Genomic DNA, 70260 nt, shown 5'->3' with positions numbered 1-70260 from the left:
TATGGGGCAGAGCAGCTGCCTAGCATGCAGAAAGCCCCACTGCCCCAAATCCAATCTCCAGCACCTCCAGGTATGGCTGGGAATTGCCCTCAACCTGAAATCCTGGAGAGCTGCTGGCAGTTTGTGCCAGGACAATGCTGAGCTAAATAGACCAATGGTCTCACTCAGTATACAGCAGCTCCCTAGGCCCCATGGACATTTCTTTCCTTCCTTCCTTCTCCTCTTTGGCTAGCTAGCACTTTCGCCCATTCAAATGAGTCTCTACTGGTTAAAAAACCTCCACTTATTTTGTTCGTAAAAAATAAAAAGAGTTTGGGGTGAGGGAGAGCCAGCTAAACCCACACTCTTCACCTGCTGTTTGCGGACCAGGCCTTTAAAAAAGTGGGAGCAAGCAAGTCCATTCCCCACCTATGGCTACTATAGCTATGACCTGCCTTGATGGTTGAAGGAAGCAATGATTCTGCATACCAGCTGCTGGAAGCCACGGGACAGGAGGGTGTTCTCATGCTCAAACCCTGCTTGCAAATTTCCCACGGGCATCTGGCTGGCCACTGTAGGAATGGGACCAGATGGGCCATTGGCCTGATCCAGCCGTGCTCGATTCTGATTCCTATGACTAATTTTAAGGCCTGCCACAAATGCAGGGGGGATGCAGAGGGAGGTTTGTGGTTACGATGCATTATTTCATTATAATTATTCTAAGCAGTTTTATTATTATTTAGAAATATTTAGGAGATGCAGGAATATTCACCTTCCAAACCAACCTCTCCAAGCTCTGCCGCAACCCAAAACGGATTCGTGCATGGAGTGTGACGACTTTCAGCTTAATTATTTGGCGGCATGCATTAAGTTTGATTTGCAGTCCCGCTGGTATCAATGATTTGTATATCTAAGGCCTTCTTGCTGGGGTGAGGGAAGGCAGAATGTAGCCAGATGGGGCAGGGGAGATTATAGCAGCATTTAAACCCCCCTCACTTAGGATCAGGAATCGGAGAGCGCCAGGGGAGCTCTGCCCACGCCCCCTCCTTCCTACCTACCTCTGCAGTTCCCCAAGCTTTCTGTAACTGCAGCAGCTCCTAACTCATCGGGTATGTGTCCTCTGGACATGCTACGCGTGTGAGCATTGCAGCTCCACTGCAGCAACTGGCGGCCGGCTGCAGAGTGTTCCAGGCCGGCTGGCTCCTCCACTCCACTAGCCAGGGTAGACATTGCAGGTGCAATGTCCTTGTCTTTTCCAAAGAGAGAAAGAGAGAGAGAGAGAGAAGAAAGGTTGGGATGGAAAGGAGCCCATCTCATTAAGCTGTGAAAGCTGCAAGGGATTTAAACCCTGCACAGATCAATATGGAGAGTGGATGCTTCGTGGCAGCCAGGGTTGCAGCCAGCCATTATTTTACTCAGAGTAGACACATTGAAATGAATGGCACTGCAAACTGCCCTGTGATCTTCGGATGAAGGGTGGTATACAAATTTAATAAATGAAATGATAATGATGATGATGATGATAATAAGAAGAAGAAGAAGAAGAAGAAGAAGAAGCCTTTGATCATCAGTTAACACTAATGTTCTTTACTTGGACTTCGTTATTTTAACCCACATGCAACTGTGCTTATTGTGCATGCCTGTTTTTTGGTTTTGGTTTTTGCCTTTTAATTTTCATCTGTTGTTAAAACTGTTCTCTCTGTTTGTATGATTTTTTTAAAAAAAGAAAAGAAAAGCCTTCACTACCCCCCCCCCCAAAAAATGAAATAAAAGAATGAATGAGCCTGTTAGGCATGTTTGTTAACTTCAATGGGGCCTATTCTGAGTAGGTCCAGTTCTATATGTAATTGTTTTGTAGGCTGATTTTACTTTCTGTAATTTTCAGCACCCGCAGCTTAGAAATGTTAATAGTTAAGCAGTATATAAATACCTTAAACAAATACTATACTTGTTTTAATTGTTATATTGGCCAAGGCACAGTCTGACCCCCTCCTTTGGTAATCCTCACAGAACTCTAGCCCAATGGTTGCCATTAATTTGATTTTGAATTGATTTTAGAATGAATTGATTTTAGAATGCATTTCAATTGATTGATTGTGACTTTATGTAAAATGTGTTACTTTTATTGTTGTTAGCCACTCTGAGCCCAGCTTCGGCTGGGGAGGGCGGGATATAAATAATAATAATAATAATAATAATAATAATAATAATAATAATAATTAAACACAGCTTATTATCCGGGCATTTAACCACAGAGCCGTGTGTTTTCAGGGGCCTCTTTGATTGCTGTGACTGTAATCTGTTGTTTAATTCTGAATTTTAAGTTGTCATAATCTGTCCTGGTACCTGCTGGATGAAGGGCAGGTAATGAATTATTACAGTATTATTATTATTATTATTATTATTACTACTACTACTATTATTAATGCCCTGTTTCGCAGGTGTGCTTTTGCATTGCTTTTGCAGATTGTGTTGTAAAATCGCTTCAAGACGCTTTGGAGGAAGCAAGCCATAATTTTTTAAAAAATAACAGGAATATTGTTTTCTGCATTCTGAAGCTTCAATGTTTTCGAAAGAGCAGGGCCTATTGGAATGAATGGACCATGTCTATTCATTCCAATGGACCCACCAACACTGGATATAGTCCTTACTCTCAAGTAAAGCACTGCACGTGTGTATGGGATTGCAGTGTTGAAGGCCACAACATCACAAGTGCGGTCTAAAAACAGCAAGATTAAAAATTGCACCTAACCATTGTTCAACACTGCCTTGCAACAAAAAACGCTTTTTTTTATAAAAAAAAAAAGTTCTTTCCCCCACGCTTTATAAAAAGCCTTACCAACGCAGCCCAACGGATATCTACTCAGAAGTAAGCCCCGTTGAGTTCATTGCTACTTTCTCTTAGGCAAATGCGTGCACAGTATTAAGGAGTGTTGCAGTCTCTTACTTGGCAGCAGAGTCCCCCCCCCAACTCCAAGCGCCTTCTTCCCCACTTGGTTACCAGTTAGTTTTGGCTGCACGCCTAAGCCTATTTACCTGGGAGTAAACCCCACTGAACTTAACGGGACTGACTTCCGAGTAGGCATCTAAAACTCTCCCTCCCGCATCACAACTGCCTGCGCTTGTGCAACGCGAACCATAAATATTTTCTTTTTTATAAAAAAAAACAAAAAAAAACCTGCTTGTCATTTGGAAGAGGAGGAGCCTTCTTGCCCTTCCAAGGAAACCAGATCAAGAGCGTGCTTCACGTTTGCTGCAAAATTCGCTTTTGGGGGCTCCACGCCGCCAGTGGGAGGGAGGTGAGTGCCCTGGATCAGCATTGGACCTACAGCAAAATGGGAAGGGGGGGGGAGCGGTCCAGAACTGTCAATCAAGTCCACTCCTCTTCCACCCCCATCGCCCGCTAAACAGGTTCCTGGTTGCACCATTGCAAATTGAAAGTGTTGCGTTGCGCCGTTGGGAGAAAAAGGTTCGTTCTGAGCCTGCTGGAGAAAGACCCAGGAGACGAGATTTTAGTTTATTTTTAACTGTTTCTTTGCAAATGCAAGCAAGGCAGCCGCCTCCAGATCTGGCCTTCCGCCGCGCCAGACCAGCTGATCTTGCAGTGGAGCATGGCAAAAAAAAAAAAAAAAAAAAGTGCACCGTGGTCAAATCAGGAAGCTTTCTCGCCTTGGCCTGGGTTTGCTTCTAATAAAACTCCTAGCCGTTTAATCAAGACAGAGCTGGATTTGCCCGGGTCATTCTACAGGGTCACGGAGCGTCCTGGGAACTGTAGTTCCTTAACGGTTCTGGCAATTGTAGTTCTGGGAGGTCAGCACCTTTAACAAACTGCAGTTCTCAGGGTTCTTTGAGGGGAGGGGAGTCATGACTGTTAAAAGTGGCATATGGCTGCTTTAAACCTGTGGTGTTGGTGTGACCTGAATCAGGGCTGAGGAACATGTGGCTTTACCTCTCTTGCTTTTGCTTTTTTAAAAACTGGACTACAACCCCCATAATCCTTGACTGTTGCCTACGCTGGCTGGGGCTGATGGGAGATGGAATCCCAACAGCATACAGATGGCCACAGGTTCTCACCTCTGGCCTAGATTAAAAAGCCCAGCAAGGCTTTCCCTGGCACTCAAATAAGACCTCAACCCACTGAAAGCCTTGCTGGGCTCGAGGCCTCTCATGGGCACCACCTTTGTGCAGAATGGTACATCCCAGCCATGCAAACACACAAACACCCCTCTCCATCCAGTTCAGCAAGAGTCACAGTTCAATAACATGCACAAGCTAGAATGTGCAGGGCTAGCTGAGAGTGTGGCCTGAGACTAGGGGGTGGTGCATGGCCTGAGGAGAACCTCAAAGACGATACAGAGAGGTTTGGAAAGCCATATTAGGCCTTAAGATTCCCTATCCTTGGGATTTTATTCCAAGAAATAATATTCCAAGCAATACACCCACAAGACTGCTCCAGTTGCTTTTGCTCACATGATGGTTGAAGTGCTACTCACACACTTCCTTGTTTGATCAATCTGACGTGGAAGCGGTTAAGCAAATTATCAGCTTCCCCTCCCCTCAAATAGTCTGGGTTTATTTGCATGACAACTGGGCACAGATAAAGAAATATTGTTGGAACAGCTAGGTGAATTTTGTGCAATTGGATGGGTGTTGTGTAACTAGGGAGTTTTCTGGTGGGAGGAGGAATATGTTAGAAGCATTTCAAGCTGCTGAATCTGCTCCAAGGAGTTGAATGGATCCATCTCTGGTATTGTGGTCTCATCAGCAAAAGAAAAATGCTCTCGTGCGCGCGCACACACACATACACACACACACTTATCAGGGCATACTTTGCACATTTGTAGATATTAATTTGACACCACAAGCTCAAGTGTGGTTCAAATCATTACTCTCCTCTCTGGCAAGTAAGAATTGGCTTTAGGCAACCAGTCAGGGAAGCTTTTTGAGAGTTGACTCTTTCAAGCTGCAAGGGACTAGTGTAGGTTTACTGTGGACCTTGTACAGAGCTATTTACAAGGCTGGGTTTAGGGCTGCCATCTTCTCCCCACTGAGATCTATAACTTTACATGGTATATTTTATTTGTATACTGCCATTCATCTGAAGACCAAAGGGAGGTTCACAACATAAAAATACAAAATGAGAATACAAACTACATAATAAAAACTGTGTCTTTATAAAGCAACCCAAATTATTTCTTTAAAGCACTTTTGTGTGCCTCTTTAAAACCCTTGTGTACCTTAACCAGCTCAGGACCACAAAACCAGCTCAGACCCTGCAAGCATCACCTGAAACCCATCTTCATGTGCCTCCTCCATGAGAGGTCCAGGGGGCGGCAACACGAGAACAGGCCTTTTCTGCAGTGGAATGCTCTCCCCAAGGAGTCTCCCCTGACACCTTCATTACATATCTTGAGGCACCAGGCAAAAACATTCCTCTTCTCCTAGGTCTTTGGCTAATTAAACAGTCTATGGTATTTTAAACTGGGGGGGGGGGTATTGTTTTTGTACAAACAAATTACAGTGTAATTAATTAATTAATTAATTAATCAAATCAAGCAGTCAATCCCATGCACCCTGAGAGGGACAGATGTTAGCCATGGTGAATATAAAACAGGGTGGTATAAGGAGAGAGGAATATATGCATTGCTATTCCCGCCCCCCCCCACTGGGAATAGGAGGGGTCTAGTCTTACCAGGAAAAGTTGGGAGTTGCTTATCTCTGTAGTCTTTTGTTTACCTTACAGCTGAACACGGCAGCCAGACTGGTTTTGCAAATTCTTTCTCACAAGTTTAGAAGACATAAAGGCAGCAGAACTAGAAAGAAGCTGGTTCCTCTGCAGGTGACTTACCGGTATTCCACGGCTTAGGTAAGTCTATATGGCAAGATCAGCAAAAGGCAATGAATTGGATTGGCATTTGTTTAGAAGGTAGGGGAGGATGAGCACAGCTAGTTGTAGGTCTTCTGGTCCTAAACCAGCATTCACCAAACTGGTGCCCTCCAGAAGTTTTGGACTACAACTCCCATCAGCCCCTGCTATTGGGCTGATGGGAATTGTAGTGCATAACATCTGGCAGGCCCTGGATTGTTATAGGTAAATGGTAAAGGACCCCTGGGTGGTTAAATCCAGTCAAAGGTGATTATGGGGTGCTCATCTTGCTTTCAGGCCAAGGGAGCCAGCGTTTGTTCACAGACTGCTTTCCGGGTCATGTGGCCAGCATGACTAAACCGCTTCTGGCGCAATGGAACACCATGACAAAAACCAGAGCACACAGAAACGCCATTTACCTTCCTGTCACAGCAGTACCTATTTATCTACTTGCACTGGTGTGCTTTCAAACTGCTAGGTTGGCAGAAGCTGGAACCAAGCAATGGGAGCTCAACTCATTGCATGGATTCGAACCACCAACCTTCTCATCAGCAAGCCCAAGAGGCTTAGCGGTTTAGACCACAGCACCACCCACGTTCCATACCTTACCTGGGTTGTTATATACTGCTACCAAAAAGGGTAAAGCAGCTCACCCCACTTCCCTAAGTTGTAGGATATTTCAGTGTGCCCTGATTAGGGGGATCTGATTCCTTGTAATGAGGTTGAATTGGGGTCGTAAGGGTGCTTTTGTAATAACTAGTTTTATTTATAGATATATTTGTTTTTAAAATCTTAAAATTGCGGCTTACAAAGCCATAATACATGTTGAGGTATTACTGAGAGCTGAATGGAAAATGTGCATTTAAAAAACCCCCAACATATCAAGAGGATGATACATTATTAGGTTTGTTTGCAAAACTAATCCTACCCAGAGTAAACACTTTGAAAAAAATTCCTCACACCAGAGCCAGTGTGGTGTAGTGGTTAGAGTATTGGAACTAGAACCTTGGAGACCAGAGTTCAAATCCCCCAATCAACTGTAGAGCTCACTGGGTCACCTTGAGCCCATCACTGCTTCTCAACTTAAACTACCTTGCAGGGTTGTTTGGGGGGGGGGTTAAATGAGGAGGGGGAGAACCATGTATGCCCCCGTGGAATATCAATGCAAGGAAATAATCACTTATGTCCATTAATGTCAGTGAGTCCGCTCTGAATAGGACTGAGTTGGTTACTACAATCCTTAAAGTTTAATTTTATATTGATAGCCCGCTTGGTTCGAGCGTGATGCTGATAATGCCAAGATTGCAGGTTTGATCCCCAAACGGGACAGCTGCGTATCCCTGCATCGCAGGGGTTGGACTAGAAGATCCTCAGGGTCCCTTCCGATTCTATGAATGGACATGGACAGTTATTTTTTAACTGATTGTATGTATGTATTTCGGGGGTGACATTAGGCAGACTTGTTTTAACTTCTGACTTTTACTGATAACTTTTATTTTATGTAAACCGCTTAGAGGTTTTTTATGATCAAGTGGCATGCAAATTTCTGTTAGGTAAATGAAAGGAAATGATCATAGCTTTTAAAACTTTCCTTCCAGCTCTCTGTGTTTCCCAAGATGCTTTTCAGAGCCATCTTCTCCCTCATCTTCCTCTGGGGAGTCCTCTTTTCTGAGACCAAAGAGTCCCGTGGCCACATCTCTGTGGTCCTCCTGGGTGCCACAGGAGACCTTGCCAATAAGTACTTGTGGCAAGGACTCTTTCAGCTGTACCTGGACGAGGTGAGCCACGGGCATTCCTTCACATTCCATGGGGCCGCTCAGACAGAGCCTGAGCGAGGGCGGAGGCTGGTCTTTGAACGGCTGAAGAGGCTGGCCTGTCCCTCAGACGTACCCCCAAACAGGTGTGCTGTGCTAAAGGACCAGTTCATCAGACTGACAGATTACCACCAGCTCAAGACAGCAGAGGACTATGCCACCCTAAACCGGCAGATTACGACCACGCTAAGTCAGGAAGGCATGGAAGAAGCGGGCAGGATATTTTACTTCTCCGTGCCGCCATTTGCCTACGCAGAGATTGCCCGCCACATCAACAGCAGCTGCAGGCCGCCGCCAGGGCTGTGGCTACGGGTGGTGCTGGAGAAGCCTTTTGGCCATGATCTCAGGTCAGCCCAGGAGTTGGCTGATGAGCTAAGGACTTTCTTCCGGGAAGAGGAGATATACAGGGTGGACCACTACCTTGGCAAACAGGTGAGTCTCCTTGTGAAAGCTGGAGGGGATATAACTTGGTAAACATGGGAAGCTGCTTCCTGAGTCAAGCCATTGGTCCATCCAGATCAGTATTGCCTACACAAACTGGAAGCAGAGTTTTGGACAGGGTTCTGTCCCAGCCCTACCTGGAAGCATTTGGAATAGAACCTGGGACCTTCTGTGTGCAAGACAGATGCCCTACCACTGAGCTACAGATCTTCCCGTAAGGCATAGGAACATAGGAAGCTGCCTTGTCCCAAATTAGACCATCTAGCTCAGTATTGGCCACTGACTGGGAGCAGCTTTCCAGGATTTCGGAGGGGGACATTCTCAGCCTTACCTAGAGATGCCAGGGATTGAAACTTAGACCTTCTACTTGCAAAGTAGATGTTCTAAAACAGACTTTCTTACCTTAGTCTTCTGGAAAACATGCCCAGGGTGGTTGGGGCAGGTGAGCAGAGGCTGGCAACATCCCCCCTGGAAAAAAGCAAGACTGAATCAACATGTGCAATAGCACAAAGTAGTCAAATTCCTCAAAAGTACTGGATTTGTAAATAAAACAATAAAGCAGGGGTAGTCAATATGGTGCCCTCCATATGTCATTGTACTCCCATCATCCTTGACCTTTGGCATTGCTGGTCAGGGCTGATGGGAGTTGGAGTCCAACACCCGGAGAGCCACAAATTCCCTATCCCCTGGGCTAAGGTGGGCTTCAGTTCCATGCATCCGTGGCTACTAATCCTGACCTCCACTGTTGGATGCAGGCTGCCCCTGAATGCCAGTTGCTAGGAATACAAATGGATGGGGCTTCCAATGGGGAACTGTTTGCTCACCAAGAGAACAGAATGCTGGACTTGTTGTGCCTCTGAATACCAGCTGTTGGAAATGACCAGTGCTGTCACACTCAGCTCCTGCTTGTGGGCTTTTGGGAGGGCATCTGGTTGGAATAGGATGCTGAGCTGGATGGGTCATTGGCCTGATCCCACAGGGCTCAATGTTGTAAGATGTAGTGATGGCCACCAACTTGGATGAAACAAATTCTTGAAGGATAGGGCTATCCATAGCCATGTTCTCCCTCCGCTGCCAGGGACAGCAATGCTTCTGAATGCCGGTTGCTGGGAATCTCAGGTGGGGAAAGTGCTCTGGTGCTCAGGTCCTGCTTGAGGGCTTCACCTAGGGGCACCTGGCTGGCCACTGTGAGAACAGGATGCTGGACTGCATGGGACACTGGCCTCACTCAGCAGGGCTCTTCTTATGTTCTTATGCGTTCGTGATGAAATAAAGCTGTAGACCAGTGCTCCGAATGTGTGTGGTGGAATTACCTGGGGGGTTCTAAGGCAAAAGGGAAGCAGTGAGGCACTGGAGGTGTAAAGGACACTCAGACTTTGAAAAGCTGGTGCCATTCGTTTTGTTGAATTAATTAAACGAAATAGTTTTACCTGGGTTTTGAGCAAATGCGAAATTAATCGTTGCTGTTTTGAATTTTCTTGCGCCGTTATCTTCCTTAGAGGGTTGCGCAAACTGCTATGCTGAATATTGTTTTTTATAGAGTAAGGTAGGGGGCACTGGAGATTAGTTTTTATTTTAACTCCCCAAGGGGGAGGTCGCCTGAAAAAGTTTGCTGCTGTAGACGAAGGCGTTTCCCCACCCAAGTAATAATGGCCCGTTATTTTATTAGCTCCCACCACTGCTGTAAACTGGCCACACCAGCAAAGCTGTATTCACCTGATTTCCCAACCAAGGTCAGAAACCTCAATTTCGCTGAGTCATCAACCTCCGCCGACCGCCCTCCACACTCTCGCTAACGGAGAGTCAGCCAAGCGCCAGATTTTCCAAACGAGGCTTTTAATTTGATAAGGAATGTGGAGCACGCACAATTCTCCTTTATGTTTGCTTGTTTGTTTTTTGATCAGGCAGCTTTACAAGGGGGCAAAGTCTTTAGCTCCAAGGCAGTAACAAAATGGGCGGTGGGGGGGGGGGATATGTCACTGTGGCGCCAGTGAAAGATGAGGATTTTTTATTCCTTGGATCAGGAAGCAGATTCTGGATAGTGGTAATCAGGTATTTGTTATTGTCACGCAGGCTAGTATTAATGCAGTTAAACCCCAAAATTTGAAGTCTGGTATCAGCATTTTTCTAATTTTATTCCCAATTATAAATTTTATTTATATATTTTTTCCCTGCAAGGACATAGCCTTATTCTGAGGCTGCGTTCATACCATATATCAAAAAAGTATCTCACACACACACACACACACACACACACACACACACACACTGCACAAAGAATCTTGGGAACTGTCTGTTAAGGGTTCTGGGAATTGTAGTTCTGTGAGAGGTAAACTACAGTTCCCATAATTCTTTGAGGGGGTGGAATGTGATTTAAATGTCTTGTGTGTATGCAGCCGAAGTTCCACACAAAGATCATTAAGGTGTATCTTAACCTTTCACGTGTCAACCATGTTCCACACAAACAGATAATACCACACAGGCCTTTTGTTTTGTTCTCCTAGCCAGCTATCCAAACCATAGGCCTACCTGGCAGTGGCTCCCTGGGGTTTCAGGCCGCAGGCATTCCCATAAATTGAATGTACGTCTGAATGAATAATCCTCACAGAAGTAGTCCGTCTGTGTCCGGACTGGACTGCAGGTGGGGACTTTCCAGGCAAACATGCAGCATTTTGCCTCATAGCGGTCACATCTTTTTGTGCCGATTTTTCCTTTCCCAAAAAGGGGGTGTGAGACTGTTACGCGGCGGTGACCAGCACATGGCAAAATACAGTATTCTCTCCACACAAATATCTAACATGTTGAGCAGAACCAAGCTCCTGACATGCTAGCTTTCTACATGGGGGGAGGCTCCCCCCGCCTGCCTACATCACTCTGTGGGAGCATTTTTTTATGTAGCCCTCCAGTTGCAGTCTGAACTGGTATAGTCCCAACACGGGTTGACTGTCTTTTTTCGAGGCCTCATCCACACCATACATTTAAAGCACTATTATGCCACTTTAAACTGTCATGGCTTCCCCACAAAGAGTCCTGGGAACTGTGGCTTGTTAAGGGTGCTGAGAGGAGCCCTCTTTCCCCACGTCACGTAGCTACACTTCCCAGAATGGTTTAACAACCAGTCCTTCTTCCCAGGAAACTTGGAATTTTAGTTCTGTGAGGGGAATGGTGTGGGGGGGGGGTCCTCCTTTCAGCACCTTAAATACTACAATTCCTATGATTCCCTGAGGGAAGCCAGGACTGTTTCCAACAGCATCTATAGAGCCAAGGCCTCCATCAATTGAGGAAGAAATGCACCCTGGATGTCTGAGAAGGGCCTTGAGGTGTCCATTTTGAAAGGCCCTAAGGCCATGTGCTGTGCTTTCGGTTTTCAAGAAAGAGATATCCCCCTGCTTAAAAAGAAACCCTCCAACCACAGCCATATTGCATTGGTAATGTGAATATTTACCTCAGCAACTCCAACCCCCCTGGGGAGGCAGGGGGTTAGATCTTCACAGCATCTGTCTGATTCAGCCACTTTTGAGTCCACAGGGAATTCAAAAGTGTGTGGTGTGTGTACATTTTTATTTATTTTTTGCAGGTAAAGGCTTTTTCAGATGAAACCTTCAGAGTTTTGTCCATTTGCCAATTTTCTGTCTCCCCTCCTCTACTAAATTCCAGCACCTTGATTTCCTCTCCCCCTCAAAATCTGAATTAAATGTTAGGTAAAGTTATATACTATTGGAAGGGTAGTGATTTAAAATCTCTACCAGCATTCCTCCCACCAAAGTAAAAATAAAATCTAAATACAGCTTTGAATTAATTTTGGGTGTTTTTGGGAGGGTCAGTACATCTCCACCTCCAAAAATAAAATATTTCAGTTCAATCAATGTTTGGCTATGGGAGGGCAACAGTGCATTGAAATGTTAACTTGTTTTTTGTTGGTTGACTAAAATATCAGGACCCCACCCCATGCTGAATCAGATATTAAAGGGCAACACACACACATATGATGAAATACGTTTGGGTATTTTTAGCTTAGAAAAATTGTTAGGGACACAGTAGAGGTTTCTAAGAATGTAAGATGCATAAAACTATGCCTGCTGCAGAGAAAATGGAGAGAGAGGTTTTTCTCCTCTTCTCTCTCATCTTCCTAGAATTTGAGGCCATCCAATGAAGGTGAATTTTGGGATATTCAAGACAAACGAAAGAAAGGACTTTCTTCATGCAATGCATAGTTTAAACTATTATTTGAAATTATTATCTGTTCATTTTATTCTTTGCATTTATATCTCACCTTTTCCTCCCAAGGAGCTCAAGGTGACTACGTGACTTTCCCCTGCTTCTCATTTAGTCCTTACACCAACCCTGTGAGGTAGGCTGAGAGGCAGTGACTGGTCCAAGGTCACACCCAGTGGCCAAGTGTGAAGATTTGAACCCTGGTCTTCCAGGTCCTAGTCTGACACTCTTAACTACTAAACCACACTGGCTCTCGGTGTGGAATTTCCTGTGGTGTGGAATTGCCCATCATCTCCGTAGTTGTCGCAGTAATTTATTTATATTCTGTGCCAAGTCCCCAGAAGCAATTAAACATTTATCCCTCTGCTTTTGATTTTTTTTAAAAAATCTCTTCTGTCTTCCCCTGCCTTTTCCACCCTTTAATCTCAATTATTTCCTCCCCAAAGGCTGTGGCTCACATCTTACCGTTCCGAGACCAGAACCGACACCATTTGGATCCGATCTGGAACCGGCATCATGTTGAAAGGGTGGAAATTGTCCTGAAGGAGACAGTGGATGTGAAGAGTACGTGAGTCTTGATTTGAAGTCCTCTGGAGGGGTAGCTCGAGAGTCAGAGGTTACATTCACACATTTGAATAAAACAGGCCCCTCTCTGAATCCTGGGAACTATAGTTTACCCATGACAAAGATACAGTTCACAACACCTTCAACAAACTAAAGTTCTCAGAATCCTTTGGCAGAAGCCGTGTACTTTAAATGTGTTGTGTGGAGGCACTTTTATACCACTTTCCGTGGCTTCTCCCAAAGAATCCTGTGAACTGCAATTTGTTCAAAATTCTAGGAGTTGTTAAGAGACCCCTCACAGAGCTACAGTTCCCAGCACCCTTAAAAAAACCAAAACCCTACACTTGCCAGGATGCTTTGGCTCTTTAAATATCTGATGCAGATATGGCCATGGGAAAGGGGACCCTTTGCAGATCTGGAATGTGTCTTCTTTTTTTAAAAAAAATGATTTTTAGTAATAATTTCAATATAACAGATAATCATAACATATCATCTTCATCATTCCCCCCCCTTCCAAATCCAATGCTTCTTGCTTTTCCAGTTTTATCCAGTCCCTAATCCAAACCAAACATGCAGCCTCGTAGTACAATTTAAGGTCTGGGAGAGCTAAACTGCCTCTTTCTTTTGTGTCTGTGAGTATCTTGTGCTTTATTCTTGGCCTCCCCCCCCCCCCCGAGTTATAGAAAATATTCAGAAACTTGGGGAAGCGGCAGGAATTTAAATTGAATAGGAATAAGACCAAATTATTGGTTAAAAACCTGAAGGAAGAAGAGAAAAAAGAGTTGGAGCAAACTATTGAGATAGAAGTCCATAAAAAGGTCAAATATTTAGGGGTATGTTTAACATCAAGAAACAAAAATATCTACAAAGATAATTATGAAAAAGTGTGGTTTGGGGTAAAAAGAAATTTAGAAATATGGAGCAGAATGAATCTCTCCTTGCTAGGAAAAATAGCAGCAGTAAAAATGAATGTTTTGCCAAAAATGCTATTTCTTTTCCAGTCAGTCCCAGTAATGGTGAAAGATGATTGCCTCAAAAGATGGCAGAAGGAAATTTCTAAGTTTATCCGGGGGGGGGGGGGAGGCCAAGAATAAAGCACAAGATACTCACAGACACAAAAGAAGTACCAGTGTACAGTGGTGCCTCGCAAGACGAAATTAATCCGTTCCGTGAGTCTCTTCGTCTTGCGGTTTTTTCGTCTTGCGAAGCACCCCTATTAGCGGATTAGCGCTATTAGTGGCTTATCGGCTATTAGCGGCTTAGCGGCTTAGAAAAAGGGGGGGGAGGGAAAAAACTCGCAAGACTCGCAAGACGTTTTCGTCTTGCGAAGCAAGCCCATAGGGAAATTCGTCTTGCGAAGCGCATCGAAAAACGGAAAACCCTTTCGTCTAGCGAGTTTTTCTTCTTGCAAGGCATTCGTCTTGCGGGGCACCACTGTATTTTGAATTACCTGATATGTACATCACCTCATGACAGTGGTTTCATCCCACAGCAACCCTGTGAGGTAGGCTAGTCTGAGAGACTGTGAGGGGCCCAAGGTGACCCAGTGAGTTTCACTGCAGGATTTGAACCCTTGTGTCCCAGGTTCTAGTGCAGCGCTCTAACCACTCTGGAAAACTGGCTCTCACGTGTGAATTGCCTTGAGACGGTGGGGGCTTAGGGGGAAATTAATACATGGGTGGTGCTGATAATAAATAATAATAATAATTGTGTTCATGCCCAATGCACAAGTCGCCCGAGTCGGTATAATGCGGTTTTCCCTGGGCTGCAAATCAATCCTCATTGAATGAAGCCCCCTCCCCACCTTCCATGCTAGTATTATTGAGGAGTGGGGAAGGCTGCAGGGCTTCCCCCACCCTAGAAGCTGGCTGTGGCCCTGTTCCTTGCGACCCCATTCTCAGCTCCGTCAGGACAAGCCAGGCCTCACGTCCCCATGAACTCAAGGACACAGCTGTGCTCAATTTCCCTGCAGTGGCTGCTGCATTACTTCCGCAGCGCCGGTTGCACCTGCCGCCTGCCTCCGTTCTGGGGACAGCCGCTTGGCCACCCTTCGCTCCCTGCAGCGGGGGTGCCGTGCCAGTTAGCCATTGCCTTATTAAAAAAAAAATACTTGAGTGATGTTTCTTTTCTTTTTAAAGTTGTTGTGGTTTGGCAAACTCCCGTTTGCTCCCTGCATCCTGGTTGAGAAAAAAGGGAATAGTCGCCGGCTGAGACCTACTCAGTATGAACAGACCTGAGCGAGCCGTGGCAGTTGATTTCAGTGGGTCTACTCTTGAGTAGGTCTAGCATTGGCTTTAACCCAATGCCATCAGGCTGTCTCCTTATTTCTCTCCCCCTTGCAAGACTTCCAAGGGGTGATCTTTCATTTGCTGACAGCCCACTGCCACCAGCCCCCACCCCCATCCCAAATGCTCAAGTGATGCCTGCATTGCCCAGGTCCTGTGCCAAAATGTGTGTGCAGCATTGATTACGCTAATGAATGTGCGCCGGGTTGGAAGGAGATGGGGTGTTCTCGGTTCCAAAGTTTTTAAGAAGGTAGAGTGTCGCACTGTCATCTGCAGAGAGATCGTCTGCATCTGAGCACCAAGGAGAAATGAGGGAGGGGGTTCTCCTAGAGATAAATTGCCTTTCTTTCCTCCCACTTCTTCCCCCCCCCCCCAACATATGCATCACACCTGATCACCAGGTGTTGTTGTGTACTGGTTGTCCACTCAGTTTTAATCAGAGTAGACTCATTGAAATGAACAGCTATGTCTGTTAACATCAATGGATTTACTCTGCGTAAAGTTGAATGGCTCCTACTTCCTACATTTGAAGCACAACCACACACTGAGTCCTGGGAGCCGTAGTTTTAAAATGCTGGGAATTGTAGCTCTGTAATGGGTAAACTACAGTTCCCAGAATTCTTTGGAGGAGGAGTGTTTTAAAGGGATGCATGTGTGCAGCCTAAGATATGAGCCAGCCAGGGCTGTTGAAAGGAAGGCCTGCAGCTAACCCTTTTCTGTAACCTCTCAAGGGCACTGCAGTATGAGGCTGAGCAGGACCTCTCGCTCCTTCCAGCCAGTCTGACATTTAAATTTTATTTCAATTTATTCTTGTTCCGTTTCATTTCTGCTTGGCTCTTCCTCCCGAGGAGCTCAGTAGCAGCCCACGGGTGAACAGGTCTCTTGCCTGTGTTTTGCAAACATGCACAGCAGAAGCTTAAAACTTCTTAGGTTCTCAGCTGGAGTAGGGAAATTTTGGCTGCATAAACAATATATATTTAAAGAACGCTCCCCCACAATAGAATCCTGGGAACTGTAGTTAAGTCCTCAGTGAGCTACAGTTCCTAACACCCTTAACAATCTATAGTTCCCAGGATTATTTTGAGGGGCGTGTGCTTTGAATGTATGGCATTTCCACAGCCACTGTTACAGTAACACATTCATGACTTAGTTTTTCTAAAAAAGGATTGGATACATTCATGGGGGATGGGTTTGTGAACATAGTGTAGTGGGTTGAATGTTGGACTAAGACATGGAAGAATAGGGTTTGACGCCCCACACAACCATGAAGCTCACTGGGTAATAATAATAATAATAATAATAATAATAATAATAATAATAATTAATATAGTCATGATGGCCATGTTAAGAGGCAGCCAATCTCCTAAATTCTAGATTACAGTGGTGCCCCGCAAGACGAAAAACCCGCTAGACGAAAGGGTTTTCCATTTTTGAGGCGCTTCGCAAGACGAATTTCCCTATGGGCTTGCTTCGCAAGACGAAAACGTCTTGCGAGTCTTGCGATTTTTTTCACTTCCCCCCCTTTTTCTAAGCCGCTAATAGCCGCTAAGCCGCTAATAGCGCTAATCCGCTAATAGGGTTGCTTCGCAAGACAAAAAAACCGCTAGACGAAGAGACTCGCGGAACGGATTCTTTTCGTCTTGCGAGGCACCACTGTAAATGATTTTGCATTTAATTCATTTTTTAAAAAATCTCTATTGTTAGCTGCTTAGGAAACTTTAATTGTTGGGCAGCATAGGAATATTGGAAGGTATTCAAGTAAGTTTTACTCAGAGAAGACACACTGAAATTAGTGGGCCTAACTTGGTCATGTTTGTTGATTTGAGTGGGCCTCCTCTGACCAAAACTTAGCTGAATTTTGGATTCAATTTTTGAATCAATGGATTGTCTCCAATGTTAGTCCTACTCTGAGTAGGCCCATTGATATTAATGGGCATGATTAATGGGTCCATTAATTTCTATAGTTCTACAAACTGTTGCTATTGTTATTATAAATCTCATTTATGAATCGCTTCCACTGTGGCATCTCAAAGCAATTTAAAATATAATAGCATGTGTACATCAGTCGCTTGTATGAAAAGAGTTAACAACAATTGTATATCTAAAAACAATTAGCAAAGCAATTATAAATACAAAAACAGTTTAAAACAGCAACACGTAATAAAATCAGTTCAAATCTGAGACAGATACCCACTGGGGGTGTTATGTACTGAGTTGAATAGGATCCAAACTGCAGCAGTCTGATTGGTCCTAGAACAATAGGCTCCAAAAGGCAGCAGTCTGATTGGTCCTAGAACAATAGGATTCAGAATGCAGCAGTCTGATTGGTCCTAGAACAATGCAGCAGTATGATTGGTTAGCAGGAACCACCCAATCATGCTCCAGATAGAAGTGAATCCACAACCTGATTGGCCTACAGTAGAATCCTGGAATTAGCCAATCATGTGCAGCCCATTGTGTAAATAATGTATATAAAGCAGATACTTTGAGGGGACATTCATTCATTCCTCCTCACCACTATGAGCTGAATAAAGAGCATGAAATCACTTTGCGACTCTGAGTATATTTCAGGGGTAAAGATTTTTGAAGTCATAGATTCATCTAGCTCAGTATTGTCTACACCAGGCTTCCTCAACCTCGGCTCTCCAGATGTTTTGAGACTACAATTCCCATCATCCCTGACCACTGGTCCTGCTAGCTAGGGATCATGGGAGTTGTAGAAACATCTGGAGGGCCGAGGTTGAGGAAGCATGATCTACATGGAGTAGTATAATCCGAGACATCATTGCATCCAAGGAGGGCCCATTGAGTTGAGATTCCTGCATTGCAGGAGGTTGAACTACCTGGAGATACCAGGGATTGAACCTGGGACCTTCTGCATGCAAAGCAGAAGTTCTGCCACTGAGCTACAGCCCTTCCCATAAATAAACCAGTGGGTTGCCAAGCTTCTCTTGCTATTTGGGCATCATTTATGTGTTGTTGTTGTTGTTGTTCCCACCCCTGGTGCTCAGATCGCACTGGCTTCTATGAAAAATACGGGGTCATCCGCGACATCCACCAGAACCACCTCACCGAGATCTTAATGTTCCTTGCCATGGAGCTCCCAGCAAATATCAGCAGCTCCGAAGACGTCATCCGGAGCAAGTTGCAGGCTTTCACGTCTCTGCAGAGCCCAGAGATAACCAGCGCCGTCATTGGCCAGTACGTGGCATACAACAGCCACGTGAGGGAGGAGCTTCAGAAAGGGCAGGACTACTTCAGCAGGACTCCAACCTTCGCAGGTAAGTCCAGTGGGGGTAAGCGTGGCCAAGTGCAAAAGTCGGAAAACACCTTCCCCAGGTGCAAAAGAGGACGGGGCTCTGGCACTTTTAATAGCCGCTTGCCTGTTAAGCGGCACTTGGTGGAATTCCCTGTTAAAAGTGCACGAGCCCTTCTCCACCCACCCAGTAATTTTTGTATCTAAAATAAAAGATATAAAAAAATAATATCTATTAACAGCAACAACCTCACCCCCTAACAAAAGCCCCTGGGCCTAAGCTATATGCCAGTCCAAGAGTCTGTTCAGCAGCCTCAGCTTTTGTAGCTGGAGTCAGTCAGGCCGGTTGGGGAAAGCCCACTGAGTCAGGGAGCAGGTCTTCCAGGACCCACAACCAAGACAGTTGCGATATAACAATAATAACAACACTTCTGCATCTTTTGTTTCAGGTGTGCTGGTTCACCTGGACAACCTCCGCTGGGAAGGGGTCCCTTTCATCCTCGCCTCCGGGAAAGTCCTGGATGAACGGATCAGCTATGTACGCATCCTCTTCAAGAACCAGGCCTACTGCACCCAGAACGAAACGATGTGGGACCCCGAGAGCAGCCGGTGCAAGCCCAGGCAGATCATCTTCCACATCGGGCAGGGAGAGCTGAACTCGCCCGCCATCCTGGTCAGCCGCAACCTCTTCAAGCCCACCATGCCAGACAGCGGCTGGAAGGAAGTCCGCGACCGCCCCCAGCTGCGCATCTTCGGACAGCCCCTCTCTGATTACTACGTCTACGTCCCCGTAGCGGAGAGGGACGCCTACTCAGTCCTGATCTCCAGGATCTACTCTGGCAAGAAAGAGTCCTTCATCACTGTGGAGAACTTGCTGGCATCCTGGGCGTTTTGGACGCCACTACTGGACGGGTTGTCTAGCCAGGTCCCGCGTTTGTACCCAGGGGGGCGGGAGAACGAGCAGCTCCTGGATTTTGAGATGGTGGGCAGGGAAGTGTCCTTCGTGGCGAAAGAGACCATTGAACTGATGGACGCGAGGGACAAACAAACCCCGGACAAGTACAAGACGATCCAGTCCAGGTTTCGGCAAAGCCAGCTGATCACCGCTTGGTCGGAGGAACTGATCAACCGGCTGGCATCGGACATCGAAGCTACGGCGGCAAGTGCCGTCCGGAGGTCCGGGGAGTTCCACATGGCGCTCTCGGGAGGGTCGAGCCCCCTGGCTTTGTTCCGGCAGCTGGCTACGCGTCACTACGGTTTCCCATGGAGGCAGACCCACCTGTGGCTGGTGGATGAGCGCTGCGTCCCTCTTACTGACCTGGAGTCCAATTTCGGCACCCTGCATGAGCAGCTGCTCCGCCACATCCGAGTCCCCTACTTCAACATCCACCCCATGCCGGTGCACCTCAACCGGAGGCTCTGCGTGGAAGAGGACAAGGGCCCCGAGCTGTACGCCAACGAGATCGCCGCCCTGGTGACCAACTCCAGCTTCGACCTGGTGCTGCTGGGGGTGGGTGCCGATGGGCACACGGCCTCGCTCTTCCCACACTCACCCGTGGGCCTTGAGGGGATCCAGGGCGTGGTGTTCACCGAGAGCCCAGTCAAGCCGCACCAGCGCATGACCCTCACCTTGCCGCTCATCAACAAGGCCAAGCGGGTGTCGGTGCTGGTGATGGGGAAGGGCAAGCATGACATTGTGACAGTAGTCAGCAGGGTGGGGCACGAACCCAAGAAATGGCCCGTCTCCGGAGTCAGCCCCAGCTCTGGCCAGATAGCATGGTACGTGGACTATGAGGCACTGCTTGGATGATGCCCCGGTAGTTCTGCCTTCACCTCCTCCCCCTCCCCCTTTGCCTGTCTTGGCATTCAGGATATTGGGCAGCTGTTGCAGCTGTCTTCAGGAAAATTCTTCTGTCTGGTGGCAGGGAGTTCCACTGGCTGTTAATGAGACTGTATTTTTATTTTTGTTTAAAGAAAGATCTGCAGACCAAGGCCTGTCTGATAACCTGCTACTTCTGACAACAGCTGGCCTTATTTCACCATTGGCCCGCAAACTTAAAAGCAGGATGTGACAAGGCCTTCAGGTATGTCCCTAATGTGCTACACTGCCACCGTGCGCAGAGGATCCATTTAGACATCATGGCTCATAGCCCTTGATCAACCCATTCTACCCTTTGGGATTTGTCTAATCCTGTTTTGTTTGAGATTTTTAAAGCTGTCTGTGCTGATGCCTGTTCCCACATCTTGGGGCGGTGAGTTCCGTCGGTGAGCTTATGAGTGGTGGCTTTAAGAGCCGAGATGTCCTCCTGGCTCTTTCTTCTGCCATGCTCAAGTCTCTTCACTGCTGTGTGCCTCACTTTCCCCTCTCTTCTAGAGGAAAAGGAGGGGGGTCTTATAAATGATCTGCCTCTCACAAATGCCCTAAAACATCCACAGTGGAAATCTTTGTTTAAATAGCCCTTTGGAAATTTGTAGGTTTTGGCTCCTGGTAAATGGCTCCACGGTGCATCTCTCCATATATAGATATAAATATATAAAAGATAGTGTGTGTGTGTGTGCATGCGCGCACACACACGTGCACAAATACACACGCACTGTGCTGGTATACAAACATACCCACAACTCCTCTTCTGAATAATTCATGCAAAGGGAGCCGATATGCAAATTCATGAACTTCTGCACAACCTGAGATCTCACTTTGCACTGAGCAAATTCATGAACTTTTGCACAACCTGAGATCTCACTTTGCACTGAGCAAGTCCTCCTGCAGAGTATTAAAACACCAGCCGTCCCAAAAACCTTGTTTCCTCCTGTGAAAGCTGGATTGCAGCCTGATCCAGGGAGGAGGAAAGCTTTCCTACGCCTGATAATTTCAGTGTCCTTAGGTGAGCCTAGCTCAATGCTGCATTGAGGTGCTAGCCTAGGGGATTTTCTCATCTTTGCAGGGTGGTGGATGTCAAAGCCAGTTCCTAGCATCGAAGCAGAATGGCAAAAAGAGGAAAGACGACTAGATTCTGCCACAAGGTGGTGCTGTTACATGAGTTTTCCACTTTTTCTTGTTAAGAGTTTCTTTTAAACTAGGCTTAAAAAAAATAGTGGCTTTCGAAGTCTCTTTTGTGTTCCTACTGATTTTCCCATAAAATGTGGCATAGGACTGCATGAACGCAAATCGCAGCCACACCATACATTCCTACATTGCAGGGGTTGTAGATGACCCTCAGAGTCCCCTCTAGCTCTGCAACTCTATGATTTACACAGCACACGGTCCCTCTAAAATCCTGGGAATGCTAGGTTACATATCAGAACTACAATTCCCAGCACCTTTAACAAATGGCAGTACCCAGGATTTTTGAGGAGAAGCCATGGAATCATAGAGTTGGAAGGGATTCCAAGAGTCACGTAGCCCAATGCTTTGCAAGGCAGGAATCTCAACATGTGGCCCCCAATCCAATCTGAAACCATACCAGCTTTGCAAATGTGCTGCAGTTTTATTGCTGAACCACTAGGAATTGTGCATAAGAAATGTGGTGTGGATGCGACCTGAATTTCATTGCCTAGAGCTGGGGGGGGGGGGACCTGTGCCCTCTCCCATTGTTGGGAGTACATCTCCCATCAGTGGCTGTTTTTAGAGTACGTAAAAGCAACCACTGTCCACTCTCAGTGGAGCCCGTGTTCCCTCCCTTCCTTCAGGAGTCTGGTTGAAAAAGAGGCAGACTCAGAGCAGCAGCTCATACAGAGATGCGACAGGCAGCCCCCCTTGTAAGCCCCTCTCTGTGGTGGCAGTGATGGGATAAAGCAATTCCACCATGGCAGGTGTACCTACCTACACAGGCTGGCCTTTTTTCTCTCCCCCAGAGCAGTATATCATACAGAGATGCAGCAGGAAACCTCCTCTGAAGCCACCTGCTCTGGGATTTCTCTTTGATTAATTCAGTTTTTCCACATCAAAGTTTGGGAATTACTGCTTTAGTATAAGAGATGTGTCTTCTATAAATACTATCAAACTCTGTGGGGATTTGAACAGAGGCTCTTCAGATTTCCTTCAGCAAGCCAGCTGCGGCTTTGACTACTACTGCTGTATTTAAACATTTACGGGGTAGGAATGCCCTCTACAATTGCTTAAATGACACAATTTTTACTACGTCTCATGTAAAAAGTTGTTTTTGTTAGTGAACACTGGAAATAAAACTTTTTAAATTTTATAAATGATTTTTTTTTAAGAAATAAAAGTCTCACCCTTGCAATAAGAAGAGAAAAATGTTTTAAATGTCATTATATTTTGGTATTTGTTTTCCCTCAAAAAGAAAACAATCAGTAATATATTCCTTTGCTTGTTTCCTTGGTTAATATCCTGCCTTTCATCAGTTCCACTGATCATAGGGTGGGTTACATCTTAACCAGGGATGTATCTCTGTGTTTTGGTTCTCTCAACTTACAATTTTTCCAATCAATTCAGTTCACATTTCTGCATCGATTTGCAATTTTTTTTTAATCCTCAAGAAAATCCATCAACATTTTAGTGTGAATTTCTCCTCACTTTTGTGTGCAATTTCACCTAATATACAGTCATAGCTTGAAAGTGGAACAGCACCCGTTCCAGAAGTACGTTCGACGTCCAAAATGTTTAGAAACCAAAGTATGTCTTCTGATTGGCTGCAGGAATCTCCTGCAGCCAATTGGAAGCCATGGAAGCCCCGTTGGACATTCGGGTTACAAAGAACATTAGCAAACCGGAACACTCACTTCCAGGTTTGTGGCATTCGGGAGCCAAAATTTCTGAGTACCAAGGTACAGCTGTACATTTTTTTGCAAAGTGATTTCCCCCAAATTAATGCATCATTGTGGGTTATTTTCACTAAATATGTCCATTTTAATGCAAACTTTAGCCTATTTAAAACATTCAGAAAATAATGAAATTCAATTAGAACTCCTGTCAACATTCCACGTGTCTGGAGAGGCTCGCCTAAACAAAAATGTTTTTAAGCATAAACCTATGGATTCAAATGACAAAAAAAGAGAGATTCTGGCTAAACATTGGGAAGAACTTTCTGACAGTAGGAGCTGCAGGGGGCTGGGCTGGATGACCCTTGGGGGTATCTTCCAACCCTAGAATTCTTCTATTCTATGAGTAACCTGAATGAAGGCCCCTCTCTTAAGGGAACCATGCTGGTGTTGAAACAGCCTGGGGAGCCCAAGCCACTAACAAAAAGCTCACTCAGCGCATTCACTTTGCTGGCTTTCCCACAGCCACGGCTTCTGGGAGTTGTGTTTTGTTAAGGGTGCTTCTTCCATCACCGGTGTTTTGACTGAATATGTTATTTTTTTCTGATTGTGCAAATATATGCATTTTATGTGTGCATTGATTAAAAAAACCATTTAAAAGGGGGTGCAGGGTGCTGAGGGCTGAAAAGAGAGCCCTATTCCTCCACATAGACTCAGAGATTTGTAGGCAGCGACTTCCACCAAGATCTTGTGACAGCTCTGAGAGATCTCACTGGAAGCTGCCACCGTGCAACCCCAGTAAGCAAGGCTTGGGAAGGGGTGTGTGGCACCTTCCTGTTTTTCCTCATGGGGCGATGCCCAAAGGTCATCCAATCTAGTCCTCTGCAGTGCAGAGATTACAGGTGACAGATGGCCAGCCAACCTCTGCTTAAAAACCTCCAGTGAAGGAGAGTCCACCACTCCATTCTGCTGTTAAACCCTCACAGTGCTACAGTCCCAGAGTGTTAACAGTCAGTCCCTCTTCCCGGGGAACTGTGGGAATTGCAGCTCTGTTAAGGGGAATAGCTGGTCTCCTCTGCTAACCACTCTCAGCACGCTTAGTAAATGACACTTCCCAGGATTCTTTGGGTGAGGCCATGACTGCTTAAAACTTAAGTCATGTGACCTGTCAGCTGGTTTTCAGGCCTTACAAAGTCACAGCTTCCCTCAAAGAATCCTGGGAACTGTGGTTTGCTAAGGATTCTGGGAGTTATTGTTGTTGTTTAGTTGTGTCCGACTCTTTGTGACCCCATGGACCAGAGCACGCCAGGCCCTCCCGTCTTCCACTGCCTCCCGAAGTTTGGTCAAACTCATGCTGGTAGCTTCGAGAACACTGTTCAACCATGGGAGTTATTAGGAGAGCCCTATTCCCCTCCCAGAGTTCCTTGATGGTTAAACCACGTTGAGAGTTGTATTTGTGAGGGTGGGGAAAGGGGTAAACTCTCAGCACTTTTAACAGCCTCCCAGAATTCCGGGGGGGGGGGGCGGGAACCATGGTTGTTTAAAATGTTTAAATGTATAGTGCAGATGGAGCCCTATTCTAGCAATTGGGAAGGTCAGAGGGATCCCAGCTGTTCTGAGATAGCATTCTAGGAAATGTCTGGGCCGAATGAGCTTTCGTTTTCCCGTCAGCCCAGTGACTCTGGCCTCCTCCCCTCCGCACGCAAGCTGCTGCTCTTATCTGTGCCCATGCGCTGAGGACCCACAGGGTCACAATAACACAGCAGTGCTCTCTGATGTCATGGCCCTAGCGGACTGGAGAACAGCAAATGTATCCCCTTCTTATGGTGCAACCAGAGCAATCAATCTCTTGTCTCCTAGAACAGAACGGCCTGGGCAGCCCCCCTGCTGCTTCATCCAAAGATAAAAGCAAAATATTCTCCCAACAACCCACTCTTCTGACAACATAAACCAAGGGAAAAGAATGTCCAAGGCTGATGTGAAGAAGGGAGTTCTCCCAACTGTGTTGTAAAGGGATGTCAACAGGCCGGCGTGACCCAGCGGGAAGGATGCAAGAGGCACTGTGCCACCTGTTGTGATCACCAGGTGGCGCCACTTGAAAAAACTAAGGTCTTCAAAACAAAACAAATTCCTTCCAGTAGCACCTTAAAGACCAACTAAGTCAGTTCTTGGTATGAGCTTTCGTGTGCATGCACACTTCTTCAGATACACTGAAACAGAAGTTTCCAGACCCTTCTATATAGTGAGAAGGTGGGGAGGGGTATTACTCAGAAGGGTGGTGGGAATGGGTGATTGGCAGATAGCTGTGATGAGCCTGTTGACGACTCTTAACGACTGCAATAGGTCTTACAGGAAAAAGCAAGGGGTGAAAAGGTGAAAAATGGCTTTGTCATGTATAATGAAATAAGAATCCAAGGTCTTTGTTCAGACCAGATTTCTCCATGGTTTTAAGTTTGGTGATAAGTTGTAATTCAGCAGCTTCTCTTTCCAGTCTATTTCTGAAATTCCTTTGTAGTAAAACAGCTACTTTGAGATCTTGTATAGAATGTAATACAGAGAATAAGGTCTTCAAGAGAGACCATTAGAATAAGGTCTTCAAGAGAGACCATTGATCCTGCTGGCTCCGTGTTGTCTGCGTTGAGGGTCACCCGCATGATCATTCTGCTTGCCCATTTCTGAACCTTTTCCAACTCTACAATATCCATTTTGAGTTGAGGGGACCAGAACTGTGAACAGTATTCCAAATGCAGTTGCACCACAGATTTGTGAAATGTCATTTTTATTTTCTGTTCCTTTCCTAATGATCCCTAGCATGGAATTTGCCTTTTTCACGGGCTGCCATTACTGATATTTGTAAACCACGCTGAGAGCCTTTTTCCTTCCCTAGCAGAAGAGCAGAAAAGAACATGCTTTTAAAAGAATGAAGAATAAACAAGATTGCAGAGGGCTAGAGTCTTTAAAAAGACAATTTAACTCAATACAGTGGTACCTCGGGTTAAGAACTTAATTCATTCTGGAGGTCCATTCTTAACCTGAAACTGTTCTTAACCTGAAGCACCACTTTAGGTAATGGGGCCTCCTGCTGCTGCCGCACTGCTGGAACACGATTTCTGTTCTCATCCTGAAGCAAGATTCTTAATCCAAGATACTATTTCTGGGTTAGCGGAGTCTGTAACCTGAAGCATCTGTAACCCAAGGTACCACTGTACCTGCATAAGCTTGTGCAAATCAACATGCACAGACAGCTGGGTGGATTTTATGAGCTGAATATTGTCACCTGTTCCTTGCTTTCCTGCATGTCAAGTAATTCAGTGTGCTATGTAAGTTTGATTTCTTTTGGCCGAGACTTTAAAAGCTTTTCTTGTTGTTGTTGTAAAATTTGCTATACATACAACTTTGCAAGTCGCCAAAGCCTGCACACAGAGTCTTTGGCTCTCTCCCAAACTTCAACTGCTGATTGTCACATATCCCTGCACCCTTCTCTCTGACAGGGTTGCCACTTTCCCCAAGCTCGGATGGGCATCTCATTCCAAAACAGAGAGATCCCCAGTTATCAGGAGACCATCTCCTACCCATTAGCTCCTATTGATGGAAACATCAGTCAAGCCCCCCCACACACACTATTAACCTCCAGTCTTTGTAGCAAGGGAATGGTATGCCACCATGTAACTGTCTATGAAAAACCAGAGGTTCGATTACCAGAGGAAGGTGCTGGAAATCAAGACACACTCTGGAAATGATGCTTTCTGATCAGGAAGCTCTGCCCTGTAAGGAGCAATCAGTCCTAAATGTGCTTACTCAATAATAAGTGTTACTGAGCTTGACACCCTCTTTCAGTCCGATATGGATTGCAGCCTTGCCTCTGGTTTCTCATTCATGATTGAAATTTACTCTTCCTTTTCTATGTTCTGGAGTTGAGTCTCCCTGTCTGACAGCTAGTTTTAAACCTAGTGTTCCACTAGCATCTGGTTCTCTGAGATATACTGCTCCTATATATGGAGGCTTTGCTTAGCTTTCAGAGCTGAGCAGTTATTTATTACATTCATATTCCCTTTCTTGCAAGGAGCTCAAGGTGGCACACTTGTCTCTTCCCCCTTTCCTACTTTTTATCCTTACAACAACCCTGTGAGGTGGTTTATGTTGAGAGCAACTGTCCCTGTCTTTTCCAAGGAGAACTAAAAGAGTGCTATTCCCTCACCCACTTCCTGGTCGGCTTTTCGGTACCAGAGCTCAGCACCAGCAAATGCAAAAAGACTACCGTACCTCTGAGCACATGCAGAATGCACCTGAATCACCACAGTTTTTTTCTCCTGGCCCACAGAATTGTTGGACCTGGGACTTTCTGTGTTCAAAGCTAATGCTGAGCTAAGGTCTTTCCTTGGAAGTAAGCCTCATTTGAACACAGAGAGACTTTTACCTCCGAGTAAACATGGCTAGGGATGTGGGTGCCGCTGTGGGTTAAACCACAAAGCCTAGGACCTGCCGATCAGAAAGTCAGAGTTTCGAATCCCCGCGACAGGGTGAGCTCCTGTTGCTCAGTCCCAGCTCCTGCCAACCTAGCAGTTCGAAAGCACGTCAGAGTGCAAGTAGATAAATAGGTACAGCTTCGGCGGGAAGGTAAACGGGGTTTCCGTGCGCTATTCTGGTTCACCAGAAGCGGCTTAGTCATTCCGGCCACATGACCCGGAAGCTGTACGCCAGCTTCCTCGGCCAATTAAGCGAGATGAGCGCCGCAACGCCAGAGTCGGTCACGACTGGACCTAATGGTCAGGGGTCCCTTTACCTTTACGTAAACATGGCTAAGAGTATGTTGTAAACATAGCTGAGCATCAAGTGCCATTGACTTCCATAGAATTTACTGCCAGGGAGGGGTGCATCATTGGATCTCAACCTTCTTGTCTATATATAGCTGACCTGTACGTAAATGTTGTATTGATTATAAAGAATTTGCTCCCAAGAAAAGCATGCACTGAACTGTATTGCAGCCTTGCTCCTTATGGGTTCGATCCTCAACTGCCCATCATCAAGTTCAATGGCGGGCGTTTACACTCAGTTAAGCATGCTTTGCAATTGTACTAAGTAGCTGGTATACTCAGAGTAGATTCATTGAAATTAATGGTCCTGAGGCAGAGTAGTGTAGTGGTTAGAGTGTTGAATTAGGACACCGAAGACCAGCTGCTGCCTCACAACCTAACCTACCTCACAGCGTTGTTGTGGGGATAAAATGGGGGACACACATATACACCACCTTGAGCTCCTTGGAGGAAAAGGTAGGCTATAAATGCAGTAAATAAATAAGCCGATGCCATGAATTTCAACGGGTCTACTCTTTAGTAGAAGTTACTTGGATCCGATCTTAAGACTGCAACCCGATCTGCATTGGTAACTTGGAGGCAAGTTCCACGAAAACGCGACGGCGGGGCTTACTCCCGAGTAAATCGGCTTAGTTCTATGCGCCTTGTGAACCTACCTTGAGCGCCTACATTCCTAAAACCTTTATTCCCACGTAAGGGTGTGCCCTTTCGGATGACTTCGACGGTGACTACGGCGATTATTATTATCGATCTCATTTAAAAAATCGTTTCCCACGGAGCATCTCATCAAAGCAATTAAGCTCGCCACGCAAGAATACCATCCAGAAAACAGTTAATTACTATCAATTTCCTCTGTGAATCGTTTCCCACGGAACATCTCAGACCAGTTGTTTCCGCCACAAAAACACCTCGACGACAATTGCATCTCTGAAAAAACAACTGTAACTATTTGCATAGAATGAAAACAACAGCAACTATCGCCCACGCCAGGGATGGACAGCGTGGCGCCCACCCGATATTGCTCGGGCTCCCGAACGCCTAGCGGTACCCCAGCGGCTTGCATGCCCAGTACTCAGGGACGGTGGGAGTTGTAGTCCCAATATACCCCTGGAGTATGCACTCGTAGTCCTTTATTCTATCCCACCTTTTTCTCCCAAAGTGCTAAAGTAGGATGGCGTGGTTCTTCCCCCAACCCATTTAATCTCCACAACAACCCTGCAGAGAGGCAGTGGCCGGTCCAAGGTCCAGTAAGCTTCATGGCCAAGTGAGGGATTTTGAACCCAGGCCTCCCAGCTCCTAGTCCTGGGAACTGTAGTCTTCCTCGGAGTTACACTTCCCAGCACCCTTAACAAACTACAGTTCCCAGTGGGGTTTTTGTTTTTTTTAAGGGAGCCATGTGCTTTCAGCGTCCTTTATTTATTTTACTCATTTATCACATTTCTATCTCACCTTTTCCTCCCAAGGAGCTCAAATCGGCCCATATGGGTCCCCCCCCCTCCATTCATCCCCACATAACAACCCTGATGGCCGAGGGGGGTGGATTTGAACCCGGGACTCTAACCAGTGCACCGCACTGCCTTTCATAGACCGGGATTGTTTCAACATATGCTGCAATTCCCAACTGACGCGTAAAGATGAACCCGTGCGATTCCCATAGGCGTTTTACTCCCGGGGAAGGAAACGTGCGTGCATTGCATCGCTGGGATCCAGTCCTTTGCAATCGGCCGGCCCCTCCCCTCCTGCGCCCTGCCCTCTTGGTCTCCTTTAAGAGGAGGAGCTGGGCCCGGCAGCTGGGAGGTTATTTGGAGCCCATGTGACGCGACGCTGCTCGGCTTCTTAGTAGCGGAGACTCTGGCCTGGCGTCGGATTCAAGGCGGGGAGCGCTGGGAGTGAAGGCGATCCGAGAGACCCGGGGCTTCGCTGCCGCCTTCGTCGTCCACGGAGTTTGCAACCCACCCCGAGGTACATGCTCCGAGCTCGTGTGCATGCACGCACACACACACACAGAGAGATTTGCAATATTGCTCGCAAGACTCTTTGGCCGCTTTGTTCAGGGTAGGAGGAGGAAAAAGAACCCAACTGTCCTGCAACCGCAGAGTTGACGATAAGCCTTATTTTGCAACCCCCGCCAACAAAACCTCTGATCCATGAGCAGGCTTCGGGAGGAATAATAATAAAAAAGATTTACCTCGGAATGGTGTGCCCCGGATTTGTTGGGAGGTAAGACCGGAAAGTGGTGGGATATATCCGAGAAAGGGAGTTGTGTTTTCCCCCCTGCCCCTCCCCTGTTACCGTAAACTTGGAGTCTCTTGATTCGGAGTCGGTGCCCCTTTAGCTGCGTGTGAATGCAGATCCTCTCCGGATCAATGGATTCGCCGAATGTTTGACTTGCCCTGATGTTGTTGTAAGGGGCTGAAAACCCTTTAGCAAAATAAACATGCCCTTTTGCTTATTTCTTTGCTTTTGAAATGGCATAATGTTGAGACAGCAGTCTTGGGGACACTTCCTTGACTCTTAAAAAAGTCCTGTCCGTGTGTCTATTTTACTAAGTAAGTACAGGATCGTGGTATGAATGGTCTTGCAGAAAGAAGTGCGGCTGTGGGATAATTTTGGAGCTGACAAACCCTGGGATGGCCTTATGCATGTTCCAAAAAGTTGAGCAGATTGGCGATTTGGTGTGTGTGTTTGCTAAAAGCCAGGAAAAACATTTATTTCTTCCTACTCGTGGCTGCCTGTATAACCGATACCTGAAAGCACTTCTAGGAACTTGGGAGCAGCTGCTTTCTTCTAAGTCAGATCTTTGCTCAGTATTGTCTACTCTGGCTGGCAGCTGTTCCTCTGGGGCTTCTGCCCCGCTTGGAGAGGCTGAGAATTGTACCTGTGGCATGCAGAGCTAAGCGTTCTCCCGCTGAGCCACAGTTCTTCTCATTGGGAGTTTTGATTCCCTTTGATCATAGACCCTCCCATTGAAATTGCAATCGGAAAGGGTGACAGCTGGATCTCACTCTGGCCGTGTAGTTTTTATTAGATCTTAGCACGACTAGAAGTGGCAGCTCTTTGACAGATATTTCAGGCATTCTCGAGGTCTCTTAAAACAGTTGCTCTTACAGAAGCAAACTTAACTTGACTCTCAGATGCTCATGTGGGCACTTTCCCCCCTTTCTGCCTGCTCGATCTTCCCATCACCCCTGCGAGGTAGGCCTCTGGGGAGCCACCGTTCGCACCAGTGTCTGGTTTCTGCATCCTATCTGGAACTGGCCTCCTTGAGAAAACATTTCTGAAAAAGCATTTGGTGCCATCGTCATGTTTCCCAGACCCTGGGAACCTTCCAAACTTCGGATGCTTTTCCATTCTCTCTGTACATCTGGAGAATGACTTGCCCCAGGCCACCCACCAAGCCACTGGGCTGAGCTGGGGATCCAGCTGCCCTCTTGCTGAATCCCTATAGAAAGGGGCTCGGAAATATCTCCGTGGGGCTTGCTTGTTTGGGGCAGGAGTGGAGTGAAGAGAGGAGAAGAACCAGCATTTGAAAAGTTGGAGCCTGCCTGATTGCTTTTGCAAAAGCGTTTGCTGTTACCCAGGAGCACCAGATGTTTTTGTTTAGACCGCAGCTCCCATCAGCCTGGGGCCTGTTCTTCGGCATCCTTTACCTGTGTCCCAAATTGAGCTCATGGGTCAGCTGTGTAGCTTGGTGGCAGAGCACATGCTTTTCATGCAGAATGTCCCACTTTCAATCCCCTGTCTCTCCAGGCAGGCCTGGGAGAGACTCCCTGTTGGAAAGCCTGGTGAGCTGCTGCCAGTCAGTGCAGGCAGTGCTAAGCTAGGTCCTGACTTCTCCCATCAGTTCTACGAGACAGAGAGGTTGCAGTGAGCAATTTTCCTGCTCTTGCGCCCTTTATGACACCCCCCCCCCGACTTTGCTTCATTCTCTGAAGTGTGTGTCGGGGGCGGGATCCCTATCTGTATGTCTATTTCTATTAATCAGGTTAGCTTTTAGTTGATTGAATTTGACTGGATCTGCAGGTAAGGGTTGTTTTTTACAAAGAAGTTCAGAAGGACAAAGCGTAAAAAAGGTGTTTACATCACAGATAGCCAATGTGGTGACTTAGAGGTGTTGCAGGACTACAACTCCCATTGCCCCTGACTATTGGCTACACTGACTGGGGCGGATGGGAGTTGTTAGTCCACCACCATCGGAAAGGCAGCAGATTTCCTCGCTGCGAGAAGCCAAGTTACAGGGAACCAGACAGAGGGCCTTCTCGGTAGTGGCACCCACCCTGTGGAAAACCCTCCCACCAGATGTCAAAGAGAAAAACAACTACCAGACTTTTAGAAGACATTTGAAGGCAGCCCTGTTTAGGGAAGCTTTTAATGTTTAATGGACTATTGTACAGTGGTACCTCGGGTTACAGACGCTTCAGGTTACAGACTCCGCTAACACAGAAATAGTACCTTGGGTTAAGAACTTTGCTCCAGGATGAGAACAGAAATTGCGCTGCGGCGGCATGGTGGCAGTGGGAGGCCCCATTAGCTAAATGGTACCTCAGGTTAAGAACAGTTTCAGGTTAAGAACGGACTCCAGAACAAATTAAGTTCTTAACCAGAGGTACCACTATATTTTAATATTCTGTTGGAAGCCGCCCAGAGCGGCTGGGGAAACCCAGCCAGATGGGCAGGGTATAAATAACAAATTATTATTATCATTATTCCCGGCCATGTTTGATTAAATTAAAAGCCAGAGCAGGCACTCGTGCAGAGATACAACAGTGAGCCTCCTTTTTCTGGATGGTGCTCCCAGCTCCAGGGAGCCTTTAGACCAGAACCTGTGGACCCGCTGGCTGCTGCTGAACTAAAACTCGCACCATTCCTGACCATTGAGCATACTGACTGGGTCTGATGGGAATTGGAGTCCAACATGAGGAGATCCAAAGTTCCCCACTCCTAATTTAGATGGTGAATGTACATGTCCTGCATATATTGTTGAGGAAAGGCATTCCTTTATAGATGTGAAGGCAGGGATGCCTCTCCTAGGACAAATACCTTGAATTACTTGCATGGGGGGGGGATCTGTCTGATTTTAGGGGAACTTTTTTAAAGTTTTTTTCTATTCACCTAGTAGCTGAAGTGGTTTGAAACATCACAGCCCTATTCCCCCCCCCATATTACATATTAAGAGAGAATATATATTGTCTTTCTCATATAGATATAGAAAATACATTTGTTTTGTAAAAAAGAAAAACAGACCGTAGTATGGAAAACCATAGCTTCTGCCCTTGAGGTGTGTGTCCAATGAAAGTATTCTGCTAGGACCCAACGCTTTGCCAGTGGTTCCTTTGCCAACCTGGTGCCCTCCAGATGTTTCAGAAGTGAGAGCCCATTAGGGGTGGGTGATTTCTGGTTTGCTACATCGCGATATATCACTAGCTAAACATGGTTCAATGGAACAATGTGGAGGCGAGTCCATCAACTGTGTCATCTGTGGCTGATGGAAGTTGTGGTCCAAAACATCTGCACCACATCTGGCTGGGCTGGCACTGCATGTAGTATAAGGAAGACTGATCTGTCAGCTAGGATGTTTCCTGTTCAGGTCCTGTTCATGCTGCCTTGTTGACTGAATTTGTGCCAGTTGCTCTCGGCAGTACAACAGCTTTATAGGTATTGAAGCCATGGCATGTGAAGGAGTCCAAACCACTTGAAAGATAAGGGGACAGAGCATCTGCTTTGCATGCAGAAGGTCCCAGGTTCAAACTCCAGTGTTTCCAGGTAGGGCTGGGAAAGAGTCCTGGCTGAAACCCTGGTGAGCTGCTGCCAGCCAGTGTAGACAATATTGAACTAGATGGACAACTTGCCTGACCTTGGTATAAGACAGTTTCCTATGTTCCTTGAAGCCAGATGCCCAAATCACTACCTCTTTCTCTGCCTTCCAAACATTATTCTGTGAACTGCCCTGAGACCCCCAGGTATAGGGCAGTATATAAATTCAATTATTATTATTAATAATAATTAATACCGCATTTTTACGTGTATATCACGCCCCCCCTGTATAAGACGCCCCCTATTTTGGGGGACTCCAAATTGAGAAAATGGAGGGAGATTGTATCCGTGTAGAAGACGGCCCACAATTTTGAACAGAATTTTTAAATTAAAAAACCTAGTCTTATACACAGAAAAGTATGGTAATTTACAACCTTGTAGCCTTAACAGAGAGTAGTCAAGCGCATGAGACTTCTTGTGAAAATCTGGCTTCTAATTTTTTTAAAAAAGAAAATTTTGCCGTTCTGCTGTTAAGTTGTCTCTAACTTTTAAGTCCTGCTCCAAGTAGACCCATTGAAATGAATGGGGCTAGAGGTGGTTCCTGGCCATTCATTCTGAGGGGTCTGCTAGTGAGTAGGACTAGCACTGAGTACAGCCGGTTGTCTCACCCGTCTCGCTGGGCAGTTCTGATGAAAGTGCCAGAGGCCATTTTTCCCGTGAGAAGCCTGCAGCTGAGGGTTGGGCGGGCGCCCTGTAATTGTCCCCAACAATTAGCTGCAGGGTTGAGCAACAGCATGCTTCGTTTTATCGGCAGGCCGGGACAATTAGCGTGTTGCAGAGAAACACTTCCCAGGGCCAGAGGTCAGGGTGTTCTACTCCGCAACGCAGGTGAGGTCGCTTCAGCTTTCAGAGTAAAACAGAAACAAAAGCCCATCCTTGAAGGGAGAGCAGTATTTATTTAGTATGTGTGCTGAGTCACAGAGGGGTCCCGGTGACATGTCTAAGAAATCTTCTGGAGGAAGCATGCCATGTATCCAATTTTGCAATGCGCCCAAGTCACAGCAGCACAGGAAACCTGCTTTCTCTTGAGTCAAGCGATTGGTCCATCTGGTTCAGTGTCAACTACACTGACTGGGAGAGGCCCTTTCAGCTGGGGCAGAGAAATCCTGGTTCTGAGAGCTGCCTGGGAAGCTGGCGTGTTGTACGTTCACTTACAAGCGCAGGGGCGTCTCTGGCCCTCCAAGCCTTTCTGTGTGGCCCCTGGAGTTCTCTCCAAGCCACGCCCCTCGTCACACTCTCCATAGGAACCTAGGAAAAGCTTGAATTACTTCAGACTCTTGGTTCCTCTAGCTAGCTCTATTGGGGGCGAGGGAATCCTTTCTCTTCCTGTAACTTCAGGTCTGGCAGTCGACGCATTTAAATAAAACCTGAAAAGGCCTTTGTCTTAGAATTGGAGAACAGCATGTCGTATCCGAGGAACAAGACAAGTGTGCTAATTTATTACTAGGAAGCAAGATGCGATCTTCGGTTCGTTCTCTCTCTCTCTCTCTCTCTCTCTCTCTCTCTCTCCTTGTCCTGTCCCGAACCCAGATGACCCCGGTTTCCTTGTGTGACTTGCAGGGCCTCTAATTGCTTCTGTGCCTGGTTTCCCCTCTTCCTCTATACGGTCTTGTGCAATGCATAGCTCTGGGCGGGGCGTGCACCCTCCTCCAGCGCACCATGTGCAATGCTCAGTGCAAGTGGCGCTCTCAAACCAGTTGGATGAACTGCTCACATCAGCAGATGGGGTGGCATAGGCATCAGGCCAAAGGGGGGGGGCATGTAGCCAGGGACCCTGTCCTCACAGTCGCCAGCCACATGCCCCAGTGGGAAGCAGGACCTGAGTGCATCAGAATTCTCCCCACCTGTGATTCTCAGCAAGCAGGGTTCAGAGGCACAGAGTGCAGGTTGATCAAACATATCCGTTGTGGTCCGTAGATTTCTCCACGGACCTCTGTAATCCTCCTATAAAGCCATCACTACATGTCAAGGGAGGAATGCAGGTGGCGCTGTGGGTTAAACCACAGAGCCTAGGACTTGCTGATCAGAAAGTTAGCAGTTCGAATCCCCGCAACGGGGTGAGCTCCCGTTGCTCAGTTCCAGCTCCTGCCAACCTAGCAGTTCGAAAGCACGTCAAAGTGCAAGTAGATAAATAGGTACCGCTCCAGCGGAAGGTAAACGGCGTTTCCGTGCGCTGCTCTGGCTCGCCAGAAGCAGCTTAGTCATGCTGGCCAAATGACCCGGAAGCTGTACGCCGGCTCCCTCGGGCAGTAAAGCGAGATGAGCGCTGCAACCCCAGAGTCGGTCACAACTGGACCTAATGGTCAGGGGTCCCTTTACCTTTACCTTCCATGTCAAGGGAGTGAATTCCGTAACTATGCGCTGTGATAAAAAACAAAAGCCTGTCATGGATTTCCCACAGTCCAGCTTCATTGAATGATCCTAACCTTATGAGGGAGAAGCACATCTCTCAGTTTTTCATGTTGATCTTTACAAAACCTCGATTGTGTGGGTGTGTCTGTCCTGACCTGTTTATTTATAACCCATCTCTTTCCCCAAGGAGCTAAAGGTGGCGTGCATGGTTCTCTCTCTCCTCATTTAATCCCCACACAACAACCCTGCGAGGCAGGGATTGGCCCAAGGTCACACTCAGGGAGCTTCATGGCCAGTCAGGTGATTTGAATCCTGGTCTCCCGGGTCCCAGTCCAATACAGTGGTACCTCAGGTTAAGTAATTAATGTGTTCCAGAGGTCCTTTCTTAACCTGAAACTGTTCTTAACCTGAAGACCACTTTAGCTAATGGGGCCTCCTGCTGCCGCCGTGCCGCTACTGCGCGATTTCTGTTCTCATCCTGAAGCAAAGTTCTTAACCCAAGGTACTATTTCTGGGTTAGCGGAGTCTGTAACCTGAAGCGTCTGTAACCTGAAGCGTATGTAACCCGAGGTACCATGGTGATGCAACGACTGCACTTTAATAAAACCTATGGGGGGAAACCAAAACAAACTCCAGCTCCCAGAATCCTTTGGGGGGAAGCCATTGCTGCTTAAAGTCACATGGCATTGCTTTAAGCATAGAGTGCAGATGGGCAACTGGAAGGGGTTTAAAGGAAGAGTCACGCTTCCATGGAAAAGCAAAAGCGGGGGGAATGTTTGGTGCATGTTTGGAGGCTGCGGCTGACACGTTCCAAACGAATTTCTGTCTCGTCTCTACTTGCTTCTTAAATGCACACTTATGGCAAGGAATCGTGCACCCCAGACTCAATAGTGCAGCAGCCGTGAACAGTTACCCTGCTGTGCCATCTGCACCTTTGGCTGTGGGTGTGCTCTTGTGTTGTTGTTGTTTTGGCAGGGGGAGGTTTGTTCAGTCTTGCTTCAATGCATCCCTGCAGAAGAATGCCTGCTGGATCAGGCCAGTGGCCCATGCAGTTCAGCATCCTGTTCTTTCAAAGGCCATGCAGGTTTCCCACTGAAACATCTGGACCTGATCAGAAGACATCACTCTCCCCTGGTTTCCAGCATCTGGTATCCGGAAGCATTCCTGCCTCCAACTACGGAGGGCAAAGCTTAACCATCCTGGCTAGTAGCTGACAATAGCTTTCTCTGTGAATTTGTCTAAGCCACCCTGATTAGTGGCCATCCTTGTGGGAGGGAGTTCCACAGGTGAACAATAAGTCATTTTTTAATCTGTCCTGAATCCTCCATTATTCAACCTCACTGGATGTCCACAATTTCTTGTGTTATGATAGAGAAATAAAACTTTCTCCCTATCCACTTTCTCTGCGCTGCCGCCTCTTCTATCATGTCATCTCTTACTTGCCTTTGAATCTATTTAGAGATGCAACAGGCTTGGAATAAGTATCAAACTCAGCTGGAGGTTCCCAAAACTGTGGTTCAGAGACCACCAATCACCCACAAGCTTCATTCAGGGGGTCTGTGGCACACCTGCATCAAATATTTGTATTAGATTTCTTATACATTGAATTTTATTGCATCACAATTTGATTTGCGGGATGCACATCGTAATGCGATAAGACTGCAATATATGGGAAATAAAAGGAGCAATAAAAAATGCAGTTAGAAATCATACAGTGCCCAGCACAGAGTGTTACAACTATTTCAGCAGGCGGCAAAATTGTTAAGTCGTTCACTAAGACCACCTGCAATTTTCATGTGCTTTGTGGGCGCAGAAAAGTTTGAGAACTGCTAGGCTAGGTCATTTTTTAAAAAATTGTTAGCTGAGTCTCCTCTCCCCTTGGTTTTGCTTTTCTACAAAGATTTTTGGCGGGAGGCATTCGCACAATAGAAAATAGTCCACTGTAGACAAAACAATGAAATGGTATGTCCTTTATAACAATAAGCAGCAAGATATTTTTAAAAGGAACATCAACAGGTGGTTGTGATGGAGTTCTATTGCAAACATCTGCAGATGCGTCAGGGGTATTAATTAGAAGCTAATGTGAATTCAGGAGGGGCCATAGCTCAGTTGGTAAAGCATCTGCTTTGCAGACAGAAGGTCCCAGGTTCAATCCCTGGCATCTCCAGGTAGAACTCGGAACATCTCCTGTGTGAAACCCTGAAGAGCTGCTGCCAGCCAGTGTAGGCAATACTGAGTTAAGTGGACCGACAATCTGACTCAGCGTAAGGCACCTTCCTGTGTTCTTAATATATATGGTGTTGAAAGACCTAAAAGAGAGCAGCAAGCCAGGTGAATCAGCAGCCCCAAGCAGTGTGAGACAGTCCTGGCACCACCACCAAGAAGACATTGCCTATTGTGCCTCAGCTCTATGAATGCCAGTTTTTGTGTGGTGCATGGACTGCTCTGCAGACCCTTCTGCTAGAGTTTGCAACAAATTACATCAAGCAGCTTTTCTTCTGGTTAATGCCTGATGCTAAACCATGGTTTGTTTAAGCTGTGGTTTATTTTAACAGACCATCTTATTCCAAGGTTTGGGTCGTTTTCCAGCTCCTCATGCCTTTGTAGCTTGGCGTGAGTCTGTGGCAGGATGGGGGGGCATTTTTAAGGGATGGTACTGGGTTCACATGTAACTACTCGGCCAATTAGGCAAATCAAGACTCATCAACTGACAACAAGCCATGGTTTCAGATTGTGGTTTGTTAGCAGTAAGCAAGCCATAGCTAAGCTCATGGGTAGGCAGACTAAGGCCCGGGGGCCGGATGAGGCCCAATCGCCTTCTAAAATCTGGCTGGTGGATGGTCTGGGATCAGCGTGTTTTTACATGAGTAGAAAGTGTCCTTTTATTTAAAATGCATCTCTGGGTTATTTGTGGGGCATAGGAATTCGTTCATTCCCCCCCCCCCAAATATAGTCTGGCCCCCCACAAGGTCTGAGGGACAGTGGACCAGCCCCCTGCTGAAAAAGTTTGCTGACCCCTGGGCCTAAGCTATTGTGCAGGGTTCATGCATGGCACTAAGTTGTAGTCTAACAAACCATTGTTTAGTGTGGCATGCAAACCAGGCAACTTGATTGGTTGGCAGGCTCACCATACTTCCATTTTAAGTCTCCCCCTTAAAAATAAATGATCCCACTGTTTGTGGAACAGAGGCTTGTTTATAGTTTAAAGTATCCCTGAAGCAGAGCATTAACTTGCATGAGTCTGACCCTTGGGCCATCTAACCCAGTGCTGTCTGCTCTGACAGGCAGCGACTCTCAGGTAAACAGTCTTTCCTGGCACCTGTTATATGATCATCTTAACTAGAGACAAGAGGATTGAACCTTCTACCTTTGCTATGCAAAGCAAGTGCTTTTCTGCTGCTGGGGCAAGGAGCCCATTTACTGCTCAGCAAAGTGAATTTCCAAGGTGATGGATGCGAGGTGCTAAGAGCTCTTGAAAGCTGAGCACTTTCCTGCAGTTGCACATGGAGCACTCGGTCAGCTTCCTGAGAACATTACCTTTTGAGTTCCTTTCTTTTCTTTTCTTTTTCTTTTTAAAGTATGCAAGATTCCAGCCTTTATTGATTAAAACAAAGACCTATGGAAGCATGTGACAGTGTGCAGGCATGCTAAACTGAATTCCTGCTGGATACGATTTTGATGCCTTGCCCTGAGGTTATTGGCATCTGTCTGTCTCAACAACGGAGGAGTGCTCCTTTGGGGGGTGAATCTGTTGGAAGGTTGCAGCCTGCTGTAGATGTAGAGATGGAGACAGGAGAGACATGTTTTGTTGCAGCCGGGACAGATGAAAGCATCTTCTTGTGCTCCTGCAGATGCACCATGGCGTTTGTCTCTCAACTCCTCCCAGCGGTCATTCCTCCTTCGGTCAGCAATAATAAGAATGATGTTGCTTTCTGCAAAATAAACTGGATTTTGCCACCTTGCCAGCACAGATTTCTCTCACCGTTGTGCAAGAATCTTTTCTTGCAGTTGTGATTGTTCTGGGTCGCCAATGCATATGCGAATCCGCCTTAATTTTCCCCCCTTTCCAGTGCGCCATGCTCACTAAAAAAAATAAACCTCATCGCTGCAGCCATCAGAATTTCCATTCTTTGGTTCTACAGGCACAGGTGTTGAGCAGAGCGCTTTATTCCTATGGCTGGGGACAGCACACTGCTGTGTAAACAGTGTCCGCTTACAGGCCATCCCTCTAGAATGCACAAGGTCACTCACAGTGACGGCTTGAAAACAAGACCAGGCAAGTTCGTGCTGTGTGGGGCTGTGGTTGCGACAAGCCCCTTAGTTTCAGGACAGGGGCTGCCACTCAGGATTCCCTAGCCTTGGTCTTGCCCCCTGGCAGAGACCATGTGGTTTGTCTTCTACACTAATTTCTATCTCAGCGGTAATTTTACAACAGCCCTGTGAGGTATGGCATTATTCTGTCCTTAGGCCCATGATTCAGTGAGATTTCTGAAGCTGTGTAGGTGTGGCTCCATAATAGTGTCTGACAATCTGAACTCTTTCAGTGGTTTATCACTGTAGATTGTAGCATCAGTGCATTTGATATCATATACCCCCTCAGTTAACTTTCTTGAAGCAGGTATCGGGCCTTATCCTAAAATGCATCCTGGAAGCCTTTCTGATCTCTTAAGACTTTATGTAAAGATGAGCACGGTGATCTCGTTTTACTAGCAAAATTTAATTTGTGTTTCCTGTAAGAAGAATGGGCTCCACATAGACAATAGTAAGATAAACTTTGAACTTGGCAAACAAAGATAATCAGTTAGTCATTTCTCACTTGGATTATATTATTTCAACTATCAGCTAAGTAAGGTAAACAGAATAACTAGCAGACAGGTACTTGTAGGAAATGGACGATAGAACAAAGGAATATATGTGTCTGAACAAATTACTTATCCCAAATATCTTATATTGCAGGCTTCCTCAACCTTGGCCCTCCAGATGTTTTGAGACTGCAATTCCCATCATCCCTGACCACTGGTCCTGCTAGCTAGGAATCATGGGAGTTGTAGGCCAAAAACATCTGGAGGGCCGAGGTTGAGGAAGCCTGTTATATTGCAACGTTGCTGTCCAATAAACCAACTTTATGGGGTTATAAGATTAAGGGTAAACAAATCTTTTATATATAAAAGATGCATGTCATAACTCTAGCAAAATGTCCCAGACCTGTTAGTAATAGTGTGTAGCAATACACATGAGTGCTGGACACACATATAGGTTCAAACACTCACCTTGTAACAGCTCTTCCATACTGCCTCACTGGAAGCTTCCCAGGAACTGCAGAGGATCCTCTGGAAGTAGAAAATAGGGTTTCTTTTAAATCAAGGGTGCTCTGTTTTTAACAGCAGAAGTTCTAAATCCTGATTTTTAAGAGTATCTGGATTTTGCAATGTGTGCAAAATGGAGCATTAGAATCTGCATACACGGTCCTCTTTGCCCAGGATTGGTCCATCTTTTCCTATCCTCTTGAGTAAAATAGGAATATCTTGGCAAAAAAGATATTCACAAAGATGTATACCAAAAAAAAAAAAAAAAAATCACAAAGAAGTGAGCAAGCTTTCAGGTTTGCCAGGGCTCTTTCTCAAGCTGAATGTTAAGTAAAAAGCAGGAGGGATAATCTGAGCGAAGATGAATATACCCAAGTGCATGTTGGATTAATCTTAAAATAAAAAGGGAGGGGGTCTCTCTCCCCCTTCCCACCCCACATTTTGCTTAACTTCCAGCTTGACAAAGACTCCAGATGAGCTCTGAAGCATTCTTCTTTTAGGATTCTTTTTAGCTCCTCCTAATAGAGGTATTACTCGATGGGTCTGGGTTTTTCTCTTTCTCTTTCTGCAATGAGCCAACACAGCTAATTTTGTTATCTCTGCCTACCTAGCATCTTAATTTTCTGTAATTGAGTTGCGTAACATTGAAGGCTGATGAAGCAACCTTTTTGGAGTGTGAGTCTTCTGCCTGGACTACTTGCCTTGAGTCCCCTGGAGGCAGCCTCTTCGCCTGCTGTTTTGGTAGCCTTCTGTCTTTGGTGTGACATGCTATAGTCCGTAGATTGTGTGGGAAGAAGAGCTGGTGACGGTGCATTGGGGTCTTCCCTCCTTGTAGAGTGTTCATGGCCTCCTTCCCTTAATTTTAAATTGGCAAACCATTTGCCACGCCCCCCAACTAGCTTAGAGGCTTTCATGCATTATTTGTAGGAGATTGGTTGCGCCCTGTTGGCATCACACGTGCACAAATTAGGGTTCCAAATTCCTTTGATTACCTGGTTTTTTAATTACTGTTTGAAAAGAATGGTTTGTTCACGTGGAATGTGAGCGATGGTTTGTTCACATGGAATGTGAGTGATGGTTTGTTCACATGCAATGTGAGCAATGGTTTGTTCATGTGGAATGTGATAAAGTTTTTCATGTGGACATTGCACCGATCCACGCTAAAGCTTTGGAAAACAGGAAGCAACCTTTTACTGAGCCCAGACCATTGGCCCTTCTAGATCAGAAGTGTATGTTTTGAATGGCAGCAACTTTTCAACGTTTCAGATAAATGCTTTCCCCAGCTTTACATGGAGAAGCCTGGGACTTTCCGCATGCAAAGCAGATGCTTGACCGCTTAGCTGCAGCCATTCCTAAGCCATGGTTTGGTGTGATGTCAGGACTAAGCTTAACTAAGACCTCCTAAGTGGTTGACTACAGTAGCCTGCAATTGATGGTTCTTTGGTGTCACTTAAGAGGTCATGGCCACTGGTCCCATCACCTCCTGGCAAATAGAAGGGGAAGGGGAAGAAATGGAGGCAGTGAGAGATTTTACTTCCTTGGGCTCCTTGATCACTGCAGATGGTGACAGCAGTCACGAAATTAAAAGACGCCTGCTACTTAGGAGAAAAGCAATGACAAACCTAGACAGCATCTTAAGAAGCAGAAACATCATCTTGCCAACAAAGGTCCGTATAGTTAAAGCTATGGTTTTCCCAGTAGTGATGTATGGAAGTGAGAGCTGGACCATAAAGAAGGCTGATTGCCGAAGAATTGATGCTTTTGAATTATGGTGCTGGAGGAGACTCTTCAGAGTCCCATGGACTGCAAGAAGATCAAACCTCTCCATTCTGAAGGAATTCAGCCCTGAGTGCTCACTGGAAGGACAGATCCTGAAGCTGAGGCTCCAATACTTTGGCCACCTCATGAGAAGCGAAGACTCCCAGGAAAAGACCCTGATGTTGGAAAAGATTGAGGGCACAAGGAGAAGGGGATGACAGAGGACAAGATGGTTGGACACTGTTCTCGAAGCTACCAGCCTGAGTCTGACCAAACTGCGGGAAGCAGTGGAAGACAGGAGTCCCTGGCATGCTCTGGTCCATGGGGTCACGAAGATTCGGACACGACTAAACAACAACAAGAGTGGATGGAGTCAATAATATATATGATGTGCTTATCCCATACTGTTTTTTGTTTGTTTGTTTTTAGAAAAGCAGTTCCACAGTCTTTGTCGAACACGTTAATAATTCACTCGTGCAGAGCATCTTTTCTACATCTTCCTCCTCCTCATCTGGGGAGGTCAGCGGGTTAAAGCCCCCACCCTTTTAACCGCAGAAGTTCTTAATCAGCAGCTCACAATGGGTGCCATGTCACTCCACACCGACCCCTCACTTTCATTTTGCAATCGTAAGGGGCTAGGAACTTGGTGGCTTTTCCTCTTTTTTTTAATTAGGCGAAAGCTGAGATTTCTGGAATGTGAATTCCAGGTGCTTGCGAACCTGTGAAGGCTCCTTCAGAAACACCAGGCTGCAGCGGGACCTTCTGTGAATTGTATCACAAAAAACCCCACCCAGATTAAATTTTTTTCACGGCGGCTAGCAGCTTACGGGTGGCTTGCGCAAATGGAGACAGTCTGTAGCAGAACATACTTGTCATGTGGGGATGTGCATTCCGTGGCGCTGCAAGTTCCCCAGGGATGTGAATTCCAGACTCTTTAACAATAGGAAGTGTTGCTGATGGGTGTCTAAAACCTGGGCATGTCTGTCCAAATCAGTGGGTGCTCGCATTGCTGGACGCTGCCTCACCAGCCGGGTTGTCGGAAGTGGGGAGGAATTCCACCCCCACCCCCACCCCTCTGCACATTCCCAGCTCATGATAAGGAAGAATCCCCTTTGGCCTGTTGTTCTTGGATGATTTCTAAGTCCTCTTCTCACTCTTATCCTGGTTGTGACTAATCTGTGTGTCAGTTTCCTGAACAACTTCAAGGAGGGATTCCCCCCCCCTTAATTACCTGGCATTGCTTAGATTGGCAAAAAAAAGCCACCCCCCCTTTAAACAAGGAAGCTTCTCTTAGCAGAGGATGATGTCTCCAGGTTGGAAGGTTTTGAGACCCCACCTGTCCTGTGCATTTTAAAACAGGATCATGCTTCTTTAAGCATCCGTGGCTTCCTTCATTATCATGGGTACTGAAAGTGGTCCCATCAAAGGGCTACATAGTCCTTGCACAGGAGGGCTGACCGTTAAAGTACTGTGAGAATCGCAGCTTCATTTTGTCTACTTTCTGCATTTTTATCCCACCTTTTTCTCAAGGGTGGCGTACATTGTTCTCCCCGCAAATACAGTGGTACCTCGGGTTAAGTACTTACCGTATTTTTAGCCCTATAGGACGCACTTTTTCCCCTCCAAAAATGAAGGGGAAATCTGTGTACGTCCTATGGGGCGAATGCAGGCTTTCGCTGGAGCATGGAGAGCGAGAGGGGTCAGTGCACACCAACCCCTCTCGCTCTCCAGGCTTCAGGAAGCTATCAGCAAGCCTGGGGAGCCCGCGGGAGTTCCTGCAGGGCTCCCTAGTCGGCGGATAGCAGCCTGCTTCCCGGAGCGCGGGGCGCGCAGGAAGCAGAGCGCCCGGCGCTTTGGGATGACATCCACAGCCTAGGGAGCCCTGTGGAAGCTCCCATAGGGCTCCCTAGGCTGCGGATAGCAGCCTGCTGCACGGAGCGCGGGGCATGCTGAAGCAGAGCACCCCGCACTTCGGGCAGACATCGGGCAGCCCCACAAGCTCGGGGGACAGCGGGGAGGCGCAGCGCCGCCATCCCGCTGTTCCCCGACCTGGTTTGGATTCCCCGGCCTGGTTTTGGGGGGGAAATAAAGGAAAACCGTTGCTCAGTCCCTGCTCCTGCCCACCTAGCAGTTCAAAAGCACACCAGTGCAAGTAGATAAATAGGTACCACTCTGGCGGGAAGATAAACGGCATTTCCGTGTGCTGCTCTGGTTCACCAGAAGCGGCTTAGTCATGCTGGCCACATGTCCGGGAAGCTGTACGCCAGCTCCCTTGGCCAATAAAGCGAGATGAGCGCCACAACCCCAGAGTCTGTCACGACTGGACGTAATGGTCAGGGGTCCCTTTACCTTTACCTTCCAACCAGGCAAATACCAGAGGTTTGAATGTATGCCCACAAGCCAGATCCAGAGGCATGGATCCAAGCCCCTATGCTGTGTATACTTCGTGCACTTGAATCACATGGCTTCCTCCCGAAGAGTCCTGGGAGCTGTAGTTTTATCACTAGCAGAGCGGCACTTCCCAGCATTCTTAAACTACACTTCCCAGAGTTCATTGGGGCAAGTCATATGCTTTAGATGTAGGGCGTGTGCACAGCCTTCCTTTAAACAATGCATTATCCCGCTAGCATTTTAAATCCTGTGATAACAAAAGCTCTTCACAAATGGGTGTTTGTTTATTCTCTAGCTTCCTGCCTTTTTAGACTGGTGCCCTGCAGGTGACAGAAGCATTCCCTTCCCCCCTGCTTCACCTTTGCACCTCCCCTCCTTTCCTCATCCAGGTGTTGCACAGAATTTTTTTTTTAAAATGTGACCGGACTGGTCAGGGCAGGGCTGCAACCTTACTTAACAATGCCACTTCCTTATTGTATAAAAACAACAACAAACTTTGTGGGTTTGGATGGCACTTTTAAGATGGCTTTATTTATTTTTTTCAGCAGCTATGGGGAGTTTCCCAGCTGTTTCCCAGAACCCTGAAATCTAGACACTTTATGTATTTATTTGCATTTATATAATCCCGCCTTTTCCTCTAAGGAACCTAAGGTGGAGTACCTGGTTCTCCCCACTTCTCATTTCATTCCCACAACAACCTTGTGAGGTAGGTTGGGGTGAGAGACAGTGAGTGGCCCAAAGTCACTCACTGAGCTTCATAGCTGAGTGGGAATTCAAACCCCGGTCTCCCAGGTGTTTTGTCCAGCACTGTAACCACTGCACCACACTGTCTCCTCCTCCTTTTTAAAACTTTTAACAGTGGTCACATTTTTGCTTTAAGCTAGAAAACTTTGCAGTTTGGGGGTCATGTTGTTCATGTGTGTGCCTTCCACCCAGCTTCTGATATTCCATGCCAACGCTTTGGGTGTTGCTAAGGCACAAATTCTGGCCCCAAACCTTTCCGGAACTTGTATTAGTTTCTCCTTGCCATCTCCCCCACCCCCCATGGGTATGTTTTACTGTAATTAAAATAATAATAATATGGAAAAGTTTGGCAAGATAAAATCACAAATGGGACTTGGTCACTGCCTTGTTCAAGGAAGAAAGTCTAGGGCCCATCCAAACTTCTTTTACTTAGCTTAAGGTAAAGGTAAAGGGACCCCTGACAGTTAGGTCCAGTCATGACCGACTCTGGGGTTGCGGCACTCGTCTCGCTTTATTGGCTGAGGGAGCCGCCGTACAGCTTCCGGGTCACGTGGCCAGCATGACTAAGCCGCTTCTGGCGAACCAGAGCAGTGCACGGAAATGCCGTTTACCTTCCTGCCAGAGCGGTACCTATTTAACTACTTGCACTTTGACGTGCTTTTGAACTGCTAGGTTGGCAGGAGCAGGGACCAAGCAACGGGAGCTCACCCCGTCATGGGGATTTGAACTGCCAACCTTCTGATCGGCAAGTCCTAGGCTCTGTGGTTTAATCCACAGCGCCACCCTTACTTGGCTTAGAACTCCCCTAAATCAACTCTGTCCATTTCTGTCTGAAACAGACCCTCTAGCTCAGTATTGTGTACACCAACTGGCAGCAGCTCTTAAGGTTTCAGGCAGGGAAGATGCCGGGATTTGGACTCAGGACCTTTTGCATGTTAGGCAAGTGAATGCATCCAATGAAGCCCATGAAAACGCGCGCCATAAATAACATTGGGAGCAGCCTTATACTGAATCAGGCCCTTGGTCTATCTAGCTCAGTCTTGGCAACTGACCGGCTGGCAGCAGCTGTCCAGGGTTTCAGGCTGGGGTCTCTTCCAGCCCCTCCTGGAGATGCTTTCAGGGACGCAACCTGGGACATCCTGCATGCAAGGCTGATTTAGTTCCCCAGAGCCACTCCACTTCCCTTCCCCCTGAATGTATTACTTGGTTTTAAGGTGTCACAAGACTTTAACAAGAAGCCAGAACGCGTAGTTTATTGTTACTGCGCATGTAGTGTCCTAGCAGCCTCTGATTCTGCAGCGCCAAAACATTTTCCAGGCAAACTCCAACCACAGTGCCAAAGTTGTGTGGCCAAGTTGGTTCTGCAAACCGGTTGTTTGTTTGGCCGCGTCTCCAGTCTGGTGTGAGAAGGCAGATACGAATGACATTCCCCAAATGTCATTCTCAGAGCGTACAATTAAGTTCCCTCTGTGCTTAAACCCGTGGCTGTGAATGTGACGCCCACAAGCCTGTTTGGCAACGCCGGTGATCGTTGCTTGCCTGCTGCTGCTGCTGCTGCCCCTCTTATGCAAGCAAGGGGAGTGATGCCAATGGGGAAACCGAGGCCTGCAGTGGCCACGTTCGGTGGACAGTCTTATCAGCTTCCTGGAAAGGGCAGGGTAAGGACGATACTGACCATGTGTGGTATTGGGGTTTCTCCCCACGAGATCCGATAGCTGAGGGCTTGCCTCCCATGCAAAAGGGTCCAGGCTGGATCTCACCTGTCTCAGGAAGAGTCAGATCATTGGCCTGTCTGGCTCAGCGCTGTCCATGCTGGCTGGCAGCAGCTCTCTGGAGTTTTGTATGGGGGGGGGGCATTCCCAGCCATGCCTGGAGGTGCGGGGGGTGGGGGTGGAACCTGGGACCTTCTGCATGCAAGGCAGGTGTCCTACCACCATGCTGCAGCCCTAACTCACCAGGGGTGGGCTTTGGCCTTTCATATTTCTGCATCGCCTTGTGCGAGGCCAAAATTCAGTGTCCCCTGCTTACCATTCTGCACATGCACTACGCCATAGTGGCAATGCCCTGCAGTGCCCCCCCATGGCTTGGCGCCAGTGCGGGGGAACCAATTGCACTGCTCTAAATCCACTTCTGCCCTAACCCACAGTTGGGGGCACAAAAATAGCTGGAGACCCACGTTTGGGGAACACAGCTCTAACTGGAGTTCCTTTGTTTCCCAAGCTTGAGTCTCCAGCTGTTTTTGGACTACAATTCCCATCATCCCTTTCCTGTTAGCTAGGGATGGTGGGAGTTGTAGTCCAAAAACAGCGGGAGACCCAAGTTTGGGAAACACTGGGTTAAAGGATCAGTAATGGGGACTGGGAACACAGCTTGAAATTCTCCACTAAAAACACACACACACACACACACACACACACACACACACACACACACAGCCTATATATGTATTAATCTTGCAAATTCCAGTTGCATAACACAGTTTTGTCTCGAGGCTGGAGGGAGGGGTGAATTTGCACAATTCTGGTATATGCTAGTAGTCATAGGCTATTGAAGGATAAGGCCGCCAATTGGAATCAGTTTCACTTGGGTCCTCCCATTTGAGGCATCCGGTTGGCCACTGTGAGAACAGGATGCCATACAAGATAGGCCATTAGCCTGATCCAGCCTCTTTTTACACTTTGATGGCTAGGTGAGCCTTTGGCCTGATCTCTTAAGGCCCTTCTTGTGTTCTCAGAATGAGCTACAAAGGACACAGGAACCTTGGCCAGCCTTCTCTTTAGCGACCCTTCTGGGCGCTAAGTTTCAGCAGCACTTTCAAGCTTACCTCCATGAGTATTAGTATCTTCTTTAAAAAAATCCAAGAAAGTAGAACTACTATAGGGTGGGTATGAAATTGTATCTTTGGTATGGTCCTAAGGGATCAGCACACCTGGATTGTGTCTTGCCTAAAGATGCTCAAGAAACGATTTCTTTGTGTCCAGTTCTTAATCTGTAAAGAAGCAAATAGTCCAAACAAGGTGTGTAGTTCTCTTCTTCCCATTGCTTTCTGACTCTTTATTTGGCTGTTGATGCTGCCTCCCAGGAGAACATGCCCTCCACCCACAAACTCCCTAATATACATGTGCATCTGATTACCCAGAGATGCATAATTTTAAGGGATTGCCTGTGATGGATGTGTGTAATTAAGGAGTCCTAAATTAGCCACTGGCAGTAGCAAATTGGCTGCAAACCCGGCAGAGTTCAGCCCCACCCATCCTCAAACACTTTACATAATGCGTTGGCATAACCCTGGCATGTGCCACAGTAGCCACAGCTACTAGGTAAATTGAGCTTAGTCAGAGAGCAGAAGCCTTGGCAAATAATACAAGGGGAGGCCGCCCATTGTACCGCTGTGTGAGTCCCTGTTCTTTGGGCCGAATTTGCTGCAAATTGGAATAAATGCCCAAATCCTGGCTTGGTGCTTCACACTTCCTTCGTCTTGCACACACGCTCTCTGCAAACTTCTGTTCAGCAGTTCTGGTCTGTAGGGTTGAATCCAGTGCTTGCCCTACTCAGAGTAGTCCATTAATTTCAGTGTGCCTACTCTGAATGCAACCCATGGACTGCAAATAGTAAATTCATAAAGGGGGAGGCTGCCCATTGCATCTCTGTACAGGTCCCTGTTTTCTGAACTTGCTTTGTTGCAAATTGCTGCAGAGTAGATGCACTGGAGATAATTAGCTATTCCAGCAGCATGACTTAGCTGGAGGCAACCCACAGACTGCGTAGAGTAAATCAATCAAGGGGGAGGCTGCCCAATGCAGCTCTTTGTGAGTCCCTGTTCTGCAGCAAATGGGAAGAAAGGACCCGATAGTGCCTTAAAACCTGGCTGTGAGTGCTTTGCACTTTCTTTGCAGTGCACACAATTTCCTGGGTATCGTGTGAGCTGGCCTTTCCACTTCCAATTCGGAGAGAGCGGCGCTTCGCCGCTGCCAGAAGCTTAGGGGAAAACGCTGGTCAAAGAACACAAGTTATGTAACATCCCCAGGGCGATCTTTCCCGACCTCCTTTTTTAAAAAAAGTTCTTAGCAGAGGAAGACGGCCAGAATCTTGCCTTCCCTGTTTACTGGCTAGGTCAGTGGACTGCTACCTCTGCCATCAGCCTTGCCGAGGATGGGTGGGGGTGGGAAGAACAGCTCTGTTTTCTCTCTGGACGTACCCGTGTCAAAAGAGCCATCTTTTACCTTGGCCTGTGTCTGCAGGGCTTGGAAGATGTGTTGCCTGCTTCTGTTTCCTGTGTTGCTAGAGCGTAGAAGGGTTTTTCCACACAGCTTTTATAGTGTTTTCAAAAAGGGCGGCTCGCTGTTTCCCTTTCGCTCTCGCTGCCCGGCTCCAGAGGGCCAGAAGTCGCCAGCTTCTTACTTAATCAGGCATTTGCTGCCTTAAACAGGAAGATGGTGGTTCTTGTGGATTTGTTGCTGCTTTGCTAAAGGGGCCGAAAGCTCTAGGTTTTGGGATGTTTTGCAGTTAATCTGTGAAGCATAGCCGTATAGGCACAATTTCTGATTACTGTGGCGTCATGTTCTGACTTCCGTGGTGAGTGGTTCCCCAACCCAAGTCTGCTTTGCAGAGAGAGTGTGTGTGTGTGTGAGAGAGAGAGAGAGAGAGAGAGAGAGTGGGGTGGGGGGATGATTTTTTTCTTACCAACTTTGGGGATGGGGGTGTCACTCTGTGTGATGTAAAACATTCCCAAAGTTGTGCTTATGTGCATTCCCTCCCCCCCCCGCACTTGTGGCCTGCAAAGAAACAATTGTGATATTGCAAAGCTGATTTTGATGCAAGGTACGAGACGTTTCCTCACTAGGGACTAGAATGCTGGATAGTTTGAAATCAAATTTAAGCAGCTGTCAAGGCTTGTCCTCGCCAGGGACTAGAATGCTGGATGATTTGGGATTTTTCAAGCAGCTATTCCTGAAGGGGTGCCCTTTTAATTGCAGCTGGTGACCCATTCCCCCTAATGGAGCCACTGTGTCAGGTGCTGGTGCTGGTCAGGTGCTCAAGAGCAAACCGGCAAGACTCCAACCTGTCTTTTCCAGGCTTTATTATCTGTACAAACTATTTACATTGCAGAGCGTCGCAAGTCCATGTCTTCTCAGTCGCTAGCAGAATCTGGGAGTGGGCGGTCCTTATACCTTCCCCAGCATAACAGTCATGTGACCCCCCCCCCCCGTCCTTCTCCTCCCCTCTCTGCGCCCAAACCTACTGCGCAGAGTGGGCGCTGGCAAAGGGGGGCTTTGCTCAGGCTTGGTGTTGAGGCTCTCCCTAGCATCTTCTGATCCCTGCACCCCCTCCCCACTGGAGGGGGGCTTCCCTCCTCGCCAGAGGAAGAACTGCTTCGCAAGATCTTCAGAGGCTCCCTGTAACACAACTGCCCTTCCACCTCTCGCCTCTGAGCTGATGGCAGTTCCCGGACACACTGTTTTGCTTGAGTCTTGCTTCCTGGCTTCTCCTAGAATCCTCATAGCAAATTCCATGTTCAGGATTGAAAATAACACGGCACTGTTATGCGAACCTGTTGTGAGGCCTCACCTGGGATGGCTGTGTCCCCTCCTGTCATTGTACACCTGCCAGTCAGTGCAGACAAAACTGAGCTAGGTGGTCTGACTTGGTATTAAGGCAGCTTCTATGCTCCTATATTATAAGAGAAGGGCTGTAGCTTAATGGTAGAGCATCTGCTTTGCGTGCAGAAGGTCCCAGGGTCAATCCCCACCAGCATCACTTGGTGGGCAGTTTGTGAAATTCCCCAGGTGCCGTGGGTCCCTGAGGATCATCTAGTCCAGCCCTCTGCGATGCAGGGATATGCAGCTGTCCCATAGGGGGATCAAACTTGCAACTTTGGTGTTGTCAGCAACGTGCTGTAACCAACTGAGCTACGAGGTTTGGAAATCTTTGAAGTGATCCATGAGGACTACTGCCCCTTGCCAGACAAATCTCGCAATCACTCCTCTCCCTGCCCACCCACCCCGCAAAAAAAATATTGGCTGTTTGTATTTGGAAGGGGCTCTCATAACAGGGGACTTTCCTTTTTGAAGTTTCCTGGCTTAGCCTGGGCAGGGTTTTTGTCTGCTGTTTGGACAAGCGTTGCTTAATCCGCTTCATAAGATTCCCGGAACTGTCCCAAAAAGCTCTCATTTCAACAAAGGAATTCTGGGGGAAAGGCTAAAAGTCAAACTAAGGCCCCACTTTTCCTCGGGCACCCCTCAAAGCCTCCACGGGCGATGGGCTGGCGACCCCTGATGGGGACCCAATAAAAATAACCTGAATTGAAACTTCTGCCTGGCTCATCCACCCTGGATCTTCCTTTTATTCTTTTGGGGTGTTCCTGACCCCCAAGAGTATAACAGGATATACTGCAACACCACTGCCTTTGATAGTCGCAGGAGGGCTTTGACCGAAATTGTGGCTGCCCCATGCGACAAAAAGTAAAACCATGCCTCCGTAAGAGGCAAGAGCAGTGACTCATACTGAGGGGCAACAGGCAGCCACCTCTCCACAGGTAACTGTATGTACAGTATTGGTTGCAATTGATCCAGTGCGGAGCTGTGGGGGTGGAATTTGCCGTCGCACCATCAGCGAATGCTGTTTGGAAAGATGTGCAATATCCAGGAACAGCAATTCGTGCAGAGGTGCAATGGGCAGCCTTGTCAGTCTGATTGTACTTCTTGTTTTTTAAGAAAGATTTAAATTGTTCCTCAGTTGCAGCACACCTAGTAGCGATCAGATTGCTGATTTCTGTGGCTGACTGTGTGAGCTTCTCTGTCACCGATGATTTAGTTCAGGGTGTGTTGGAGAGTTTTGTTGTTGTTGTGGGGGTGGGGTTTGGGGTTTTTTTTGCTTTCAAAGGAAGCATCTCAGCCAGGCTTAACCACCAAAACCAGCTCGGTGGAGCTGCTTCCGTTACTGGGTTGGCAGTGTCGGGGAGGGGAGAGATCATGCTTCTCCCCTTCGTCTTGCCAGACTGTTCTGAATCAAGAATGAGTAATGGCTGCTTGCAGGAGAGATGTCTTGGAGAGGCCCTCTCTGTCTCTCTCACCCTCTAAAGATCCTGAAGAGAGAATTTAGCAATACAGTGGGCCCTGTGAGCAGCCAGCATCAAAATCAAGCACTGCTGGAACAGAAATCCCTCTCCCAAAGTGCATCTGTAGGGGAGGATGACAAGGGACCGGGCCTTCTTGGTGGTGTCCCCCATGTATGAAACTCTCTTCCCAGTAAGGCTCTAGTGGGTGAACCTGGGTGAACATCTTTTCGCAACCAGGTACATAGTGTGCTGCCAAACCTTTGTAATGCTGTGATGCAGGGTGGGTAGGTGTGGTTGTGTTGTGCCATAGGAAGCTGCCTTATCAGACCCATAGCTGTCAAGCATCCCTTATTTGACGGGACAGTCCCTTATCCCAGCGCCATGTCCCACTGCTGTCCCTTATTGATGATATCCCATAAATTTCCGGGGTTTCAAAGGAAGCAGCTCCTCTCCCTCCCTCCCTGCCGGCCAGGGAGGAGGGAGGCTCCAACTGTGTTGCTTGGCTGCGTTGCTCACCCAAGAAGGAGTCTAAGAACGACTGGGGGGTGGAGCTTGCATGCCTTGTGCCGATCAAATCGGCCGCGTTGCCTGGGGACTCGCCTTTGCTCAGCGCTTCCCAGCAGAGAGGTGACGGTGGTTTTCCTTGCTGCATCCCCTTTGCCTTGTTGCTCCACTATGGGAACCACCGCTTGAGGCTTCGTTTGGCTGCTGGTTGACTAAAATCCCTTATTTTGGCTGCTGATCCCTTATTTTCGAGGCTGCTGGTCCCTTATTTTCAAATCTGTAAGTTGACAGCTATGATCAGACCGCTGATCCACCTAGCTCAGTATTGTCAACACTGGCTGGCAGAAGCTCTCCTGTGTTTCAGACAGGGGCACTACTTGGAGATGCTGGGAATCAAACCTGGGACCTCTGATGCACTACCACTAAGTTGCAGTCCTTCTTTATGCATTGTGTTGTTTTTGTCAGCTCCTCCTAAATTATGCGCACCGCTTAAAATATGTTGCTAGTCTCTCGGACACCTTGTTGTACAACAAGCGACTGGCAGCTGAAATACAGTAAAAGCAATATTGAAAGATACCTAGAGGAGGAACAATTTGTGACCTTGTGTGTTGCTAAAACACGCACCTGGTTGCCTGCGTAAGACTCGTCATCCCCACAAGTGCGCAAGAGCGCCTCCTTGGAGCGCACGTCTGCATTGCTTCCCCTTTTGGCCGAACTGTGCCCAGACCTGGCTCCTTTTGGCAGGGGGTGGCGTGTGCTCAGTTTCCCCTTTAATTAGAGAGCTCTGTCTGAGCTGCTGCCAGCCCAGCTGCTCTGCGGTTACGCCTCTGTCCAAGAGAGAAAGAGGCATCGGAGGTGTCCAATTAGCTGCAGGCCACCTTCCTCTCTTGGCGTGATCTCATTCTTCAGATGTTGCTTTCTGGTTCCCGGAGCTCTGGAGAGGACAAAAGAAGGTGATGATGATGAACTGAGGCCTTCTTCTGGAAGCCTGTTGAGCCAGCTTTTGGCTTGTGCAAAATGGAATAGGTAATGCTGTGTTTTTCCTGTTTTATTCACAGTGCCAGGGTGAGTTGTTTCAGCCCATGGGCCATATCCGGCCCTCCAGCTGTCTTTTTCTCTCCCAGGGCCACACTGCCTTTCTGGCACTGATTTACGTCTTGTCCTTGAGTTTGTTTTTGCCTGAGCTCTGATCATGCCTCTTGCTTGTCTGTACAGTATATGGAGAAGGCTTTTCCGGGGGGCGGGTGTTTAAACTAGATTCTTGTGCAAAGGTAGAATCCACATTCTTGCTCCACCCACTTTTGCCTCTGGCCCCGCCCACCAATGGGAAGGTTGTAATGTGGCCCTCAGGCTCAAAAATAATCAAATGATCAGCTTTGCCTCTTCTTTATGTTGCTGGTGGTGTATATACAGCACCTTTTTCAAGCCAGGGTGCCTATAAAGTGTTTGTGTGTATAATATATATATGTATAATTCTGTGTGTGCGCTGGACACAAGGTCTGATTCACTCTCCCTACCATTTTATTTCCATGCCAAGCGAAATCCTGATCATGAGTAACGGTTATGACTGCACCTGGCAGCCTTTCTGGGAGATTGCCTCATTCCAGGAAATGTTTAAAACATTTTTTTTCTTAGAAAGCGAGTTCCCACCCTTATTATTATTATTTTTTCAAATGTTTTCGCCATCTCTTCTGCCTCCCCTCCCCACCTACCCCCCTCTCAAAAACAAAACAAAAACCCCACAGTGGACCCGGCTTCTCTGCCATATTACAGAAGATCCCTTGTTATAAAGCAAACTGGAATGTAGATTTCGTGGTACTTCTCTGAGGATGAGTGTGAGTGAGGGTGACTCTTCTGAGCCACTGCTACAAGATGGTCATATCTTGGTGCCTGTCCTCTGCATTTTCCTTAAGGGAATCGGAACTTCTTCGCTTAAGAGTTTCACAACTCTTATAGAGCGGCTCCCTTCTTGATCTAACGCGGGTCATTCTGGAGACGCAAAACAGGGTGTGTGTATTTTGATTATCTTACTCTGTTTTTCCCCACACAAACTCTCCCCCCCCCTCCCTTGGATTTCCACTAACATTTTGGGATTCTTTTTGCCAAGCATGGATGGAATGTGAAACTACGAACACTCCGATGTGTTTGTTTTCCTACTAATTTTGCCATTTTGCTGCTTGTGAATTCTTCCAAGGGGCTACTGGCTGGGATGAAATAATTGTAATATCCCCCCAACTTTTCCTGCATTTGCAAAAAAATTAAAAATGAGACCAGTGGTCGAGGGTCCTCCTAGTTGACCCATTGATGTTTGTAATCCCATTAGCCTCTGTCCATGTTATGGTGATGAAATTTGGGGGGGTATTAGGGACTTTAAAAAGCGTTGGTTTTGAAATAGTAAAGCTTTTTATGGCTCCAGACCCTGTTGTTATTATTAAGAATAATATTTCATATATATCAACCCTTTCCTCCAAGGAGCTCAAAGTGGCACACATAGTTTTTCCTCTTCCATTTTGTCCTCGCAACAACTCTCTGAGGGTAGGTTCGGCTAAGAGAATGGCTCAGGATTACATCAAATGAGCTTCATGGCCGACTAGGCAACTTGAACTCTGGTCTCCCAGGTCCTCGTCCGACACTCTAACCACTGCACCACACTGGCCCATGTAATAAATAAGTAAATAATAAATCTTGGGAGTCTGGGGCAGGGGAAACAGTGAGGGTCAAGCTACCCTAAGGTTGCTAGGCGACACGCAACTCTACCCCCAGGCTTCCCTCGGGCAACAAGGCCGTATGACAATCGGAGTCTTATTTTCAGAATGTGGAACCTCGCCAGCCTTCTGTGTTGAGGAAACATGATTCAAGTTGCCGGCCTAGAACCCGCCAAGCCTTCTCATAGGATGGTTGTCCCGTGCTTGTTTTTCCTCTACCGTTGTGTCGGCGTCCTTTATCTCCTCCGGCAAGCCAAACGGGTTCTGTGGAGCCTCCCATCACACGGCCTCCCATGTGTGAATTTTTAATGTTTAACTCTTCTTCCCCGCTTCTTGTTTTTCTCCTTTCCATCCATTAGGCGATTCTGACGGGATCTCTCGTAGCAACCTGTGAGTGCTTGAATGACACCCGTGCACGGCCAGTGCGATTGATGAACCTGCTTTGGGTGCCTATTAATAGACGGTAAAGATGGGGCAGAAAGTCACCGGCGGGATAAAGACTGTGGATATGAGGGACCCGGCCTACAGGCCCCTGAAACACGAGCTCCAGGGGCTGGATTACTGCAAGCCGGCCCGATTGGACCTCCTCCTAGACATGCCCGCCGTCTCCTATGAGATTCAGCTGCTGCACTCATGGAACAACGACGACCGCTCGCTGAACGTCTTTGTGAAGGAGGACGACAAGCTCATATTTCACCGGCATCCGGTGGCCCAGAGCACGGACGCGATCCGGGGCAAGGTGGGCTACACGCGGGGTCTCCACGTCTGGCAGATCACCTGGGCAATGAGGCAACGTGGCACGCATGCGGTGGTCGGCGTAGCCACGGCGGATGCCCCCCTGCACTCGGTGGGGTACACGACGCTCATTGGGAACAACCACGAGTCGTGGGGGTGGGACCTCGGACGGAACCGGCTGTACCACGACGGGAAGAACCAGCCCAGCAAGACGTACCCGGCCTTCTTGGAAGCCGACGAGACTTTCATCGTGCCCGACTCGTTTTTGGTGGTGCTGGACATGGACGATGGGACCTTGAGTTTCATCGTGGACGGACAGTACATGGGGGTTGCTTTCCGGGGACTCAAAGGGAAAAAACTGTATCCGGTCGTGAGCGCCGTGTGGGGCCACTGTGAAATTAGGATGCGCTACTTGAATGGGCTTGACCGTACGTATCCTCTCTTCTTCATTTTTCCTACCTGGATTTGAGAGTCTGAATTGGCTCTTCTGTCTGAGTCACTGTTCTAGGGTTGCCACTATTCAGTCTTTCCACCTGCTGAGTAATTTTGTCACCTTTCTGCATTAGGTAGCCCTGGATCATCTAGTTACTCCCAGTTGTAGGCATTTATGCTGCCTTTGGAGTGGGAGGGTGCCTGTTGCATCTCTGAATGATGCATTACTCTGGGCTGGTCTACCTCTAAGCCAGGCGATTGTGTGTGGCTTTTCAGAGGGCAGGTAATTCCCTTCCTCCTTTTCTTAAACACTTTAGAAATTAATCTGTTGAGGGTAAGTAAGCCTCCCATTCTGACTCAGAATTAAAATCAAGAACTTAGGGGACTCCAGGTCTGGAGGTTTTCCACGGAGCTATCCTCCCTGGGACCTCCGTAAGTTCCTGTGAATGCATGTATGCTTTTAAAAAAGTGCAACAGGCCAGACATTTGCCTGCTTATCTAAATTCCTGTTAAGGATAAGAGGGGCTTTGTGCTGAGTCACAGCTTTCGAAAATGACTCAGTGAAAAATATCTGGCCTGGTCGCCTCTAGTCCTTTTTAGCCTGTCTTCTCCCTGCGGTGTGTGACACCTTCTGTTGTCTGTCTCTGGTTTCTCCCAGCTGCAAACACTTTAGTGGCACATCCTGTGTTTTATTAGCCCCATGCAATTTGCAAATGTGTGTGTACTTGGCAAGGGAACCTGCTTCTCAAAACGGAAGTGGGCACAGATTGCAGGAGGGGCGGTGTTCCTTGCTTCCTCCTCCCCACCCAGCCGCCCCCCCACCCCAGTGGGGACCCCCTTTTAAGTGACGTTTTACAGGGCTATCCTCCTTTGTGCCTGTTGTTCAGAGGAGACACGGCAGGCAGAGGCATCCCAGGAACACCTAAGCAGGCCCCGTTGAAAAGTGATTAAAAGACCAGCTCACTTCCTTTTGCTAAGTGAAACCCACACAGTTCATTGCTTTAGCGTCTCTTTGTGAAAATGACAGTTAAGAAGGGCAGGTAGAACTGAAGTACCGGTTCATATGGACTAGGGAACTACCCAGAATGTTCCAAGTGGAGGATGTTTCTGTGATCCCAGAGTACCCAGCAGCTGGCGAGGTGGCCCACTGCCTCCCTGCGTGATTACCTGTTCTGGCCTCACTTTGTGTGGATCAGCAACTTCTGGGTTCAAGTGTAGATGCTTCTGCTTGGCACTCTGATTGACCAGTGCCTTACTCATTCAGTAACCCCCGACACAAAAGTGCAGCATGCAAGACTGCCCATTCCCCCAGAAGAGGCTGCCTGTCGCATCTCTGCATGAGTGGGCATGCCTTGCGTCTGGTCCAGGAGGTCAGAACATTGACAACTGGAATCCAAAGCATCTGGAGGGCCCCAGGTTGGAAGAAACTATGATCGCTGGGGCTACCAGTTGCTGGAAACTACAGGAGGGGGGTTGCTCTTTTGCTGGAGTCTTGCTTGCAGCTTTCCATCTGATTGGCCGCTGTGAGATCAGGATGCTGGACTAGACGGGCCATTGGCCTCATCTAGCAGACTCTTCTTACATTCTTGAAGTAAGCTTAATTTTGACAACCAGCAAGGCCCTCTCAGGCTCAAGAGCCCTTGTTTCATATGTTGCACATTGCATATTCCTGGTTTTGGTGTCTTCTCCAGAATGCCCACCCCCACCCCAGAAATGGGTTTGCCGACACAGCTGGCTTTCAGATGCAAAGTGTAGACTTAGCAGCCTGATGGAGCACACGCCCAAAGCTTCCCCTGCCTTCTCAAGCCCAGATCTTATTGCCCTCTCTTAAGAAACAAAACTGGATCCTTCTTCACGTGGCACATAGTTAAACTGTGGAACTCACTCCCACAGGAGACAATGACTGCCACCAACTTGGATGGCTTTATAAAAGAAGATAATGCCACTTAGGCCTTTCTTTCCCTAGCCAGCAAGGGCTTTTAAAAAGAAATAAAATGTAAGTACTGTGGTACCTCGGGTTAAGTACTTAATTCATTCTGGAGGTCCGTGCTTAACTGTTCTTAACCTGAAGCACCACTTTAGCTAATGAGGCCTCCTGCTGCTGCCGCGCCACCGGAGCACAATTTCTGTTCTCATCCTGAAGCAAAGTTCTTAACCCGAAACAATATTTCTGGGTTAGTGGAGTCTGTAACCTGAAGCGTATGTAACCTGAGGTACCACTGTATTGGAAGAGAAAGTAGTCCATATTCTGCACTAAGAGAACCTGGGTTTTGTGGGGAAAACCTTCTTTTTGTATTTAACCCAGTTTGCGTAAGTCTGAGTGTTTGTGCAGAGTCTCTTTCTGACTATGAAGAGCTGCCCCAGGCCTAAAATTGGCGCCAAATTCCTGGAAATTCTACTTACTGAGTTTGTTCACTTGGCTCCCAGTATTGCGCCAGCAGCTCTCTGCAGCCTTCAGGGCTAGTAAGTTGTTTCTCTTTTTCCATGAAGTTGAGGTTATCAGGGTGGCCTGTTCTGCAGTTGACTAGAATTGCAACACTGGCCTTCTCGATCTAGAAGAGGCAGCTGCTTGTGGGGGATGGGATGGGACATGTATGGCTAGATCTAGCTGGATCTATTTCATTTGCCTGCAGGCTTCGTCACGCTGGCCACGTGACCCAGAAGTGTCTGCAGACAGCGCTGGCTCCCGGCCTCTAGAGTGAGATGAGCGCACAACCCTAGAGTCTGTCAAGACTGGCCCGTACGGGCAGGGGTACCTTTACCTTTACCTTTACATCACCATAGCCTTTAGACTGAAGGATTCTCCTGCCGCAGCCTAGAATGGGGGCTTCTTGGCAAAATAACATTCAAGCTACAAGTTTGGCAGGTCATGGCTGTCACAGACCCTTTTAACATTTGGTTGTATCATGGCCTATGCAACACCTGAGCCCACGGCATTACCTGTTTTTGCTCTGTGCCTTCCAAACTGAGAGGCTCCATGTGGCGGTTTGTTGCACGCCAATAGTTGTGCATTAGAGATGGCCATGCAGTCAGCACACAAGTGTGTTTTGAGTTACGCTCGCATCAATCTGCAAGCAGAAATTAGGAACCTCTTGTGGAGGTGTGGGCTGTTTCTTTTCAAAACCTAGAGCAGCCTTTCCCAACCTGGTGGTCCTACAAAGGAGAGGCACTCAGGACCCATTCAGAGGGCCCTCTGACTGGCTGGATGGTAGAGCATCTGTTTTGCATGCAGAAGGTCCAGTCCACAATGACATCTCCAGGTAGGGCTGGGAGAGACTCCCTGTCTGAAATCCTAGGGCAGGCATAGACAGACTTGGCCCTCCAGATGTTTTGGGACTAAAACTCCCACCATCCCTAGCTAACAGGACCAGTGGTCAGGGATGATGGGAATTGTAGTCTTAAAAATATCTGGAGGGCCGAGTTTGCCTATGCCTGTCCTAGGGAGCCACTTGGTCCTCCAGCTGTTTTGGGACTACAACTCCCATCATCCTTAGCTAGCAGTAGTCAGGGATGATGGGAATTGTAGTCCAAAAACAGCTGGAGGGCCAAGTTGGGGAAACCCTGGTGTAAACAGTACTGATCTCAATAGTCTGGACGAGGAACACCGAGCTGAGCTTTCAAACTTCCCTGGTGGATGCAGAATGCACTTGGACTTCACCAATGACTTTGTGTTCCAGAAGTTTGAAGTTATATTTCTCTCTTCCTCTGCCTGCTGACCACGCCCCCAGTTTTCCAAGCCAGCCGGCGGTCTTCCTTGTGATCAAAGCTCACGTCTTCAACTACCTCAGTGGAAAATGTGTCTGGGGAGGAAATTGCAGCTGGGAGTAAGTCACCGCACTGAGGCTCTGCCCAAACGAAAAGGGAGTTTTTGTTGCCCGTATCTGTGATGTCGGCTCTGCGCAGGGGGGCCTTTGCAGGTGTCCCCTGCCTGCAGAGTCAGTCAGCGAGCAGGGTGGGGCTCCTTTTCAGGAAATCTTAAGTCAACTCAGATCCTTGCCAGGAGAGAAAGATGCTACCTAGATTGGGATCGGCCAGTGCTCCCAGCTGGGAAGATGTGGGATGTTTTTCCAGGGCCTGTCTTGAGAAGGGCAGTAGCTCCGTGGTGGTGTTCGCCTTGCATGCAGAAGTCCATTCAGAATAAGGCAATTTCCTATGTTGCAAGGAAATGGCCGTAGCTCAGTGGTAGAGCACCTGCTTTGCATCCAGGTGGTTCAGTCCCCACTATCTCCAGGTAGAGCTGACAAAGAACCCTGTCTGAAAACCCTGCCGGTCAGTGCAGACACAGCTTGGCTAGATGGACCCAATGGTCTGACTCAGTTTAAAGCAGTCCCCTGTGAGATCCTGAGTAGTTTTATTTATCTTCTTATTTATATAAATACTTATAATACGTACTGCAATTTCTTTAGAAAAATCAAAGCAGTATAGACACACACACACATACAACCAGAATTAATTAGCCAGCTCAGTGTTCTTTAAAAAGTTTTTTCATTAGCTGTTTGCATAAGAAGAGTTTTCAGCCATCTAAGGCTGAAAACCCAGGCTGGTGTCCCTCCAGATATTGATGATCTCCCATCACCCCTGACCACTGACCATGCTGGCCAAGACTGATGGGAGTCAGAGTCCAACCGCACCTGGAAGTGTACCACATTGGCTACCTCTGGTGTAAAAGTTGCTGAGGGCACCTGTTCCATCTCTATGAGAAGATTCTGCAACACTGGACGAATGACACCAGAGGGTTTGCTTCATGCTGAACTGAACGTGCAAGTGATTTTGAAGATCCAGCTTAGGGTATCGGTGTTTATGAAGGCCAGGGCTGTTGGTTAGAACAAGATCTGGCAGGAAGTATCTTTTCATTCAAGAGAGATTGAGCCAGGCTAGTGGAAGGCAGATGTGGCAAAATCTGGGGCCTATGTATGCGCTCCACATCCACAGGAGCGCAATTGTGTACGGTGTTGGGTGCAGAAGGGTGGACGTGGTTTTCTTAAACTGCTGTATCTTGGCTGGGTTCTTTTAAAAAACAAAACAATACAGATTTGTCTGAAGTTTGGACAACTTCTGGCATTCAGTGTGTGGGGTGCTCCGTGCCAGATTTCAGACTGCTTGAAGAAATCCTCTTCATTTTATGAACATTTGGAGAACATTATTGTCGTGGAATGTTTGTAAGAGACAGGCGCATACAGTGTGTCTGTATTAAACAAGACATGTAGTCCTGTACCGAGGCTCTAACGGAGCTGTGTTTGTAGTCAGACGGTTGGACCAACTAGATCAGTACTGCTGCTTATGACAATAATTGTAGTTGAAGAGTGCTGGGAACTGCACCTCTGTGAAGGGTAAACTACAGTTCCCAGGATTCTTATTGAGGAAGACATGTGCTTTAAATGTGCAGGCAGCCCTGGATTCTATACTGATAAACATCCTCTTTCAGTCTTTTGCATGCTGCAAAGGGGTGCTTTGTACCGTACATTCTTAATTCTTAGCACTGCACTTAATGCTCTTTGGCACTCTTTTCCCCCTCTCCTGCAGCTGAACCTCTGCCTCTGATGGACCTTTGCCGGCGCTCCGTCCGCCTTGCCCTGGGAAAGGACCGCTTGAATGAGATCCACGCACTGCCACTGCCAGAATCCCTGAAGAGCTACCTTCTCTATCAATGACCCCCTCATTTTGGGGCGGGATGGACAGACACTCTCGCAAGAAGCAAAAGAGAGAGATGGATTGAATGGACTACAGTATTCTTGGATATTAAATATATATATAGACATACATCAAACTTTCACTCTCCTAATCTGCTTCAGTCGATCCCAGCTTGGATCCACTCCCTCTCCCTATGCCAAATTAGGGGGTCAGGGAGAGAAACCTACAATACATGCCTTTCGAAGAGCCCACCCTACTTAAAAGCCATGTTCTGCCCTCCAGAGATTTCTGTTGCAAGAAGTCAACATGATGGAATTAAAGGTACCAGGTGCTCAGATGGGGGTACAAGATGGTTTGCCACGGACCTGAGGATTTCGGTTTTTTATTTAAAAAAACCTGCCCAGCAACGCTTCAAGGAGAAGATGATGACACCAAAAATATTGCTCCGTGTGGACATGTGTTTTTAAACGATACTGGAATAGGCAGCCGTTGTGGGTGTCAAAGAAATGTCTTATGCCCTGTATGCGAATCCTGCTCCTCTTTAATTTTGATTTTGTGTTGGCCTCTGCCTTCAGACCACTCAAATTGCTTGCCTTTCTTTTCTTTTTCTGGGAATTCACTTGAACCTGTAGCTTGGGAGTTGGAGATATGGGGGGTTAGCATGGGATGAAGCTCCAGTAGCTCAGGGTTGGAGACCCTGTGGGTCATCTGGATGTTGTTGTGCTACAGCTCCCATCATGCCTGACCACTGGCCTCGGTGGCTGGAGCTGATGGGCGTTGGGAGTCGACCATCATCTGCAGGGCCACTGGTTCCCCATACCTGCTTGTGAAACAGCTAGAGAGCCCGCCTTGGGTTAGGATGTGGTTGTGAGTGATGAAGTCTCAAGAATTTGCTCTCCTAGACTGGCTTTGCCTTGAGTTCCTTGGCAATACTCCCATCAGCTCCCCCTCTTTAGCCAAGTCTTGGTTTTAGTTTAGTTGACTTGTAAAATGGGTTTAAAATAGGCATGGAGTTATCATCCAACAGCATCTGAAGGACCGCAGTTTAGCCACCCCTGATTTAAAATCCTGGTGATGCCTGGGTATATCTCCTGCTTTCTTAAGCCAGCCCTCCTTCCCATCACATTATGTTGGTCACAACCATTGTCGTTCCAGTCCTGTTGGTGGGATATGGAGAAAGATTTGGCCAAGGCCAATGACTATAGTTTTCTTTGTAGTGACTGCTCCTATCAGATTTTATTTTTTTGTCAAAAGAGAATTCTCCATCTTGGCCTCACCCTGTCCCTGAACACAGCTATCTTGTCAGGCTACATTCTTACTGTGCTTTTAAAGCATGATGCTACCATGTTTAACATTCATAGCTCTCCCATCAAAAAATTCTGGGAGCTGTGGTTTGTTCAGGGGGCTGAGAGTTGTTAAGAGACCCGCTCACCTCATTCCCGTTATAGAGCTAAAATCCCCAGAGTTCCTTGTGAAGAAGGAATGATGGTTAATTCATTCTGGGAGAGAAATAGGGGTCTTCTAACAACTTGCAGCACCCTCGATAAACTACAGTTCCCAAAATTCTGGTGGGGGACATGGGAAGCCGTGATTGTTGAAAGTCATATCCTAGTAGTCAAAGTGGATGTTTTGAATGTGGCCCTAGAGTACCAGCTATGGATTGACCTTAGCACAGAATGAGCTGAATCTTGTTGAGAGAAAACATGCCCCAGTTTGGTGCAGGGCAGGATGTGTCAATGTGAACACTACAGTCCTTGAAGACTCAAGAGTACATCCTTCGTATGCAAGGCACACAAGGTTTTCATCTAGAAGAGCAAATGTTCTCCTTTATCCGAGCAACCTGAAAGCCTTTCCCAAAAAGCTTCTGAACTGCCATCACAGAGGGGTTTATTTGCACAAATTTTTTTTCCATTATTGGGGAGGAAAATAAATCTGCCTCTCACTTTACCACCCTCACCATACTTGTGTCAGGTGTGTTCTGTATAGGTACAAATGAGCTTATTTGTTAGAAAATGTTAATATATTTTTGTGGGGGGGGGGGTTCCCCCCTTTGTATAGAAGACGACTGTTTGGGTTTTTTTGTTTGTTTGTTTTTTAAAGAAATGCTGCTGTAGGGTTTTTTAAAAATGAAAATAGCCTAGTTTTTAAGAAGCACAGAACTGATGCCAAGTTTGGATTTGGGAGGAGACCTTGGACGTGCCTCCCTTTTTAAAGTCAACTGTTATAAGTGGGACACTTTTTCAAATTGCACAGAGGATTTTAATGTGTACAGAGCCGAGGATTTTTAAACCAATCCTACTTGTGTCTTTTCCACTGACACTGGGAATTGTCCTCATCACCTCTTTGGTGTGTTTTTTTCATTTCTCCTGTTTTTGTCTCTAGTCTTCTACCACCCTTCCCATCTCCTCTTTATACTTCTTGGTGTATTTGGCTTGTACGGTTTTTAAATCTCTCACTAGTCCCACCCGCTCCGTCCCCCATTGACTGTAGATAATCAATAACCAAATTTAAAAATAAAAATTTATTAAATATTGAGACAGTAGTAGTTGTCATTTCAAATGGGCCCCACAATTAAGGGGAGTTTTCTGTGTGTTCTGCGATCCTGCAGTGGGGAAGGAAAAATGCATATTGTGACCTCTGGACTGAATGGATTGAATGAATGAATTTTGCATTCCACCTTTCCTCCCCAAAGAACCTAGAGTGGCCAACAGATACACAATTTAAACAAAAGCAAAGCAAAAACATTCAAAATCAAATAAGAACATTCTAAAAACCATTAAAGGTAAAGGAACCCCTGACCATTAGGTCCAGTCGTGGCCGACTCTGGGGTTGCGGTACTCATCTCGCTTTATTGGCCAAGGGAGCCGCCATACAGCTTCCAGGTCATGTGGCCAGCATGACTAAGCCGCTTCTGGCGAACCAGAGCAGCGCACAAAAATGCCGTTTACCTTCCCACTGGAGCAGTACCTATTTACCTACTTGCACTTTGATGTGCTTTCGAACTGCTAGGTTGGCAGGAGCAGGGACCAAGCAACGGGAGCTCACCCCGTCGCAGGGATTTGAACTGCCAGCCTTCTGATCGGTAAGTCCTAGGTTCTGTGGTTTAACCCACAGCACCACCTGTGTCCCATTACAATTTTTAAAAGCCAAAAAGCAGATACAGGCCATTCTTCTATCCAATGGACTCAAGGTTGCAAGTGTCAGTTCTTCAGCCACCAAAGGCCTGGGGAAACAGGAATGTTCCCGAATTCCTCCTGAAAGCTGGTAAGGATAATGCTGGAGGTATAGGCATACCTTCCTAGGGAGGGCGTTCCACAACCAGGAAACCACCACTGAAACGGGCTGAGAACTCAGAAGTTTGGAAACTCTGTGTAAAAAGGGTTGTATCCAATGCTAATCCTCCTCAGAGCAGACTCGTTAAATTAACTAACATGAGAGCCAGTGTGTTGTAACAGGGTGATGGAAAATGAGCTGGGAGACCAGGGTTCAAAACCCTCCTCACCCATGAACTTCAGTGGGTGACATTGGGCCAGTCCACTATCCCTCAGCCTAAACTACCTCTTAGGGTTGTTGTGAGGATAAAACAGGGAGGAGAGGAACATGTGTCCCATCTTGACCTTCTTGGAGGAAAAAGTAGTGTATAAATGAAATAAAAAGTGGTTCATTTGAATAGGTCTGCTCTAAAACTTAGTTGAATAATAAAATGCATGCAATAATTATAGCAAAAAGGTGAGCCTCAAAATGGTACCAGCAAACAGTGGGGACTTTGTTTTTATTTTTTAAAAGCCACCCCAAAGTGCCCTAATTTGGCAATTGATGATTGTATTAAAAATTCCCTACATATTTCAGTGTTACCTTGCGGCTTGTCTGCATTGGTCTTTTTTTCAAAAAAAAAAAAAAAAAAGAGCTCTAGGAAACCACACAAAAAAAAGTATTGCAAAGCTTGCATATTTAAGCTTTGCAGGTGGTATCAATCAGACTCTGTTCCTGTTGGAGCAGGTACCTTGGAAGGGGATAAAAAAAAAATTCAAAAAAAAAGAAACCCACCATCTCGGACCATATGTGGGCAAAAAAATCAGCTCCTGCATCCATTCCATTCTCCTTCACGGCTGCTGCTGGAATGCGGGTTTTGCTAGGCCATAAACCGCCTCAGGAGAAAAGGTTTTTTTAAAAAAATATATATTATTATTATTTTGGGGTGGGGGGAAGTCGAAGAGAGAAAGGAGAATATTTTGTCCGTGCTGGCTTCCAGACACCCAAACAGCCAGCTGTAGCCAGCAGCTGAAATAAATGACCTCCTTGCAGTTTGGTGTTTATGTACGTTGCCATGGCAACCCTGCAGACCCGTCATGGGGACTGCGTAGCCTGGCCTGATGCTCTCGCAAAAGGGCTGTTGCGTATTAGCTAGGCCGGATGGATCTGCCAGCGGGGATATATGTGTGTGTGTGTGTGTGTGTGTGTGTGTGTGTGTGTGTACACACGAATATCCTTGCAACGCCTCATGAGCCTGAAACATGACAAGGCAGGCATGAATTATGGGTCTCCTGATGGGCCGAGTCTCCCCCCGCCTTTTCCTCTCTTCTCTCTCCCCCCCCCCCCCATTTATGTGGTGTTCAATACTTTCCCCGTAGTCATGTGCATGGAATTTACCCTTGGCAGCGTTCTCCTTCCTTTCTGTCAGTTGATGCACTTAAGTTCAAGGGGCCTGGCTGCAGGGATGGGTGGGCAAATCCCTCTTCGATCCCTTCGCTAGGGTTACTAGGTGAGTGTGGCAATCACAGAGGGTCCCCGGACGTTTCACCGTCTATTGATCCCTGCGCCACCACTTTATTTCTCGCTGCCACCACCCAGGCCCTACCTGGGACAATACTGAGTCCAGTCAGGATTAAATTGGAACATAAACTTTTGTTTATTTATTGCAGTTTAACAAGCATGTGGTTTCATAAACGGTATCGGTCAATTACAATCATGGGGTGCCTATCCAGACCTGTAACTTCCACTACCTGCTCCTCACTCACTAAACCACCTCTCAGATATTTACTTGTCTTCCTAGCCCCTAACTGTTCCTGACTCAGCTTATTTCGCTACACTAACTCAACCTACCTACACTCTGTCCCAATTCACTCCCACTCCAACCAACCACCCAACTCCCAACGAACTCCCCTTTCGCCCCTCACAGAGCTGGTTTTATAGTCTCTCTGACTCCACCCCCTGGGTTCTGATTGGGTAACTTGTTTAACTAATGCACCTCCAGCACTCTCATATGTTAACATCACAAGGAGCATCCCAGATCCTGAGATTTCAGGGCCCAAACCGGAAACCCTAGTTGCATAGGCGACTTAATCATTCAATTATGTACTGTAACTTGAAGATTATGGGTAACACTGTGGTTAGGGGGAGGTATCCAATCAGCTGCATTAGAATTCTTTAAAGCGTCTTCATTGCCGATTGTGCTGGAGATCAGAAAGCCAATATTAGTTCAACCTAGCCAATCTTCCCCTTCCGATAACTGTTTGTTTGTATTGGCCCCAAGTGTGGATGTGTTGCCCTGCAACGGATTGCCTGCTTATCAAGGGCAAACAAATTATTACACCGCCAGAATAAAAAAAAGATAATAAAATAGAGAGGGAAGGTCAGGTTAAGGAACAGGTGGAGAGGGGGCTTCGATGTGACCTTTTACCCTTTTTGCATCACAAGCTCACACTACTGTGAGGTTTTCACATTTTATTCAGTGAGATAGAGCAGGGTTGGGGGGTCTCTGGTCTGTAGACCCAATATGGCCCATTAAACCATTTTCTCTCTCAACCACACCCGTTAATTAGCTGACATCATCATTGGACTTATTCCAGGTCAACTTTGACAGGTGGGTGAGGCCGCCTGCCTACCAGTCACCTGACTTTGCCATTATGTCAGATGATTGACAGGTGGCTGACACTGACCACCTGTCAAAGTTGACCGGGGAGGGGGAGATAAAGATTTGGCCCACCAGGCCACAAGTGTTTCCTACCCCTGCACAAAGGCAGCTAGTAGTGTTTATGATCCTTCAGGCCCTTATCAACCATAGCCCCAATCCTATGTAATTTATCTCTAAAGTCAAAGTACATACTGTGGTACCTTGGTACTCAAACAGCTTGGCCCCTAAAGAAATTACGGTAGCTTCCGAATGCCACAAACCCAGCAGTGAGTGTTCTGGTTTGCGAACATTTTTTGGAAGCCAAATGTCTCATGTGGTTTCCGTGGCTTCCGATTGAGGGCAGGAAGCTGCCGCAGCCAATCGGAAGCCGCACCTTGGTTTTCGAATGGTTTCGGGAGTCAAATGGACTCCAGGAATGGATTAAGTTTGAGAAGCAAGGTACCACTGTATTCAGAATTACCACTTGCTACGGATACTTCAGAATGGTATTGTTTTGGAGTGCCAGTGGAGCATAATGTATTTGAAACTCCCCGACCGTTGGAAACCTAGCACCTCAGGAAGTTGGGTGCTGGTCTCCCTACGAAGCTGGTTATGTAGGGGCAGGACAAAATTACACAAGAAGCAATTTCTGAATTGTATAAATAGGAAAGACAGTCTAGGAATACTTTTTGGTGGCGTAGATCTGGATTTGGAAGAGCCGATTCACAGAAAAAGTGCAGAGAGGATTGACGATCTACTTAGAGTGGGGATTGATTTATTATCTATTTTCTTATATTCTTACCCTGCCCTTCTTCCACTGTGTAGGGAGATGGGGAAGAAGAAATTGCCCCATCTACGGCGGTTGAGTTTTGGACCTGTCCCTGCTCCCATTTTGATTTACAAGCCTCTCGCTGCCTGGGACGCCCTTCAGACTGAGAACTATTTGAAGCCGCAGCCAACTGTTTTGTCTGACTTGTGTGTT

At 47.1% G+C, this 70260-nt stretch overlaps 2 protein-coding genes and 3 long non-coding RNA genes across 9 annotated transcripts in view; 2 read left to right on the top strand and 3 right to left on the bottom strand.

The window, feature by feature from the left end:
* LOC309347115 overlaps nt 1–2940 on the bottom strand; it is a 4371-nt gene extending 1431 nt beyond the window's left edge. Inside the window, exon 1 of the long non-coding RNA XR_014158864.1 lies at nt 2819–2940. This is a non-coding gene — a long non-coding RNA (uncharacterized lncRNA). The remainder of the gene's footprint in view (nt 1–2818) is intronic.
* A 224-nt stretch (nt 2941–3164) lies between these two features.
* Nucleotides 3165–22626, top strand: H6PD (hexose-6-phosphate dehydrogenase/glucose 1-dehydrogenase). 4 transcript variants are annotated; one of them, XM_081870919.1, is made up of 5 exons: nt 3165–3278; nt 7444–8091; nt 12762–12879; nt 18176–18445; nt 18870–22626. In XM_081870919.1, the coding sequence occupies exons 2-5, from the start codon at nt 7462–7464 to the stop codon at nt 20228–20230; spliced, it is 2379 nt and encodes a 792-aa protein (XP_081727045.1). In that variant the 5' UTR covers nt 3165–3278; nt 7444–7461; the 3' UTR covers nt 20231–22626. The 4 variants fall into 4 exon arrangements, with proteins under 4 accessions (XP_081727045.1, XP_081727043.1, XP_081727044.1 ...); XM_081870917.1 differs by lacking the exon at nt 3165–3278 and adding an exon at nt 5721–5845; XM_081870918.1 differs by lacking the exon at nt 3165–3278 and adding an exon at nt 5727–5818 and having other exon boundaries at nt 7423–8091.
* A 7122-nt stretch (nt 22627–29748) lies between these two features.
* Nucleotides 29749–65920, top strand: SPSB1 (splA/ryanodine receptor domain and SOCS box containing 1). 2 transcript variants are annotated; one of them, XM_081871346.1, is made up of 3 exons: nt 29749–29918; nt 56947–57750; nt 63278–65920. In XM_081871346.1, the coding sequence occupies exons 2-3, from the start codon at nt 57057–57059 to the stop codon at nt 63403–63405; spliced, it is 822 nt and encodes a 273-aa protein (XP_081727472.1). In that variant the 5' UTR covers nt 29749–29918; nt 56947–57056; the 3' UTR covers nt 63406–65920. The 2 variants fall into 2 exon arrangements, with proteins under 2 accessions (XP_081727472.1, XP_081727471.1); XM_081871345.1 differs by having other exon boundaries at nt 29749–30176.
* On the bottom strand, nt 55638–56940 carry LOC309347121. The gene is made up of 2 exons (XR_014158870.1): nt 55967–56940; nt 55638–55871 (listed from the first exon to the last, which is right to left on the bottom strand). It is a non-coding gene; the product is annotated as an uncharacterized lncRNA (long non-coding RNA).
* LOC309347122 lies at nt 65417–69002 on the bottom strand. The gene is made up of 2 exons (XR_014158871.1): nt 67433–69002; nt 65417–65987 (listed from the first exon to the last, which is right to left on the bottom strand). It is a non-coding gene; the product is annotated as an uncharacterized lncRNA (long non-coding RNA).
* Between the last annotated feature and the right edge of the window lie 1258 nt (nt 69003–70260).

Source organism: Podarcis erhardii, assembly GCF_964252035.2.
Source record: "Podarcis erhardii genome assembly, chromosome: 7".
NCBI lineage: Eukaryota > Metazoa > Chordata > Lepidosauria > Squamata > Lacertidae > Podarcis > Podarcis erhardii.
The sequence above is the reverse complement of the archived record's forward strand: the minus strand, read 5'-3'. Positions and strand labels throughout refer to the sequence as shown.

Excerpts from the sequence above, each read along its gene's own strand:
- SPSB1 (XM_081871346.1), top strand. The coding sequence starts at position 57,057 with ATGGGGCAGAAAGTCACCGGCGGGATAAAGACTGTGGATATGAGGGAC. Across the intron at positions 57,751-63,277 it reads CTACTTGAATGGGCTTGACC|CTGAACCTCTGCCTCTGATG; the intron begins GTACGTATCCTC and ends CCTCTCCTGCAG.
- H6PD (XM_081870916.1), top strand. Across the intron at positions 8,092-12,761 it reads ACCACTACCTTGGCAAACAG|GCTGTGGCTCACATCTTACC; the intron begins GTGAGTCTCCTT and ends TCCTCCCCAAAG. Across the intron at positions 12,880-18,175 it reads GGAGACAGTGGATGTGAAGA|ATCGCACTGGCTTCTATGAA; the intron begins GTACGTGAGTCT and ends CCTGGTGCTCAG.